This window comes from Sceloporus occidentalis, unplaced genomic scaffold, assembly GCF_023333645.1.
Source record: "Sceloporus occidentalis isolate IW3139 unplaced genomic scaffold, rSceOcc1.0.p SCAF_1, whole genome shotgun sequence".
NCBI lineage: Eukaryota > Metazoa > Chordata > Lepidosauria > Squamata > Phrynosomatidae > Sceloporus > Sceloporus occidentalis.
Genome location: NW_028316981.1, coordinates 245701808 through 245773896, shown reverse-complemented (window position 1 = coordinate 245773896; position 72089 = coordinate 245701808). Strand labels below are relative to the sequence as shown.

General features: G+C 39.4%; 1 protein-coding gene across 1 annotated transcript; it reads left to right on the top strand.

Moving 5' to 3' along the window:
- The first annotated feature begins 28882 nt into the window (after positions 1-28882).
- On the top strand, positions 28883-71040 carry LOC149323707 (serine palmitoyltransferase 1). The gene is made up of 15 exons (XM_089491287.1): positions 28883-28963; positions 33876-33983; positions 38485-38579; positions 41290-41383; positions 42533-42605; positions 45987-46119; positions 52102-52231; positions 52668-52757; positions 53619-53726; positions 56292-56387; positions 57168-57264; positions 60819-60873; positions 65987-66104; positions 68322-68395; positions 69559-71040. The coding sequence occupies exons 1-15, from the start codon at positions 28907-28909 to the stop codon at positions 69650-69652; spliced, it is 1422 nt and encodes a 473-aa protein (XP_089347413.1). The 5' UTR covers positions 28883-28906; the 3' UTR covers positions 69653-71040.
- The last annotated feature ends 1049 nt before the right edge of the window (positions 71041-72089 follow it).

Below are 72089 nucleotides of genomic sequence, written 5' to 3'. Positions count from 1 at the left end.
ACTTGGCAGTATGTGCTAAACAACAACCAAATCAAGAGTAATTTGGAACTAGGAGTTTACCGTTTGAATCTCAGCTCAGCCTTGGATTTATTGGGTGGTCTTAATTTTTCATATTCCTGTTTGAAATGCAGCCTTGATAATAGTAACCTATATATCATAGTCACATGATAGCAATTGTATGACTAATATCTTATTGGTGACACAATTATATCCTATCAGTTGGTGACATGATTATAATGGTCACAATGTGTTTTTGACAAGATTGTAAAGTTGAAATACAAGGAAAAGAAGAGCAGTGAAATTAATCTGATATTCCGGTTGAATGCTTCCTTCTTGGATGTACTGACATTTGCTTGATCAGCAAAAAGTCCCACATTTCTAAGCCCTGTCAAAGAGTCAAAGAGTATCAAGAGGGTCAATCCATTAGTAAAAGTTAAATTTTTGCTAAGCTGTAAAAAGTCTGGTAATTTATTTTTTCAGCTGGTTAGAAAGCTTGTAAAAACATTATTTCACAGGCTTAACCTCTTTTCTGCCTCATTAGAGCTGCAGCCAAACTGAGATTCTTGCAAAACAGACTGGTGAACTGAGTATAGATGGTACAAGATGAACCATGTTAAGTTGATTCTTGGGTGTGGAGAGCTGGAAAGAAGACAGTAAGGTATAGTAATCACCATTGCATTTTCTGCTGAAATAGCTGAAAACTGCAATTTGCTCCTAGAACAACAAAACAATAATGGCTCTTTGGAATATTCTTTTAAAAAGCAATTATTTTTCCTTTTTTAAAACTTCAGATGTCCCCAAATTCGCATGTTTTCTCAGAAGTAAGACCTACTGTGTTCAGTGGGGCCACGTGGTGGAGCTTTTGCTCGGGTAAAAAGAGGCCTTCTTTGGCTCCAACTCTGTCATTCAGTCTGGAATTGTCATATTTTCAATGGATTTATCCAATCTATTGGATGTTAGTCTTGCCTTCCCAAACCCACTCAATAATGTGGCTACATGACAAATGTAGGTTGGCATAATACTGTTGAGGTTTTTCAGGATTTCCACAGTTTAGTTAAAAGTTCTCTTCTTGCAACCTCTGCTTCTACTTGCACTGGCCAATGAATTTCCCCTTGGCTGTTCCTCTTTCACAGAGTGTGAGAGGTACCAGTTATTAGCTTCCTTCCTTCCTTTTATAATTGTAAAATGGTGCTATTTACAGGTTACAACGTAAAGAAAAATTACAAAAGAAACCATTAATAATTGCAGAATGGGAACTGATAAAAGTTAAGAGAAAATTAAATACCATTCATTGGTGATGTGGAGCAGGAAAGAATGGAGGGGAGGAATTAAAAGGAGGAAGATTCTAACGAAAGGCTTTGTCTGCATTAGTGATGGAGCTCCCAGAGTGCCCTTGGGTTTGCTGTGTCCTGCTTACAGGATGCAGGACCAAATCCCTGAAACAGGACCAAACTGTTTTCATGATGCCTGCACCCGATTCATGGCTTCTTTCCACTAACCCATATTTAAATAACTAACCCATTTGCTGTGGGGTTTCCAGTTGGGGATTTTCAGCAACAACAATAGATGTTTTTTCACTTGCGGTCTCCACTTGTTGCCAACATCACTACAGCTAGTTCTCTAGATAGCTGACAACCAAAAGGAGATTTTCCACAAATGCTAAGGAACAAAATACAGAAAAACTACACAGCTGCACCCCATTTTCTAGCAAGTGGAATCCTCGGTCTCCTTATCAATTTATTTGTTCTTATTAATTGGGTGATAGATTTGGGGCTTTTATTTGCAGTTTTTCTCAGTATATGAAGAGGATACTTAAGCATTCTGCTTTTGCTATCCATCCTTCAGTTCTATCACCTTTCTTTAACCTCGAACTTAAGGATGCAAGCATTTCAGGGCATAGGATCATTCTCATTTTGGTTGCCATCTATCTAAAGAAATACCTGTAGTGGTGCTGTGTCTGGCTGCTCCCCTAAGCAGTGTGTATGTGTGTGTGTGTGAGGGGGTGTACAACAAAGGATCACTTCAGGTCCCATGTCAGGAGAATGGTGGGACAGACAGACAGACAGATAAAAATATCTGAGGCCCCTGTAGAATTCAGTGAATGAAGCCACAGAGTGATTAAAAAAAACCCACCTTGTCTGAAATTGCTGTCTGCAGAAAGATTCTAGAAGGAATCTTATATTGTGAAGTCGAAGGCTTTCATGGCCAACATCCATAGTTTTTTGTGGGTTTTTCGGGCTAAGTGGCCAAATTCTAGAAGAGTTTCTTCCTGACATTTCGCCAGCATCTGTCTGGAAGATGTCAGGCACAGATGCTGGCAAAACGTCAGGAATAAACTCTTCTAGAACATGGCCACATAGCCCAAAAAAACCCACAAAAAACTTTGAATCTTATATTGTTCATAATGCTATGAATTTCCACAACAATGGTAGTGGAATTTCCACAAAGTGGGTTGGTTGACCCCTGTACTAGGAGAAAGCTGGGATATAACTTGAATACATAGAAGTTGTACACAATTCTTGGTTCCTTAGATGATAGGAGCTACAGTGCAGTAACATCTGGAGGGCCACGTGTTCTTCTTTGCTGTGTAAAAAATCCAGCCTAATCACTGGTGTCTTCACATTCTGGGATCTTGCCAGACCTGCAGGCATTGCTGAATCTTTTGTGCTTCGTTGGATTGTTTGAGACCTGCAGACACTGCTGAGTTGTTCCTGCCTTGCTGCATTGTCTATAATTTCAAAGAAATCCTCACAGCTTGAAAAAAATATTGAAAATCCTAATGTCGGTACTATTAGCACGGCTTCTTTTAAAGTAACCCTTGCTTGTTACCAACCTACCAATCAGTTTTTAAGGATCTAGAAAATAAATAGTTACTTTTAAAATTGTTACCATTATAGTAAATAGCTGCTTAGAGTTCAAAATATGCCCAAACTATTCCCCAAATGACCTCCTAAAATTACATTCTGAAACAATAAACAGTAAAATCAACATATAGTGTATTATGTTTCAACCTTACCTTCAAATACTGTTTTTAAAAAGTAATGTGTAACCATTTTTAAAATGCCATTACTCTCAAGCTCTGTTTAAACCTATACCCTACTTTTGTGTCTTCTAAAAGTTCTCAATATAGCAGAGGTAACAAAACAATAAAACATGCTTTTAGTAATTAAAAAGTCAGCTTTAATTGAAAAAGCAGTTGGGAACATATGACTCTAAAGTGAATTTTCAGATCTAAATTAAGTGCCACATGGAACATAATTAACTGGTTGATTGATCTCAAAAACATGTCAGAGGAGGACAGTCTTTACTGCTGTTCTAAACGTTTCACTGAGTTAGATTGGCAGGCTGGCCCATCATCAGCCTCTGGAGCAAGAAATGGTGCCTCCTGCTCTTCTTCCCAAAGTGGAAATGCTTGTGAAGACTGAATACAAGTCAAGTATTTGGACACTGAAAAATAAACTAGTTGCCAAATTTGCCAGCCCGAATCAGTTGCCTAAATCAGGTGTAAACCTTTAAATATAAAATAGATCACTGAATACCAAAATCAGGATTGTATTGATTTATGTGTTTGGTTGTGAAAAGTAGATGATGAAGAAAGGTGATAGGAAGAGAATCAACTCATTTGAAATATAGTGGCTAGAGGAGAGTTCTATGGTTACCATGGACTGCCAAAAAACAAATAAATGTGCCTAATAAAAAAAATCTATCTTGTATTCTTCCTATAAATCAACATCATTAAAATGAAGCTAACATACTGTACTTTGGACATGTCATGAGATAACCTGAATCATTAGAAGAGGTGAGGAATGCTGCATGGTCTTTATCACTATTTTAGGTCCTCAGAGTTGCAATCCTTTACTCACTTACTTGGGTGAAAGCTCTGTTGAGGTGAATGTAACTTATTCCTGAGTGGATATATATGCAATTGCATTGTAAAGCTGCAATGCTATAGTCACCCAAAATTTCAGTAGGGCTTATGTACTGTGGGGTCTTCCAGCTCTATGATTCTATTATTCTCTTGCCCTGTAAAAGTCAAAAACAACACCCTGAGATTTGCATGGAAATTAACCGGCAAACAACAGAGATCCAAGTACCATTGCAATTCTTCCTTTTTAGAGATCCCAGTTATAGCACAATGATTCCACTTTAACTGTCATGGTTGCATCTTGTGGAATCTGAGGGTGTGGAGTTTGGTGATGGAGTAAAGCTCCCTTGCAGAGATTGCTGAATGCCTCATGAAACTACAAACCAGCTCTGTTTATAGGATGGAACCCTGGAAGTAAATGTGGAATGCAGTGCCACACACACACACACACACACACAGAGAGAGAGAGAGAGAGAGAGAGAGAGAGAGAGTATTTCTGGAAATATACGAGAATCAAAGGATAATGCCACTGCAATTCTGTCACTCTTCCACATAGTGATAAAGGTACAGGAATGTGGGGGAGAATTCAGAAAACAGCTGTTAAACATACACAATGACTACTGTGCAGACCAAACAATTGTACAGAGGACAAGAACTGTCTGCTTCTGTGTTTGATCTCATTGTTTGTGAGTGGCTTAGCCAAAATTGCTCAAAGTATCACCAGTGATAAATCAATATGGATGCCAGGAAATGTCTTTTTAGTGGCTGGAAACATATGCAGTTTGGTTAATAATCCTAATGTCATGCTGTGCGGGAGGAACCTGTGACTCATCAGTACAGACTGAATGCAAGCGTTTTTTGTTCTTTATATCCTCTGGCACACTGAAATAACAACTGGATTGCAAGTGAAGTAAAATATTGCAATAATTGAGGTTTTGCTTTTGGGTTGTGTTTTTTTAAATTAAGTTTCCTGAAGGAAAAACAAGAAGCATTTTGTGAAACTCGATGTGATGATCTCTACAATACAGAGCATGCATGTTCTTCCAACCATTTGATTAAGTTTTAATTGAAAATAATCAGGATGTGACCTCACTAATAACTGCAATGAGACAATAATCAGGCTCAGCCTGGTCTCCCTTTGAGCAGCAGTGCAGACCAGAACACTTCCAAACCAAACACATTTATTTCGCCAGTGCCCACCTTACCTAAGAAAGAAAGAAGTTCACTCACTCTGTTACCATGTTACTAGCACAGATATACACTTCTTTTTTAAAAATATTCTTTATTACATTTTTACACTTGTTTTGTTTTACTTATATCTTATGAATACCCACCCACTAGCACAGATATACACTTCTGTAAGTCCTTCATGTAGGAAAAAGCCAGAGAATACCAGAAAGAATTGGTCAGTCTCCTGCAGATTTGGCAGAAATGGCTCCAAAATCACATAAAGGTAGTGACAAGTGGGATTCATTGCTGCTGTTATATTTTTGTGAAGAAATGAAGCCCAGGAAAGAAGTGCTGAATATATTCTTTGGCAGTGTCTTAGGCTCAAACTACATGTTACATAGTGTTCCACCTCCCTGGTGTTTTTCTTTTCTTTTCTTTCTTTCTTTCTTTCTTTCTTTCTTTCTTTCTTTCTTTCTTATCAATTTGGATAGGCTGTGAGCTGAGGCAGAGAAAAGGCAGACTCCCCCTCTCACTAATCTTTTTATACAAATATTGATGCCTCCTTGCTTCCAACACTCACAGATATAGGATGGATAACACCTGGCATGACAAAAGGATGTATGAAAAGGATCCAGAATTCTCAGTAGATCAAAAGCTAAACATGAATCAACAGGATGATGGAATTACAAAAAACAGAAAAGCTAACTTTAACTGCATTACATTATCATATCAAGGGAAGAATAGCATAGCTTCTATTCTGTTTTGGTCAAACCTCATTTGGACTACTTGTCCAATTCTGGGAACAACAGCTTAAGAAGAATATTGCCATGCTGGAATGTGTTCAGAAGGTAACCAGTCTTGGAAAACCAAATTCTCTCACAACTCAGGGAGCTGGGTGAATTTAGCCTAGAGAACATAAGACTGAGGTGGACAGTAATAACAATACCCATCTTCAAACTTCTGGAAGGCTGTTACACAGAAGATGGAGTAAACTTGTTTTCTTCTGCTCCTGAACTAACAGATTCAAATTACAAGAAAGGAGATTTCAAATAACCACTAAGAAGAACCTTGTAATGCTAAGGGTTGCTTGATAGACTACCTGGACTACCTCAGAAGATTGTGGACTCGCCTTCATTGAAGGTTTCTAAATGGAGGTTGGATGGTCATCTGAGATGCTTTAGCTGTAGATTCCTCATTGTTATGGGGTTGGATTCAATAACTTTGGATATTTTTTTTCTTACTGTGCATTACTATGATTTCATATGAACCTGGTCATCAAGATATTCATATGGCAAAATATTTTTGACCACTGTCAGGGGACAGTGACCCCTGTTTATAGTAGCTGTCCTGGAGCCTTCCCCACCATTCGCTCATTTAAGCAGCTAAGCTTAATAATACATAATGGAATGCCTCATCAGAGATTCTGCTTACATAATATCTTCTTGGAATATCTGGAACCATTTTGCTTTTCTTGCAGAGTTCTTGTTCACCCTTGAGTTATTTCTCTCTGTATTTGTTGTAAGATTTTGAAACAAACATTTCCCAAGAGACACCTTTAGGCAATTATTTGTCTGTTTAATCATCCATTGAAGCAATCAGCATAGTAGTTAACAACTGCAAAATTATATACAATAGTCTGAATCTAATTGCTGATCTTAAACAGAGTAGACTCACTGAATTTAAGTGTTGACTTATCAAGGTTCTACTTATTCCATAGATCTGTTCTAATTGGGACTACTAATTGAATTGCATCATCTGCTTCTGATCCCCATTCATGTGGAGTCACATTCCACATTCCTTCAAAAGCAGTTCACATATGCAATGTTACCTGATTATTCTGTACTTCATTTCTATCACCTGGATATCAGACCTGATTCAAAAGTCAGATGGAGTGGAGCACAATTATCCAGGATTTACCAGAAGCCAATGGATGTGCCAGGATAGTATTCATAACTAAAAGCCAGAACCAGGAGTGAGAAGTGAGAAACAAAAGACAGAAAGTGGAGGAAGAAACTGAAACATAGCAGAGACAGAATCATTGTTCCTCAGGCAAAAGTTCAAGTTCAAACAGTAATCCCTGTCTATAAGGATATATAACCAACCTTGACTGCTTCAAAAAGGCGGTCAAGACAGATTTCTTCCAGCAGGCCTTCCCAGATTAACATGACTGTTTCATCAACTGCCCATCTGCTTGATTTTGGTTATTGGTATTTGTCTTGAATTGTCATTTTAAATGTGCGGGTGGGTGGGTCTTTGGGTTATAGAGCTTTATGATATTAATTATTATTTTCTATTTTAATATATTTTAATGCTGTTTGAATGTTGTAAACCACCTCGATCCAATTGGAGAGGCAGGATATTTATTATTATTATTATTATTATTATTATTATTATTATTATTATATGCTCATTGCCTCATGGGAAATTTTGTAAGGTATCTATGCCCAGGCACAGTACTCTTGCATTGATATCACAGCTGTTGTGGCTCACATTCTCATGGCCAGAATTCTGAGATACAGCCATGTTACTCTGGAATACCAGTATGCAAAGTGATCCCTTTGCATTCCCATAACTACAACAGCTTCTCTTGCTTGCAGTGAGGGTATGATTGTTGTTTCTGTTGTGTGCCTTCAAGTCATTTCCAATTGATGGAGACCCTAAAGTGAATCTATTGTGGGGTTTTCTTGGCAAGGTTTGTTTGGGGTAGGTGGGTGGGGGTTGCTATTGCCATCCTCTGGGGCTGAGAGTACATGAGTTGCCCAAGATCACCCAGTGGGTTTCTATTGCTGAGCAAGGATTTGAATCCTGGTCTCCAGAGTACTAGTGCAACATTCATACCAAGGGTATGATATCCTCCTGCTAATTCTTTACAACCTAACATGGTGTAGTGATATGTGCATTGGACTATGACTCTAAAGGCCAGAGTTTGTCTCTCCAGTTTATTATTATTATTATTAACCTTTATTTATAAAGCGCTGTAAATTTACACAGCGCTGTACATACAATCTTTTTAATTGGACGGTTCCCTGCCCTCAGGCTTACAATCTAAAAAGACACGACACAAAGGGAGTGGTGGTGGGGAAGGGGCCTTTCTAGTAGGATAATACATATAAAATACATAGCAGTATAGGAAATGATTCAATAAAACAGGCACCAAAAGAACATCAAATAGTAAGCGACAATTATGCAATGCCTGGGAAGGCTTCTCTGAACAGGATGGTCTTTAACTCTGTTTTGAAGCTTGTTAAAGAAGTTGGCGATGGAAACCCACTGGGTGACCTTTGGCACATCACATTCTCTCAGAAGAAGGCAAAGGCTACTGTCCTCTGAACAAATCTTACCAAGAAACCCCCACAATAGGTTCACCTTAGGGTCTCCATGGCCCAGTACATACCACCAGGAAGCAGCATCCAGGCGGCAATTCTAGGGTCAGGGACCATGCACCAACCACACAGTCCCTAACCCTAGTATGTCATGATGTCGTTGTAATGGTGGCCTCCCATTCATACAGGGGCCACCATCATGACGTAAGCGACACACAGTATATAGACATTGCTGCGCATTGCTTACATCACAAGTGCACCAGTGGCACACGTGTGACGTCCATGCGGCATCTGAAGAAGAACCCAGTTTTTCTGGGCTCTTTTAGGGATGGAGGATTGCCACGCAGCCCGCCCTTTCGGGGCAGTTTGTTTTGCACCCATAAGTTGGAAATGACCTGAAGGCATATGTAACGGACCCCCACTTAAAGATGGCAGGCGCGTGGGCTTTACTTATCCCATAGCTGCCACCAATTATGTAACGGTTACCCTTCTTTCCTTATTGCTGCCACCAATTTCGTAATGACTACCCTCTTTTTAAGGGCTGGCGGTAGGGTCTTTTCTTTATATAGTAGCGTGGAGCTGAGATGTATGACGGACAAGCTTTTAGGTAAACCAAAATATAAACTTTATTAAACAAAAAGGTTGAACATCTCTTTCTTGAACTGAATGATATTATGGAACAGCTAGTTCAGGCACAGGTTACTTAGTTACATTTATATTCATTGACTCGACTCTAGTCACTTCACTTTTCCCAAGTATTTCTCAATTACATAGGGACTTTTCTGTCTCTCTTTAAGCAAGTCCTTCTCTTAACTCAGCCACCAAGGCTAACCATACCCCACAGGATCTCACACTCCAGCCTCTCCCTTTTCTAGAGGTCTGGCAGTGAAACGGTAGGGAGCCCTTTTCTCACTCGGACTCTACCCCTAACCGTCCTTCTCAAGCCCTGGAACCCTCCCTCTCAGGATTCCAGCCCCTAACTAACACATTCCCTCAGGAACTCCTGGACCTCAGTCCTCTCTCCCCAAGATTCTAAACCCTAACTCCCGTTCCAAACTGTCCCGGTTCCAACTGACTCCCCAGCTGTCAGTTCGGAATCTTCAAAAGTTCTAGCCTACAGGCTATTGGCTGGCCCTCAGCTGCCTTCTGATTGGACAGCTGGGAGTGCTCTCCGTTACAGCATATAACAGAAACAACAATCATACCCTCACTACAAGCAAGAGAAGTTGTTCTAGCCATGGAAATGCAAAAAGATCTTGTAACATCTTTGAGTTTAAGGGGATCATTGCATTGTATTTAAAGTGACTTATCCCCAGCAGGATGCAGTTGCATTTAATTTTTAAACCAGGTATTATCGCACACAGCCATGGCCGGGTGAGTGCAACCTATATGCAGCCCAGATCTGAGCTGTGCTTATCCAGTGGCTTTTCAAAAACGGGAGCTTGCCATTTTTGAAAAGCTGCAGGATAAGCACGGCTGTGATCCGGGTTGCATACAGGTTGCACTCGCCCAGCCACAGCTGTGTGTGATAACACCTGGTTTTAAAATTAAATGTGACTGTATCCTGTCAGAGATAAGTCACTTTAAATACAATGTGATGATCTCCTACCTTAACAAAAGAAGTTGTGGCATTAACTTTCGTAAATTTGGTGTACTTCCTCAGATGCAAGTTTATGAAAGCGCATGCTTCATTTTCTTTCATAGTTAGTCTCAAAGATCTCTTTGCATACTGATATTCTAGACTAACATGACTGTGTCTCTGAATTTTGGCCATGGGAATGTGAGCCATGACACCTACCAGGGCAGGTGTACTGGGCATAGATACCTTGCAAACAAATCCTCTGAAAAAATCTTACCCCCATGATAGGTTCACCTTAGGGTTATCTTAAGTCAGAAACAACTTGCAGTCAACACACAACAATACAGCAAGTTTTGTAGGTATGACCTGTTCTGTTTGCCTGCAGTCATACTCAGGAGATTTTATATATTGCAAACAAATATGAGAATGAAAAAGAAGAAGAAATGCTGGAATGCATTTAATTTATGTATTTAATCAGGACTTGGAATTTTATAATTTTTGGACTACAAGTCCCATAACTACCCAGGCATGCCTAGATGTACATTTTGTGACTAGGTCATCATAGGAGCTTAGCCTGCAACAGAGTTGGAAATTGTGTGGTCTTCCAGATTTCAACTGCTAGCAATTTCTAGCATTCTTCACTGCTGCCAACAACATCTGGAGGGCCGCACAATTCCCATCCCTGTTGCAGACAAAGGTCTTCTTCTTATCCTTCAATATTTCACAGATAAAAAGTGGGATAGATGTGGCCAAGCAACATCACAGTACAATCAAGGTGACAAAGGTTATAAATAAGGAACTACAGGAAAGCTAGGAGAAGCTGCAGCAGTTTAGTTTTGTTTGAACCTATTGGGAAGAGCAGTATTCTGCCTCTCCAGTCTTCTTCCTCTGTTGAATTAATTCAGTGCAAACTACTCCTTCACTTTGATCTCAGTTTGCAACAATTGAAGTAAACTGAAGATGAAAGGGAAAAATAGGAGTAGGAGAGAGAAATTGGGACATTTTAAAAGTAGCTGAAAAAGTGGTATGACAGATGATTAATCAAGAATCTCCCTGCCATATTGGCATAGTTCCTACTTATATCTCCCTTTCTCTCATTGGGGTAAGAAATAAGGCTGTATATGTTTCCTTGCCCTGCTGAATAGTTAAAGCTGTTTGATGAGACTGGTTTGTTTCTACTCTGTGCCCTTCTTTTTGTTGTCTTGCTTTGGACTATTGCCTTGGGCATGGTAGAAATGCTTGGCTCAGCTCTGCCTAAAACATTAATAGGACACTGAACTATGTGAAATGTAAGCAAAAATTACACAGACTAACAGCCACAAGAGCTGCATCTCCCTTGTGTAGAAAGATGGCTTGGCCATCCCAAATAATTCTAGTTCTTGTTTTCTTTCCAAAAAAAGCAAGAACTGTAATAGTACACTGTGAAGGTGCTGTACACGGTGCAAATTATATCTGCATTTAGCTCATCACAAATATCTGTTAGAGGCCAGTGCTTAGCACAAAAGCCATTGCCTTCAGGAATACCCTTGACATCTGGTTGGCATTGAGCAGTGTGACAGCTGCAGTTGTCCCTAGTGCCCATGCAGAGCTAGACTGGGTCCCACATATTTCTTGGGGTGGCTATAAAAGGAACAGGTGCTCTCCTTTTAAGTCAGTCTTAATATTACCTCTTTGCCATTCCCTCTAGGATTTCATTATAGTGACCCCTTTCAATTTCTTACTATTTTCAGTAATTTTTTTATTGCTCAGCTAGATTGCAAGACTGGCACATTACAGTCTTCCAATTACCTGTTTGCAGGGGGGGGGGGGTTTGCAATTACGTCTGGGTGAGTCTTGAAGGAGAAAAGAGCACCTGTCCCATGGAGGCACTCTACTGAGACCCAAATATGTTGGATTCACACCACAGTATTATGTTGACTTAAGGCAGGAGTAGGAATCATGTTATCCACCAGGTATTGTTGAACTACAGTTCCCAGCATCCCTCATCACTGACTACACTGGCTAGGGCTGATGGTAGTTGTAGTCTAACAATGTCTGGAACACCACAATTCCCATTTCTATCTTATGACGGAAGTCATTTTACATACAGAAACTATAGTTTGGAGAAGATGTGCTACAGGGACACCACATGTTGGCAACATGTACAGTTCGAATTCTCTCTTGCTGTACAACAGCAGGGGGCAATTAGGTCCTTCCAGGTGTTTTTTGCTTACAGTTTCTATCAGCCATAACCAGTATATCCAGTAATTAAGATTATGGGAGTTGCAATTCAAAAACATCTGTAGGGCCATTGCTGCCCATACCTGCCCTATACGAAGTAGCCTTTTGAGGCAAAGGAAGGAAGAAAGAAGACAAATCTATATATTGGTTTATGTTTAGAACTCTTCCAATTGCAGTAAGAATGGAGGGGATCTATTTTTTAAAAATGGAAGAGGAACATATTTGAGGGAGCCTGCTGTTTACCATTTACATGTTGTTTACTCACAACTGGCCCTACCATTAGCCTGAGTGAAACAGCAGATAGTCTGTGTAATGAAAAGACATATTTTTTATTAACTGATTTTAGTGATTGTGTTTTAATTTCCAGGGATGGGCACAGGTGCATGTTTCATGCCGCAAAATCATTTGCCTGGCTAGGAGTATGCTGCACTGCACAGAAAGAAAGATGAGTCAAATGTCCCACTCAGGCCCTGAATTTATTTGACCACCACTCCAATCCTTCTGTGTTTTTATACCAGTAGAGCACAGCTGAGGAGAAAAGCACAAGAGATGGGTGCATAGAACACTCCAACTCACTATCTGATCGAGACAGCTTCATTTTTAAGCAAACAATCCTTGCACCACCATGTCTAGTGTGGTCCTCTTGAGCCAAACCCTGTGTTGGGGACAGCTGTCATGGTCAGACTGAGGGTGACACTGTTTACAAGATTCTGCCAAGACCAGATTTTAGAGGCACAGAAGACTAACTGGAGTACTGCCAAGACTGAAATACTCTGAGAACTAACTGGGATGTGGCAGAGCATATCCTGTATCAGGATGATGTATGTGAGGAGACAGAAAGGAAAAACATGATTAGGAACTGGGACAGGCAAACAAGAAAAGGCCAAGCACTGGACACCCACAGGCAAAAGGCAAAGCAGAGATTGCCAGTTAAGAGAAAAGTATGTAGTGATGGTTGTAACACACATGGATGCCTCTATGGGGGTGCAGGCCGCACCAGGAGACACTTGAGAGGAGGGTGTCTGTCTTGTGATGGTGAATGTACCACTGCACCTCTCTAGAGGACTCCTGGAGATTGAAAGCCCTGGAAAGGCCCTGGTCCACCTGCCCCGAGGTGACAAGAAGGCTGGCTGGGGATGCTGTAAGTATGCCACAACAAACTCCAGGAGGCTTCTCCCATCATCAAATGGCACATGGACCCCTTGGAGACTTGTAGACGAAGCAAGTAGACTGGAACAATCTGAAAAACGGACAGTCCGTATGGGTGCTCAGGTCTACCAGCTGGCAGTGGCAAGTAGACTGAAGTCTTTCTCTTCCATACTGGCCTGATCTACTCCTAAGGGATCATGGGTCTGGTGGCACCAAGCCTAGAGTTGACAGCATGAATTACCACACTGGGGTGACACCAACCATAGTGCTGCTAATGAACACAGACAACAAAGTTAGAGAGAAAGAGAAAACAGAGATAATGGTTAAGTAGAATAACAGAAATAAGGATCAGCTCTTAGAAAAATGAAAAAGAGGGGATGTAAAATATTTTATTGCATCTCTTGTATCTTTCTGGTCCTATTTTGGAAATACAAACTTCTTTGAGAATCTGAGGGAAACTATGGAATCCCTCTCCAGAAAAAGCCAAATAAGCTTGCATGCAGAAGGTCTTGCATGCCATTTATTTTATTGCTAGGAGCACTGAGTTCCTTCTTGTTCTGGAAGCAATATTCTACAAAAATAATGAAATGACAATAAATGCTTTAAAAAATAAACTTTATCTCAAAATTCTCTATGGCAATGGAAACTAACAGGACAGAAATCAAAGGGGGAAAATTGCACCCTTGCATAGACCACAGATTAAAAATCTCTGTTTAAGTGGGAACATTTTAGATTGGGGTTTCCAACACATTGCTCAGAGAATGTCTATGGCTTGAATAGGTGAGAAGCAAAAATCAAATTAATTTTTTTCCAGCTCAAAGATGTAACAGTAAAATAACATTCAACTGTTGGATTTTCCCTTGTATTGCAGATATTAAAGGTAGTAGAGTCTTTATAGGAAAAAAGAGGTTGCAACACTTCTTTCACCTAATAGTATGAGGTCTCCAAAAACAATAGTAACTGATGATACCATGCACACTTAAGTATTTGCAAGAATGCTGGACATCTAGCAAAATGGTCTTTGAAAATAATATATGCAATAATATATATAATATATGTAAATATGTGGTATTTTCTGCTATTCAACAAACTATTAATACTTTGGATACAAGTTGAGTAGCTTCCAAGAATCCTAATTAAACAGCAGCCTTAATCATCTCTGTGCATCTGAGAGAGAAATTAGTACAGATTGAGCTTCCCTTATTAGAAATGCTTGGGACCAGGATGTTTTGGATTTTGTAGGATTTTGGAATATCTGCATATACATAATGAGATATCTTGGAGATGGGCCTAAAGTCTAAACATGACATCCATTTATGTTTCATATACATATACACCTTATAGTCTGGAGGTAATTTTATACACAGTATTTTTAATAATGTTGTGCATGAAACAAAGTGTGTGTACACTGGACCATCAGAAAACAAAGGTGTCACTATTTCAGTCACTTGTATACAATTTTGGATTTTGGAATATTTTGGAATTCCAGATGAGGGAGACCCGACCTGTAAGTTTGCATCACATACCTAGAATGTTTGCAGTTCAATTTTATGTTTGAAATTTTAGGAGAAAAGGTTAGGTTGCCTAAAAATAATTACTTTTGTGATTGTCCTCTCAAATGTAAGTAGCCTACAGTAACAGATAAATTCCAGCATAAAGAAGTGCTTTATGTGTTCCAACAGGGGCTACTGCAAACCCATAGTTAGGAAGGTTTACAATTTGCAAGTGTTGTACCTAAAGCAGAACTGCTCTCTAGTGGAAATGATTTACTATTGCAGATGATATGCCTGCCTAATTGTGACATGCTGAAGTCAGCTATGAATACAGTTACTATTCTAGCAGCTGAAGTGATTTATTTCCACCAGAAAAAGGAGAAGATGATATTTGCCGACCCCCCCAAGCCTTCAGCATGGCCTTCCCTCCCCTCCCACAGTGTTTTGGCAGCTCCCTGGAGCAAATATACTGGACGGGGGGCAGGGACATAGCCAAGGGGGGGGGGTTCTTGGGGTCCGGACCCCCCCTTCCATTAGATAAAATTAATGGTGTGTGCTGCTGCGCCGCCGCACCCAAGCCCCATTATAATGGTGGCACTTAGTCTGGACCCCCCCCCCCCTTCCCAAAATCCTGGCTACGTCCCTGCGGGGGATTAAAAGGAGGATATCTTTTTTTTAAAAAATCACACATACACACTCCTGCCTGGGCAACTCTTTCAGAGATCACTGCTGAAGCATGGAGAGTGGGGTATCAAGGCAGAGCTTCTTTCAGGACCTTTATAACAATAGCAATAACAAGTACATTTCTATAATGCTTATCAGTGCGCTTAAGCACTCCCTAAGTGGCTTACAATGCATAAGCGAATTGCCCCCAATAAACTGGGTACTCATTTTAGCAACCTATGGAAGGATGCAAGGCTGAGTCGATCCTCATCCCCTGGCTGGTACTGAACTCACAACCTTGTGGTTTGTGAATGAGTGGCTGTAGTACAGGTATTTAACTACTGTGCCGCCATAGCTCCTGTATTTACTGTATTACTGTATTGACCCATATATAAATTGACCCAGGATTTTAGGGTCAATTTTTGGGCATACATTTTTCAATTTTAATTGAGTATTTATGGTAGTCTTTTAAAAACACATCTGATACATAAAGGCAATACTATCAAAACAACTCCACATCATGTGTACCAAGGTGGTATCTTTGTGGCTCCATCTTTTACAGTTGGTAGTCAATAAGTTCTTTAAGGATGTTATTGTGCTGATGACTTCTTTGCTTTGATTTCGACTTGAGGTGCCATGTCCATGAACCAAATACATTTCTATTGCACACAGGAAAGTGTGCACAAATCCCACCTCTAGCAGAAGCCTTCCTGGCTACATCATACACTGTTGTAGAGAAGAGATAACTTGTGATGATACCTTTATTTAGCCAACCAGAAGATGCAAAATGAATCTTGCTAGCTTTCACAGCCCACTGGCTTCTTCATTAGGCAAAGAAAAATGACAATGACAAGCTTGTGATTATAATTATTCTTTTCAACATGTTTGTTTGTTTTTAAAAAATTACTGGTGGGGAGGACTGTCTGCTTCAGAAGTAAATGTGATGCAATTTGCTCTTTTTGGTTGATCTAAGTACCACTACAATATGGTTTTTTGATTTTGTTCTGTCATCAACATGGCTATTTTTGTAATGTTTATTGTTTGTTATGTGAATAAATAGATACAAGGATAAACTGGGAAGCTACAACTACATGGTGGTGATATTGTTGAAGAAAAAATAATGTAATTGCTGAGATTATCAGTATGTACATAAAGAGGAAACTTATCATGTAAGATAACAGGGGAATATACTAGCTGGTTTTGTCTCTACCATTGCTGCCTGCTACTGGCAGGCAGCATCCTTTGTACAAAACAATGGGACATTCTTTTCCACTTCTAACAGTCCACAAAACTACTTCCAGTGACCAATAATAGCTAACAACAGCTCCAAGCCACTGGAGACACTGTTGGTCATTTTGCCATGTTTTCAGTTGTTTTAGGCCTGAAACACATGGGCCAAATATAGCACTTTCCAGGCACTTTGGGGGCATGGCGTTCAAACGACATGCTCCAAAACTGTTCAGACGTTGCTCTGAGGCTGCCAAAATGGCCTGAAGCTGATCTGAAAAGAAGTGGCAAAAAGCCATTCCTGCTGGCAGCCCATTCGGGTCTATGGCCAGCATCGGGACTGCAGCTTCTGGTTGCCACAATCCCAGAGTGATCAGGGCCAAAGCAGCCTCAGGCCACTCCTTTTGTCATGTCTGCTTCACTCCTCAGTTTCAATTGTTGTTGCACCCTCCCCCCCCTCCCCCACTTCTTTTTAGGTCTGTACAGTTCTTTATTCAAAATTTCAAGCCACTTCCTTCAACAAAAAAAGCTGTCTAGGCCTGAGACTGCCTAAATACACTAAAGGTCCCAGATCTTGTCTTATCTTGGAATCAAAACAGATCAGCCCTGGTTAGCATTTAGGTAGGAGACCACCAACACATATCAAGTGCTCTAGATACACTTTAGAGGAAGGAAGTGGAAAACCACCTCTGAGTATTCCTTGCCTAGGAAAACCCTATGAAATTCATGAGGTAACTATTACGTGACAGGCGTCGTGAAGGCACACACACACACACACACACACAGAGTCACTTTCAACCACATGAAAGAAATGCATTTCCACTCACACAGTAGGATATGCCCACAATCTCTTTCTCTGTCCCTCCTCTGATCTAGAGGGGGTTACAGAGGGAGGGGCAATTATTTCCACCAGCAGTTTCCATTTTCCTAGTGGACAGACTGCATTGTGTGAAAGGTCATTTTGCGTGACAGCATTAGGCTTAAGTTGTGAGTTGCTTGTCCAGAGATAGTGTCTATGGCCATAAGACTAGGATGTAGATGAAAGAAGATGACAATCTTGCAGTATAGACTGCTACCACCTTACTCAGACAAATCAGTGGAATATGCCGAGAACCAGTTTGGGAACATATATACCATGCAGAAAATAAAAGAAAGTGACCATACTAATTATGTATGCATACCATGAGCATGGAACTCTCTGGAACAGAATCTGAGGACCAAAGTAATTGGAACAAAGATACCTCTAACAAGACAGGATATAAGGAGGTGAGAACAAGAACAAAGGGGTTAAAATCAGTTTCTCTAACAAAACCCTACAATAGCTCAGATGGGCCTAATTAACCAGTCGGAAACCATAGAGAGCCAAATATTCTCTCATCTTGGTATATGTGCTGTTTCCCATCAGTACTCAGATGATGCCATACTTTCTCTAATGAGTAGGTCTCTGATTAACCTTGAGCAATTCAAAACAACAGCTAGCATAAGTGTTTCAAGAACATTACACAATCTCAGGCTGTTAGAAACTAGATTCCACAGGAAGACAGAGAAGCAACTTGCTTTCTTCACAAATACCGCTAGCTTATGAATCACTTCCAGTCTATATAATTAATATAGGATGTGTCTGTTGTACTGAATAATAATTCCACCCTCACATTTTCTGAAGAACCTTCTCTGAACTATGCCTTAAACATTTATTTCCATTTTCAAAAACTTGTTTTGATTGTATTTTCAAAAAGATCAACAATGTACTCATTTTATTTCCAAAAAGACTAGTATTTCCCTTCTCCCTTGCACATAACTTTTCAGATCAAAAAGACTGAACAAGACTTTAGGATGGTAATTTAATTTTTTTCCTGCAATAATTGCATGATGTTCTTTTGGTTTGTTCTCACTGGTCCTTATCACATCACACCAATGTTAGATTATACCACTCACACTTGCATTTCACCCTTGCCACATTTGCATTTTAATAACATGATTTGCACAGATCTATGCCATTATCACCCCATCTTGTGCATGCACACGCATGCGCACACACACACCATAATAACACTATTATGGCAGCATCATTATGGCACACATATCAAGGCCCAAATCCCTCATCATGAGAGGTGGTACAACAAGAGAAACAGATCACACTCTCCTGCCATTTTTGATGTCTTTCTTCAGTGAAAAACAAGAGCTTATCACATTAGTCAGTTGTCTCAGGTTGTCTTGTTCAAAACTGATTCAGTCTTACTACGTGGTTATGGTATGATATGTTTATAGTATACCCATCACTGCACAGATTTTGCATTGTGAGATGTGACACAGGGAGAGAAACAAATAATACTATCTGCCACAGATAGTATTATCTATCTGTATCTTTCTTCTGTAAAAAAAAAAGTGCTTATCATGCTAGTCATTTGCTTCAGATTGTCCTGTTTAAAAACACTTCATTTGTACTCATTAAGCTGTCATTAATTTTTTTTTAATGGATGCTGTGGTGGCAACACTGCGGTCAAATGGCAAAAGTGATTAATGAGAAGGAATACACAAGCTAGAAGAGGCTGCAGCAGCTTGTTTTTGCTTGAGCCTAATGGGAAGGGTAAGACTCTGGACCCTCCTTTTCTTCTCCCCCTCCCATTAGTTAACTGAATGCAAACTACAGTCGGCCCTTCTTATACATGGATTTTTTATACACGGATTCAAGCATACACGGTTTGAAAATGTTCCAAAAAAGTATAAATTTACCTTGATTTTCCATTTTTTATTAGGGACACCATTTTGCTATGTCATTATACTTAATGGGACTTGAGCATACACGGATTTTGTTATACATGGGGGATCTTGGAACCAAACCCCAGCGTATAACAAGGATCCACTGTACTGTTGCACTTTGAACTCATTTCTAATAATGATCTGATGTCATGAATAGTTGTACCACTTGTTTCTTACCTTCACTTGTATCTCATTTGGTTCCAGGATTCAAAGCACTAAAGGCTGAAACAGCATAGCATTTTGGTATCTGTTGGCATCCCGGCATACTCTGCATTATTTTGGGGTACAGATATTTTTGTTCTATTTTATTACAATAACAGTTACAGAGAGACCATAATCATGAACCTGGAAAGGTCAGATGACCCTTAAGTGAACTGGTCACAGACCTGAGGACATGTGGAAAGAGCTCCATGACTGTCAATATTGCTGCTTCCCCCACCTGCTGTAGTGTGCATTTTCTCTTGAAGTTCACAGAAAAGGATTTGTCAGCCTAAAAGATTAAGATAGTCTTTCAGTTATATTTTCCCATACCTGATTCCTGTCCCAAACTCCCTGATCATATTACTGCTTGATTAAACAATGTCACTGCCATCAGCCAAAAATATTCCTTTTGTAAATCTGAAGTTAAAACCATCAACCAGGTGGGAATCCCATTCTTGGAAAATCTGCCCAACTGCCCCAAGAGTCTTTAAAAAGCCTGCCTTGGCACTCATACTTTGGGTCAGTCTGAAACCAAGCAGAAATGCTGCTGGATTTTGTATTAATCTCTCAACATAGACTGGTCACCCCCCTACATTTCAGGTTGCCTTGTTGAGGCACTGTCAGTTCCATCATCCCCTGACTGGAGCTCTACATCTGGACCGGTAAGGTATTGCCTCCCCTCACCCTTGTGACAAACTACTACCCTTAATTTCGTTAGTTCTTCTGTGTGTGTGTGGATGCTATAGCATGAGTTATGATTTTCCTCTTTGATTAACATTAAAATTGAGTTGTACGTAGCACTCTGGAATTCTAGTTTTTCAAAACCATTAGACAAAGCTCAGATCCCACCTTTGAAGTTACCTGGAGTCCTCTCGCTGCCATTAATTTGCACTATTAAAATCCCTCTATTATATATTAATTTGTGGGTACCATCTTGGTAACTAGCAATTTGGGTAACATATCTGAGGATGCATCTTTTCTCCACGTGTATCTATTCACACGTAAGCTGTGGAAAGCCCATTTCAAGTATCTCCTCAGTAGAGTGGCTATTGGAAGAGAGGGCTTTTTTGCGGGTCCCTCCCCACCCACATCCACCCCACATTGTGGGACTCTTCTAGAGCACCTTTCTCAGCACCTGCACTAATATTTTTCTAGCATTAAGAAAAAAAGCTTTCTGTTTTCCCTAGGCTTTTCAATGGTCATTTCACTTTATTCTAACATCAATTGAATATTTTTACAATCTTATAAAGATTGTTCTAATAGCTCACAGATCCTAGTACTCTGAATCCTTGCAATTGATGGTGTTCGGCTGTAACTTTTGAAGTAGTTCTTAGGTTGTCGTACATTAAATGATCTCTGTGCTGGCAACTGTTAATTTGGCTTTGATAATATGATGTGATTATGTTGAGTTACATTTTAAAATCTTGTTTTATATTAAAATTATACTTTGTCAATAGATTATACATTATGAGCTAATTAATAGATAAAAGAAGTACATACAATCTGATAGAGGAAAAAATGAATGACAGCAAATGTTCATAGTCTCAAAAATGAACTGATGTAAATAAATGGCACCATACCTTCAAGCATTACAGACAACCCATACTTTTAGCTGAATCTGGAAATTATTGTCCAGATTATTTGAGATAGGAAATCTACAATTTAGTAATACATTCCAGTATTCATGCTCTATAAAACTGGTTGTGGGTAGTAAATTCACACACAGTTCTTGCTGCTTGTCAGACTTGAAGTGTTCTGCCATTACCTTCATGCATGCTTTATTCATAAACAGAAGGAATTCCTGTTTTCCTTCTGGTCTTGATTACATGGGCCTGAAAACACAGCAGTATCTTTATGAACTGTATACAGTAAGCTGGTAGGGTCTACTGATCAGCATTTTCCTGGTTGAGAAATGGATTTTGAAGATCCCAAGACTCTCGGCTCTCTGGAATTCAGTTTGTAAACCTCTATTCAACATTGAAAGCTACCGAGTACATATTTGTATTGTGGGAAAGCATGGCACTGCACCCTGGTATATAAACCCTGTGGAAAGATGTACTGTACCGTACTGTACATATTGTTTTGTACATACTGTACATACAGCATCTCCAGTTCCTATGATCTGATCTCTTCTTAACTTTGCTGCACACAACGCCACAGTTCTGTCCAGATAAATCTTGTTTCTTTATATCAGCTATAGACTACATTTGTGATACAATGAAATGTTAATAGTTGACATTTCTGGTAGGTTAGTTCATGGTTATTACTGTGCAGCATAAAATATTGCCTTATTTAGCATTTATTTCCTAGTTTTCTGAATCCTACTCATTTCAGCCTAACACTGATCTTCTGAGGAATATCTTTGCATTCCACTGCCTTCTCTGCTTATCAGTTCTTCCTTGGCTGGGCCTCGCTCTGTACTGTAATTAGTGTTTCCTTTCCCTTTCAGTCTTTAACACTTATCCTTGAGGATTTCAGGCCTCTAGCTGCTCTTTTGGTACCATCTCCTTTCCTCTCTTTCTTTGCTCATGGTTTTCCTATCACAAATTTACCACCATATCACCCTGAACACAGTTAATCTCATCTGACTTTGGAAGCTAATCAAGGTCTGGACTGGTTAGTATGTGAATATACCATATATAGTCGTGTAAAAGTCGGCCTTATGCATAAGTTGAGGGAAAATTTCAGGGTCAAAATCATGGATTTTGATATGACCCATGGATAAGTCGAGGGTAAAACTTAAGGGGCTATAATAAAGGAAGGACCACTTCCATCCCTCCTTCTCCTTCTCTGGACCTCTCCTGACTGCCTAACACCAATTCCTAGTTGCTGGAGGGGAGGTTATAACATTGCATTGAGAAGGGGAGTTTTTTCCCTGGGAAGAGAAACCTTGGAGATCAAACTGGGGAGAGAAGCAAATGGAGTTAATGATGCTCACGAAACATCAGGAATAAACTCTTCTAGAACATGGTCACATAGCCCAAAAAACCTACAAAAAACTAAGGATGCTGGCCATGAAAGCCTTCGACTTCACAGTATTTAAGAGTATTTCCTGAGATAAAACTCTTGAATATTGGTAAGGAAATACTGGAATAACGCCTCCAAAGAAAGTCAAACTGCCTTCAATACCAGAGGTGGTGGCTAGTGTGGTCACCTCTGAATCTCCTGAGAGTGTGGAGATTTGGAAAATAAAGCGGGAAATTGAAACGGCCAGAACTTAAAAGGAAAACGAGAGGCTTCTAAAAGAAAAAGAAATAGAAAAAGAACCTGAAAAGGAAAGAATGAGGTTAAAACAAGCTGAATCTAAAAAAGAAGAAAGAGATAAGGAAAAAGAAAGAGAAAAGGAACTTGAAAAAAAAAAGAATGAAGTTAAAACAAAGCAAATAATTAGAATTAGCCAGACTTGAAAATGACAGAAGGGCAAAGTGAAATGGAACATCAGTTTAGGATGATAAAAGAAAAGAAACCCCCTCAGACTCAACCCTGTGCTGAGGTAAGTTGGTAGCCTCAAATTGATATGAAAAGGCTCCCAAGATATTTTAATGGAGATAACATTGGCTCTTTATCAGTAAAGGTGAAATTAATCTTGATCGCTTGTCCATGTAAAAGGCATAGAAAAACAGGACATAAATTAGGGACTCTATCGTACCCTCTCTATAAGGGTACACTTGGCGCTCTCCTTCACTGTGATGGAGGATGCCTTCTCATGACGAGGCTTAGACTGCTGTGGTGAAGCCGCGAGGGGCATGTTCGGCCCTCCTCATCCTGAAACCGGAGGAGGGCCCAACCGGGTGTCATCCTTCTACTGGGGTGTCACCTGGTGCAGACTGAACCCCCCACGCCCCTTAGTGATGCTACAGCACAAGGGCAAACATGTTTCTTGTAAGGAATTCCCCTGGAGAGATCCTCTAATACAGCAGAGGGGATAATATTGAATCATACTTCGATGAACACATCAGAAACATCATTTAGGAATGCTCAAAGGCAACAAAGGATGCAATAAAGGAACAGTGCTAGAAATGTTTGAGTTGTTCTTCCCAGCAAGCATTCTCTGTCACATCAATCATTTCATAAGCAGAATAGCACAGCATGTGTTTAGGATAGGAAACAAGATATGAAATAGCCTGGAAGAAGGAAGAGCCCTCCCTCCAATCCATCTGCCTTGGTCCAGAACTCAGAGGGAGAAAAGAACCACTGGACCTCATCCCCTTTCCCTCCATCATTCCCATCTCCTTTTGTTTCGTGTCTTTTAGATTGTAAGCCTGAGGGCAGGGAACTGTCTGATTAAAAATAATAATTGTAAGCCGCCCTGAGAGCCATTAGGGCTGAAGAGTGGGATATAAATAAATAAATAAATAAATAAAAATGAAACCCCTGATCTGAAGGCCTATATTGGCCTGTTGCTCCTGGCAAGATAACATGAACTTTTGAAAGAACCCTGGCATCTGCCTTCAGTGCAACAAGGAGCCTACAGAGATTTTGTACACTCACAAATTTCTTATACAGTCGGCCCTTCTTATACACGGATTTTTTATACACGGATTTAAGCATACACGGTTTGAAAATTTCCAAAAACGTATAAATTTACCTTGACGTTCCATTTTTTATTAGGGACACCATTTTGCTATGTCATTATACTTAATGGGACTTGAGCATACACGGATTTTGTTATACACGGGGGATCTTGGAACCAAACTCCAGCGTATAACAAGGATCCACTGTACCTGGAGAAAACACAGTTTTCTGCCCCAAAAATACTGTGGGGATGTATTCTTAGTGAAATTCACATGTAGTTGATTTGCAAAGAAAACAGCATTTTCTACACAGGAATGGATATTTCTGCATTAAATAACCACATACAGTTTTTGGGCAGAATAAGTTCTGAATTGTGAATTGTCTTTGAAAACTGCAGTTTTCGATCACTTCTCGTAGCAGAAATATAATTTGCTGAAATTATTTATTGCTACCTTGGAGAAGAGGCTTAGTGAAGAATGCCTGGGGCTTCAGGCAGAGGGCAGAATGTTTGACAGAATACATAGTTTCTTTATGTGAAATAGAAGAGAACTTCCCAAAACTTAGTGGCATTCTAATGATAGTGGGGTGTTTTTACCAGACTGAGCAACAGCCTGACATACTGGTTCAGGAGCTATTTCAGAACACAATTATAGCATTATGACTCCACTTACACTTGATGGTGGCAAACTATGGAAACAAGGCAGTTAATGTGCAGCCATGGAGCTATAATTGGATAGTGTGAAAATAAAGTTGGTCCTCCATTTCAGTGGAGGTTTGGTTCCTGCCTCCCATGGTGACAAAATATTGTGGCATCTCAAGCCCATATAAGTAAGATGTTTATCACACTATACTCTTATAGTGCTACTATTCCAGTTTGACTCCTCTAGCTGCCTCCTGTTGCATTCTGGTATTGGCAGTTTTAAGGAGGGGTGGTTAGAATTCTCAGGCAGAGAACTTCTGTGCCTGAGAATTCTAAATACCCCTCCTTAAAACTGCCAATCCCAGAATGCAACAGGAGGCAGCTAGAGGAGTCAAAGTGGAATAGTAGCACTTTAAGAGTATAGTGTGATAAACATCACTGTCTGTGGGTGGCAACATATGCATGTCTGCATCAGCAGGGCTGTGTGCATGCACCACCATTGATTTATATGGGGGCCACATGTGGCCCACCAAAGGATTTTGGGTGGCCCGTGAGGATGTGGAATGATTTCACTGCTCCTCCACTGCTTGGCCTTTCCCTGAGGAGGAGGATGGGCAAATGCTTGCCAAGCAATGCTCCTTCACCATCCAGCTTTCTCCTGAGGAGGAGGCCAGATGGCGGAGGAAGAGGATGGCCAAACCCTTGCCCTACAAGGCTCCTCTGCTGCTTGGCTTTCTCTTGAGGAAAGGGCCAGCCAGAGGAGTATGGAATTAATATTAATAATATTAATTATTATTAATTAATAACTAATAATTAATTAAATTAATATTTCATTAAAACCTATCTGCGGCCTGAAGAAGTTAACCTATTTTAATTTTTTCTCCTTCCTGCTACCAAGTTGTGCAGGTCTGCTCTAAACCATGGATAGCTAGCCTGCCTATACAGAGGTCTAACAGTGCCTCAGTTCTCCTTTTCTGCCTGTGTGTCCCTCAGAGCAGAATGGAAGCACATGTTGTGCCATATCTAAAGTGATGCCACTAGCATCCATGGCACACAGGCAACTGAATACACCGCATTCATAATTCTCATCAGTGTGGAAATTGCAGATCGGTGTCAGATTTTCCCTAGTGGTCAAACGCTACTAGGAGCTGCAATACTCCAGAAATAACACTTGATCCTAAAACGATGAAAGGGGACAGAATTCTACCCATCCCTTCCAAGAATAATTGCTTGATTTATTCATTTTGATAAAATGTTATTGTTCTCAGGACCAAAAAGAAGGTGAAGGAACAATAACTATACTGAAAAGGAGAGAACCAGATTGTAGTAGTTGTTGTTTTGACATGCCTTTTATTACTGTGTCCAATGCATTCTGGAAAACAAAACAAAATCATTCCTCTTTAGGTGCATGCTACAACCAAATACTCAAACCTCAATCAGTTATGAAGACATTTATGGGTTGATGGTTGGCTGTCTTCATAACTGTTAACTGTCCCCCATAATGTGTCATGCTAACAATAAAACAAGTTATTTGCTTGAAGCTGGATCACTCAGGTTTTGGGTTGTTACCTTTTTTTAAGGCTGTGTTCATTTTTACAGGAATGCTTTACTCATTCATCTTGTTATTTGGAGGAGGAATCTACCAAATTTTTAATTTTATTTTTTTGCTGGGGACCCATATCAGTTTACATTCTACGGCTTCTGTTTTCAAGAAAGAATGTGATGATAAAAACAGAAGCAGATTAACGTAGGGAGAGTGAGCTTTTGTCTACCCCAGCACTGCCCTCCTGCTTTGAAATAGAAAGCTATGTGAGGTCTGATCACAACTTATTAAATATAATTTCATTTATTGAGAGAGTCAATTTACTGAGAGATTCATCAAGTGTAAGCGGAGTCTAAAGCAAAGCCACCAGACAAGTGGAGGGTATGGCTGTGCTAGAACTACAGGATCCCAGTCCTGTTTCTCTGCTTGCTTTGCTCCTGGGCAACAGCTGAAATGTACTATTACTTCAGTCCTCCCCCGCAACACTTTATTTCCCATCTGATGTCATTACAAATTACTGAAATTACAGCGTTTCATAAGCTGCTGAATATTTTGCTCACGAGGGCTGTTACACTGGTAATTCATCCCATCCATGATATAATCATTGATCCCAGGTGAATTGCTCTCTTGAGAAATATTGCACAGGTGAGCCAGAAAATATCAGTGCAGCTGAAAATGTGCAAGAAAACCAGAACGGTGCTTGCTTTATGGTTCCTGAATTTCTAGTCACACGTGCAGAACAGGAGTCGGCAGTATCACCTAACAACACCGTGATGTTCTGGACATTTTCTGGGAATGATGTTAATTAGTTATTAAGGCAACATCGTTATGTATTAGACATTATAAGGTCAGGATCTGCTGGAAGAGCATGGAAGAATCAAATGTGAGGAGTGAGTGGTAGTTGGTGGAATACGTATTTGAGGGATTTTGAAAAAAATACTGGTTTCTGACAGTTGGAGAGATAGTCTATAAAGAGTAGGAATTAGTGGGGTTTAGGAGTTTGAGTGTTTAGCGCAGTTAGAGTCAGAGTTAGCTAGATGTGTTTGTTGTGTGAGAGCATGAGATACTTAATTTAGATATTTTAAATAAATAATCTGTATTGTAATTCTTGTTTAAGAGATCGTTCATTTTGAATTAAACACTTTTCTTTCCGGGAAAGCTCATATTGGAAAGTTGAGTTCAAACAGAGGTGGTGGAGGAAGCAGTTAACGAAGAGCAGTGGTGTCCTGTGAAGACAAAAGATCAATACAATTATTATTATAATGATGATGATTATGTAATTATTATTATTATTATTATTATTAGCCCGCCTCTCCCTATGGATCGAGGCGGGTTACAATGAAAAGATAAAAATACATAATACAGTAAAACATAAAACTACACAATCCCCAACCCTCCACCAACATAGAAATAAAAATAAGAGCTTGAAGGGGTCCGAAACATACTGCAGGAATAATCCGGTTTGAGACAGCTTTAACTGCCCTGGCTCAGTGCTAGGGAATCCTGGGAACTGTAGTTTTGTGAGACATTTAGCCTGATTATTATTATTATTATATGTATTTATTTATATCCCGCCCTTCTCCCAGGACTGAGACTCAGGGTGGCTTACAACATTAAAAACAATACAATAAAAAAGATACAAAAATAATATATTAATTATATTAATATTACTATAATTAGTTTAATATAATTAATATTGATTACATTAATAAATAATATTAATATAATATTAATATTAAACCAGTAAAATAAAATTTTAAAATAAGATAAATATATCTAAAAATACATTAAAGCAATATAGCATCACAGGGGGTTCTTTAAAGGTTTTCTGTTTTGAAAAGCCTTCTCTCAGAGAGCTCTAGTGGTGCCACAATAAACTAAGCCAGGGCAGTTAAAGCGGTGTCAAACTGGATTATTTCTGCAGTGTGTTTTGGACCATAGCTGTGTTTGTGTGACAAACCCCATCATGCAGCCTTGCTCTGGAGGCTATTATGTGTGCTTTATGTTCAGTTGAAGGGTGGGTTTATTACACTTCCAAGATGGTTCCAAAAGGAAGCTTTTATAGGTCCAAAACACACTGCAGACCTAATCCAGTTTGAGACCGCTTTAACTGCCCTCAGTGCCAGGCAATCCTGGGAATTGTAGTTTATAGTGGCACCAGAGCTCGCTCTCTCTGACAGAGAAGGCTAAATGCCTCACAGAACTACGGTTCCCAGAGTTCCCTAGCAATGAGCCAGGGCAGTTAAAGCGGTCTCAAAAATGGGGTATTTCTGCAGCGTGTTTTGGCTCATTATACGTTCTTTACAGCAGTCACTTTATACTTGGGACCTTGAATGAAGGGCCACCAAGGCTTAGCCACGCCCACTTTTACAAGGTTTAGCCACGCCCACTCTGAAGGACCCAGGCGCTCTCTCTCTCTCTCTCTCTCTCTCTCTGAGGGCCGAGCAACCGCCCTTTCCCTGCCTCGCGCTCCGCTCCGCCCCCTGTCGCGCGCCGCGTGACGTAGAAGCCCGCGCGCCCCGCCTTCTCCCGCCGAGACCCGGAAGTGCCTAGAGGCGATGGCGGCTACGGGGCAGCAGTGGGTGCTGGTGGAGATGGTTCAGGCCTTCTATGAGGTGGGTCCCGCCGCGGGGGAGAAGAGGGAGGCTGAGGCGGCCTGGGAACCATTGGAAGGAAAGGAGTGGGGGCAGGTATCGTCGTTGCTGTTGTCGTTGTATACCTTCTAGGCCAAGGGTCCCCAAACTCTGTGCCCTTTAAGAACAGATTGTGGACTTCAGCTCCCAGAAGCCTCAGCCATGTTGGCCAATAGTCAGGGATTCTGGGAGATGAAGTCCAAAAGCCCTTAATGAAGAGCACAGTTTGGGGACCACTGTAATAGGCGTTTCTGACTCATGGCCGACCCTAAGGCCATCTTGTCATGGGGCTTTCTTGGCAAGGTTTGTTCAGAGGTGGCTTCGCCCTTGCCTTCCTTCGAGGCTGAGAGAGTGTGACTCCTTGTTTCCTACTTATGGTGACTTTAAGCCTTAAGACAAACCCATCCTGGGTTTTCTTGGCAAGGTTTGTTCAGAGAAGGTTTTGCCCTTGCCTTCCCCTGAGGCTGAGAGAATGTGACTCCTTGTTTCCTACTTAAGGCTGATCCAAAGGCGAACCTGTCCTAGCGTTTTATTGGGAAGGTTTGTTTGGAGCAGGTATTGCGCATGCCTTCCTCTGAGGCTGAGAGAGTGTGACACTTTTTTTCCAGCTTATGGCTGATCCTAAGGCAACCCTGTCAAGGGTTTTATTGGCAAGATTTGTTCAGAAAGGTTTGCACTTGCCTTCCTCTGAGGCTGAGAGAGTGTGACTTGCCTCAGGTCACCCAGTGGGTTTCATGACCAATCTGGGAATCAAACCTGGTCAGACCGCTCCGTCATGTGGCTCAGTTCATACTCGCTTTAATACGCTCACATAAGTGCTCCCATAATACCTTTTTAAGTTTGCAGTTTCAAAGCCTCAGATGCTAAGGTGTGTTAGAGAATACATCCCTCCTCATTGCAGGTCATACTGGGTCTCCCGGTGTCCTAGTCCAACATGCCACCCAGAAGTATGGTTTGGAGGGCCAACTGAACTCAACTGAGGATTTTTACTGTTGAAAAACTACATGGGTGATCAGGGCTCCAAAGGCATTAAGTTATACCTATTTTTAAAAAATGGAATCGAGGTAAATACAGCCCTCCTTCAATGACACATTCAGTTTTGAAACAAGCGTAAATAGTTATCCACCCGCTCCGTGACAAGTACTGCAGAGTCACAGTCCAACATTCAAACCACTACACTGGCTCTCTGGTTGATTCACATGCTGCAGTTGTGTAATGTGGATACACCCTTGCACTGCATTACCTGTGAGCAAGCTTTCTTCCACACATGATATTGCTACAGCCACACGCAGAGCAGGATCACAAAACCACCTTAAAGTCTGGAGGGAAGAGGACACTCATAACAATCTCACAGGAAACGCTACAACACGGAAGCACCACAAAGTAAAATCGTAGGAAGAGGAAGGAATTGGTTTGAGTTGTGTGGGTGTGCAGGGGGTGTAATCAGCAGTTTCAGTTTACAGGTAAAGGGGTGGAGGTAGTGCTTCTTTTGGGGGCAAAACAAATCCTTTAGACTCAAACCACTACCATCAAACTACAAAGTCCAGGATGCTTGAATCCATGAATAAAAATAAGTGGATATGGAGCGCTGACTGTACTTCTGTGTTTCTCTCACATCTATTGCTGAGTTTCTAAATGTTGGCAAACAATATTTTTTTCTACGTTGGGAAACAGAAGCGGGGGAACATTGCTCAGTGGCTAAGATCAAGCCCTCTTCATTTAAATTTACAAATTCAGTTCCTGACCTTGCAGTGTATAGGGCATGTATTGTTGTACTCCAACTCCCTTCATGCCTTACCATGGCTTTGCTGGCTATGATTAATGGAAGTTTTACTCCAGCATCATCTGGAGAGCAAAGTGTTCCTCATTTCTGCTGTAGAGGTTTGTGGGCAGCATATGTACTCTGTAGAGATCTTGAAGATCCACTAGTGCTGGGACTAAGCTCCATTAAATTCCTCCATTGAATATGGGGACTTCAGTCTGAACAGAGAGCCAGCCTGATGTTGTGGTTTGAGCATTGGGCTAGGACACTGGGAGTCTAGGGTTTGAATTCCCACTTGGCCATAGAAACCTACTGGGTGACCTTGGGCAAGTAACTCTCTCTCAACCTCAGGAAGGCAAGGGCAAACCTCCTCTGTATAAATTCTGCCAGGAAACCCCTGTGATAGGTTCACCACAAGTAAGAAGTTTCTTGATGGCATGTAACAAGCTCTGTATAGACTAATACGATTATGCTTCAATTGTTAGATCTAGTACAAAGCTGTCTCTCATCTATTTGAGCTGCATTATTCATGATCACTGATTTCCCCCTTTGGTTTAAGCCTTTGAAAATTGATTTTAAAATTAAATTTCAGATTTCTCAAGAGGGTTGAGCCAGAGTTAGCAAACTATTCATTCTGAAGGTCCATCTCTTAATTCATCTTGTTAGGTCATTTTCACCAATAAATACAAAATGATGCCAGCTCACAGAAACCTGTGTCTCAGAGTAGTTTGGTAGACCTGGCGAACTGGTGAAAAGGGATTGTGTTTAGGTAAGTGGTGAATTATGAAGACATTCCAGAAACAAGACCACATGACCTGTAGTTCTAACAATGTTCAACAAAACCATCACAGATATTGCTATTTGGAAAAAAAAAACTTAACCTTTTGGCCTTAACAGTCAAAGGTATGCAGTTAATCTGCTCAATCCCACATACTACTTGATGTTCACCTGATACTAATTTAAGCAATTGTATCTGAATTTCATGAGAATACTGACTTTTTGGTGTTATTTGGTTCTATACCATTACTCCTCTGCTGTCCTTCTTTTTTATTATTTTTTAAATTTTTATTATTAAAACAAATAACACAACGAAGAAAGAAAATAATATATACACAGAAAACATACAATCAATCCATCTATATACATCAGACATATCAATAACAAATAACAAATATCCAATAAATAAAATGAAATAAAAAGGAGAAAGAAAAAAACCATGACATACAAAAATACAATTATACCCACACTTCGTACTTATTTGTTCGCAAGAGGAAATCCTTCTTATGATTACACTTACCCTCAAATCTCTAAGCCTTCCACTACAAACCTGTCTTAATCTACTTCTTTCCTTACATCCCTACCTCTTCTCCTGCATCTAACCTAACTCTTGATATTCAACCTACTCAAACCTTCTACACTTACTTCTCCTTCTTTAACCTTCTCATTCTCATCCTCTTGGTGATCTTTCAGTTGCCAATTGTTATCCAACACAGTCTAACTCACATTCGCACAGACATAGGACTTCCCTTCACCAGTATCTGTATTATCCTTGCTTAAAATTGCCTTTCTTAAAATGCAGTATGTTAACAATCCAGATCCACTTGCCCTTATTGAAATGTATCTAATATATTATTCTAAACACATATCTCAATTTAACTATGTTTGTAAAGTAATATTATACTATATACAATGTCTCATATACAGGATGCAGCTTTAATACCCCACTCAGGGTCCAAGAATCTAAAGAAACCTTCCCAGTCATCTTTTATCTTGCCTGTAGATTCATCCCTCAGAATTTGAGTCAATCTGTCCATTTCTACTCCTTCACAGATTTTGTAAATCCATTCCTCAATTGTCGGGTTCGTTTGGCATTTCCAGTATTGTGCATAACATATCCTAGCTAGGACCACTAAATAATACAGTATCTTTTCTTCTTTCCCCTTTATATCCTCTTCGAATATTCCCAACAAAAAACATTCTGGTTTGTGTTTAATAACTCTCCCCATAATGAGGTTAATTTGATTATTAATATTCTTCCAATATCTCTGCTGTCCTTCTTAATATGTTTTGGATGATAGGTACTGTCAACTTCAAGTAGCATAGTCAATAGTTAGGGAAAATTAGAGCTGTAGTCTAAAACTTCTGTAGAAGAGGGTAGTGTGTTGCTACAACCTCTGTGCAACTGAATGGCCCTCCCATACAGCATCATTTCTTATAGCAGGGGTTGGGAAGAGGCAGGCCTCCAACTCCCATCAGCCTTAGCCATAACAGACAATGACAAGGAATTATGGGGTCTGCAATCCAGCAGTATCTGGAGGGCCATATATTTTTCTTCCTTATTGTAAGTAAAAATTATACAGTACTGTGTGTATGAGGAGCTGTTCAGTAAATTGCAAGTTGCATTCTGAACAGTTGTGCTGTGTTCTGCAATTCCGTTTCTCATCATGAAACTGGGATTCCAATGTCTTATGTTTTTTTTTCCTTTTAAATAAATCAATCAACAGGCCATATTAGAAACAGACAATAAAAATGTCAAATATATACAGAGTCCTTTGCTGTTCTTTTGTACCTTCAAGTCTTTTTTGACTTGTGGTGACCTGTCATGGGGTTTTCTTGGCAAAATTTGTTCAGAGGAGGTTTGCTATTACTATCCTCTGTGGCTGACAGACTGTGACTTGTCCAAGGTCACCCAGTGGGTGTCATGGTCAAGTGGAGATTCGAACCCTGATCTCCACAGTTGTAGCCCAGCACTCAAAACACTGTGCTGTGTTGTCTCCATTAATATTTATTTTAATATGCTCACATAGATGCTCCAATAATATATATATATTAGGGCCAGGACAGACATGCCAAAACAAAGCTATTTCAGGTCACTTTGGAGCTCAGTTTGCAGTTTCAAACCCATACAATATTCCCATGTTATATTAAGATGTGTGTATACATTTCTCCTCATGAAACCTACATTGATAAGATAATACTGGGCCTCCTGAAAGCACTTATTGCACAGTCACAACAATCATATTACAAGCTGAATCTCAGCAGAAATTGTGACTCTAACACAAATACTTTGAAAGAGATTGCAATTTTAGTGGTGGTATTAATGTATAATCAGTACTTTTCTTTAACTCCTAGGCTCCAACCTACCATCTTATTTTGGAAGGCATTTTGATCCTATGGATAATCAGACTACTTTTTTCAAAAACATACAAGCTTCAAGAGAGATCTGACCTCACACCTAAGGTTTGATGTTTTGAAGTATTCTTAATAGAACTATTGTGGAAGATGTAATGCTTGAAATAAGAGTCACATTCTGATAATTGTGTAAGACAACTGGGGCATATAAGATGACCCCCAACTTTTCCAGTTAAAATATAGAGTTTGGGATATACTCACCGTATAAGACTACCCCTCTTCCAATGCACACCAAATAAATTTTTTTAAAAACCATCAGATTTGATTTCAATATGGTAATTTTAATTCAAATGCTTATGACATGCAGGTACTTAGCTGGAAAACTTGTTGTATACAAGGCCTGCTTGGATTGTTCAGCTCTCCCTGCCTGCCCAGCCCTCTCTGTCGCCAAGACTGTCAAAGCGGTAGCACAAACATGGCTCTTTTTTCCATGCCCTGGGCGTCCTGGACGCCTGCAGTTTGCTCTGCCCTTCACTTACACCTTCCCGGTAAGGCGCCCCCTCACGTCGTCATCGGGACTGCGTTAAGTCCCTTCTTCCTATGAATCCTGCAGTGGATTTTCTTCTACCGTACTTGTACAGCGCTGCCCATGCTGCTTTCATACAGTCACCACATATGGTTGGGATGCAGCTGCTTTTGAGCTCCCCCCACTATATGTGGCGACTGCAGATTCTCCAGTCCGGCCCGGAAGTTTCAGCACCTGCCCTATAAGACGACACCTGGCGTATAAGACGCTAATCCTCTTTTGCATTAGCTTCCCAGCCTGAGGCCTGCCATCAGCAACAGAACAATACACATGCAAATCACTACTGCATTCCCAAGCTCACACAGTATATATATATATATATATATACACACACACACACACACACACACACACACATATATATATATATACACACACACAGTGGAACCTCGCCATACGCGGGGGATCTGTTCCGGATCCCGCCGCGTATGGCGATTTGCGCCTATACTCGAGCCTCATTGTAAACAATGGGGCTCGTGCACGGCGGCACGGAGGTGCGCGGGGCGCAACGGGCGCGCGTGCGGTGCAACAGGCGCGTGCGCCCATTCAACTAAATGGGACACGCCACCCCGCGTGCGCGCTGCGGCTTGAGCGCATGTGCTCAAGGCCGCGTATGGCGCGCCCGCCTATGGCGAGGTTCCACTGTACCCAATTTTTCCAAGCAAAGCATTCTCTGAAGATGCCAACCACAGTTGCTGGCGAAACGTCAGGAAGAAACTCTTCTAGAGCATGGCCACATAGCCCGAAAAACCCACAAAAAACTAGAGCCCTGAAAGATTCTGGGACCTGCTCTTTCCAGAACTTTAAAGATATAGTAGATCAAGGTGACCAGCTGTGGAAGGCTGCAAGGGGAGAGAGTCAGGAGTCCTCCAGGTGACTTGGGAGAGTTGAATCTCACCTACCACAAAAAAAGTTAAAATGTGTTCTTTCCTAAACCCTCTCTGGGGTATGTGGGGGTATTTGCCATTTTTAAGGCATCTGTGGACCATTTCAAGCCCCAAAGAATCCTTTTTTAATAACAAAGTCAGTGGAACTTAAATTTCCTTGTATTTAAAAAGCAAGCAAACACCTTTGACCCTAGGAGCCACAGAAGCAGCAATGGGAGCTACATGTGACCCACTGACTACACTTTGCCCACCCCTGCAGTATGTGTTGTATCTCATCTGTCTATTTTATCCACTGGAGAAACTAGGAATTGCTCGATTAAACACCTGCTTTTAGTGTTTTAATTTACCATTTTAGATAGTGCCGTGTTAAAGAGACTTGTGAGACAACATGATCTTTGTCTTCTCAGAGCTGAGGAACATCTAGTCTAAATGCCCAGAGTGGTCACCTTTGGTCCCAATTGAGTTTCTGGGATTTCTCTGGTGGCTCCACCTGCTTCACCGTAATATTACTGTTTGACGGTTTCCCAGCCTTGGTCCTAGTTTTTCCAATGTTGAAAAGGTTGAATTGCCTCTGTTAATGCTTAGTTGCTGGCAGCAAGAGCTTTAAGTTAAAATCTGATTATCATTTTGTCATGTGGTATGTGGCTCCGAGGCCTTCTCTGAAATGGAATTCAGCACTCTGGTTGAAAAAGGTCCCCCATCCTTGAACTAGATTAGTATGGGAATTGTTGTCGATTCATAACCATTAAACGTGCTAGCTAAGCTGCTGGGAACTGCAGATCAACAACATCTGGAGGGCCACACAATTACCATCCCTGAATTTGATGAAACATAAGGATGACTTGCTGGATCTGCCAGTGGTCCATCTACTTTTGTGTCTGTTTCCCCAGTAGTAGCAAACCAAAGTTATGGACATTTCCTGAGCAGGATAGGAAGCTGTTCTTCTGATATGTTGTTTCTGAATGTTAATCCTCTGTTGTGCTTGTAACTCTGATAACTACTGACAAGCATGTTGTCCAGTTGTTTTTTTAATCCATTGATGTTGATAGTTTTTACATTTTGTAAAAATTAGTTGTGAAATTAATAGTAATGGTTACTAGCTTACAAGTGAAGTGGGACTTTTGAAGCATGGTATGTTTTAAGATTGCAGCAGAAGAAGAATAAGCACTGCTGCAGTTAAATCTTCTTTTTCTGACCATTTCACCTCTTGGGTTGCTGTCAGGGAGTGCTTACATGCTTTTTTGATCCTATAATTCTGTAGTTCCCAAGTTAGAATCATAGAGTTGGAAGAGACCACAAGGGCCATCCAGTCCAACTCCTTTTCATGCAGGAGTGCACAATCAAAGCACCCCCAACAGATGGGCATCCAGCCTCTGTTTAAAAACCTCCAAAGAAGGAGACTCCGCCACACTCCAAGGGGGTATGATCCACTGTTAAACAGCTTTTACTGTCAGAGGTGGAATTCCTAATGTTGGGGTGGAATCTCTTTTGCTGTACTGTAGTTTGAATCCTTTGCTCCAGGTCCTATTCTCTGGAGCAGCAGAAATCAAGCTAGGAAATGGCTCTTTACATCTGGGATGGGGAACGGTGACCTTTATAGGCTTCTATTGAAATTGAATTAGTCTGATGGGAGTTGCAATCCAACAGCATCAGGGGGCCACATTATACTATCTCTTGTCAAGTTAAAACAAAGCTTTTGTTGTTTGGCAGAACTGCAATCTGTTAGACTGTGGGGCAGCTGAGTACAGCTTCCTTGCTGTGTGGTGTTCTATTTGTCACCCAGAGTGGATAAAAATCAGTTATTTTTAAAGATGTCTTCACACATGTTCTTTTTCTAAATGTTCTGACAATAATAAACAACAGTGGCTTTAAAAATAATAATGTGAATTTGTCTAAACCTCACATTGAATGCAAACATGGGAAGGTCTGTCCTTATAATTTCTTAAACATAATTGAGCTATCTGTTCTTTATTGCTGCGAAAGAAACCACAGAAAAACCAACTTCTGTGGTCAGTAATATGATACATATGACACAGTAGAACATATACAGGTTGAGTCTCCCTCATCAGGAATTCCAAAATGTAAAATACTCCAAAAACTAAAACTTTTTTCATGGTTGGCTCAGATAATGACATCTTTGCCTTCTGATGGTTCAGTGTACACAAACTTTGTTTCATGCACGAAATTATTAAAAATACTGTATAAAATTACCTTGAGGCTTATATATGTGTATATGAAACATAAATGAATGTTGTGATTAGACATAGATTCCTTCTCCAAGATATCTCATTATGTACTTATATGTACAGATATTCCAAAAACTAATAAAAATAAGAACCCAAAATCCAAAACACTTCTGGTCTCAAGCATTTTGGATAAGAGATACTCAATTTGTATTCTCTTTCTTATTGTAAGTAGATCTAGGGACCAGCACATCATTCTAGATGTTAGAATACAGCATACCCAGCCATGTGTTTTACAAGGAACATCTGAGGTACCTTATATGCCTAATTTATGTCTTCTGACTATCTGAGCTTGTCAGTTTGTTGATTTCTGGAATTATGAGTGTTTATTATTTTGCCTGCCACTCATTGTGGAACACTGTTCCATTCACTACTCACATTCACTACTTGTACTTCTAGCAAGTTCTCAGCAATTGCAGCGCACTCCTATATGTCTTTTATGGAGAAATGAATCATGCTGAGAAGGGTTTACTTCCAGTCTTCAAGGATGTGATCTTGCATAGTGAATCTATAAGGAGAAATCCATAACTTTGATGATCTTGTCCATCAGTAGACCAAAAAAGGACAGCTTCACTATGTAATTCGAATTGGACATATCTTTTCTAGGGAAAGTAGAGGCTCATGTCCAAACAGGTATTTTGTAGTTGTTGTACTAACTGATTAGTATGTGTAGTATATGTAGAAAATGTGAGTTATAAAATGGGAAACTTCATTTAAATTACTGAATCCTAATTATCTATTTTGTTCATTTCAGTCACCATAATTTAAATCCATCTGCCTTGTTTACATTTAATTTTGTATAAATGTTGCCATCTATTTAGATCCAACAATATTTCCATCACCATTACAATAAGATGGATGAATGTCAATGTTTTGGCTTATCTCTCTTTTAGGAAAAGGAAGAATTAATTGAAGAATGGCAGCCAGAACCTCTTGTTCCTCCTGTATCAAAAGATCATCCAGCTCTCAACTACAATGTTGTTTCAGGGTAAATCTATAATAAAGAAATATTGTGTCAGAATTAACAGTTCAGTTCTTTATATAATTATGTGAAAGAAAGCTAATTTCAAAGTTGCTTGCTTCCTGTTAAATGTAATTAGGATTGTAATTAATCCTGATAATTTTCAAGGAATATTATGATTTCTTCTCCTGCAGACTTTGAGAACCAGGTTGCAACACAGACTGAAATTCTGGCATGAGATTGTCTTCTGAAATACTTCAAGTAGGCACAAAAATATTTGATGAGTGTTTGCATCATGCTGCTTGATAGATAGTAGAGGCTTGCCTAACTTAGACTTGTAATTATGGATACCTGTCTCCTCAGGTTTAAATTTGTTAAGCTGAGGAGATTTCAGTGAGTAAAAAACAAAAACCCATAATGCTTAAACAAATCCCAGAATAAAGCAAGTAAAACAGTGAAGTTTTGATGTATTCTACTTGAGACATTTGGCATCAATTCATTATAAAGAATCAAGAAAAGAAAATTCCATTCAGTCAGTAAGGCCTTATGGAAAACCTTTTAAAAATCTTTTAAAAGGCAAGCTTTGTATTATGCTTCAGTTGTGGCTCTAGTCACAAGATAATTCTGTGCTTCCCAATATGCTTTTTAAAATTTTTATCCCCTTCCCCATCATGTCTCATGAAGATGTACCCTATTGAATCTGAAGCAGAGTCTAAAAATTTCAGATACTGTGTATGTACTCTGGAATTAAGTTCCACTGAGGTCAGTGGAATTTGTTCCCTGGTTCATGTAAGCCTGTAGCCTTGAACATATGGAGTTTTGAGGTTGCTTTCTTACCTTTAACAGTGTGAGGCACTACAACAGTTTAAGAACGTTCTGTTGGATAAAAAACTCTGGAACAACACTGGAAGTCATTATCAAAGAAATAATATTTCCAAGTTCTTCACAATACCCTGCTCCATGCGTGGCTTTTATCCCACATTAAATTTTTAATATATCGAAAACTATGAATGTGTGGGCTTCTGAAATCTTTTACTTGGGTTTGGCCTTCCCAACTATTAATTGTTAACAAAGGAGTTTCTAAGCAATTAACAGATATTAATGAACGCTTGGATTAATCTGTCTATAAAGACACTTGACTAATGCTAATTGCAATTTCTGTGATATATGGTAGGTTTTTATCCATGCAATATGTGAACATAATGTGCATAATCAAAAATCAGTGTGCGTAATCAAGAATCATGCCATTTTTTTCTTTACAAGTTATATAAAAATGATTAAACTTTGCTGTAGCAGACAAGTAAGCATATATTAATATTTTAAAATGTCATGCATGATTTCCCAGCACTGAAATGTTGCATCTTTGGAAGCAGGATATAAATATTAATTGAGATGAATTGAGGGAGCATGTTACTCCTTAGTGCAGGGATGGGCAACTGTCAAGGTTGTGGGGCTGCACTGACTCTTCCTCAGCAGACATTGGAAGACTGTATCACTCAGACACTTACCACCACTGAAAAAATGCACAAAAGAATGCACATCAGAGTGATTGTTTATACACGCATAAGCAGTGATTGCTAGCACACCCATAAGCCCTAGCTAGTTTTGTGAAGGATCGTAGGAGTTTACATCCAGCAACCTTTAGAGGGCTTCAGGTTGCTGTCACTCCTGTGCTAGTATATCTTTAGATTCAAACCATGACACAATTTGCATTACTAATTGTACTTCACTTTAGTAAACGTCTGCAGAACATTTGGAGGGCTGTATTGTCATGTGATTTTTCTCTACATCACAGTTAGGCAACCTGATGTCCTCCACATGTTATGGACTACAAAGACCATTCCACCTGTTCCTTGCTGATGTTAAAATATCTGGAGGACACCATAGTGCCTTTCTCTGTGCTGCATATTTAATTTTACTTCATTGTTTTTTCTTACACATCTTGAAGGCTTAGTTTTGAAGTTGATCCAGCTCTCCTTCCTTAGAAGTAAAATCCATTCTGTATTTTTTATGAAACAGGCAAAGAATCTTAATTACTTTTTAAGCATGCTAGAATTTCCTGAGCAGTGCATTAAAACTTTTATTTACCACTTACTTTTGTCTTTGTTATATACATAATGTGTACGCTCAATATTTTTTTATTAGCCAGCCATTAGGAAATATTAAAAATACATTATCTATCTATGTATATAGTTTTAAGTTAGAGACTTCCTAAATACTTTTAAAGTCTTGGGAAGTAGAAAGACTTCAGCTGTACTGTAGTTGTCTTTAAAGTGCAACATCTGCTAGTAATACTAAGGTTGTTTTGCTAAAGACTGCTTAGTGACTTCTATTAACAGCAAAAGGAGGCAAATAACCTAAACAGAGAGGAGGTGAGCTTTTACATCAGGGTGAGCAGTTTGTGGCCCTCTAAATTTTGCTGCACTCTCATCCCTTGTTAGTGTCTGTTCTGTTAGGAATTATGGGAGTTGCAGTCCAGTAACATCAAAAGAGCCATGAATTGCTCACCTCTCCTATAGACCAGAAATATTTCCATTGTTATCTGCCAATTTGGACAGTTTTTGCAATTGCTGCATCTATTTAGCTATATCGTGCAACTCCAATGCTGTGTAGAACTGAGCAGAGTACAGGTCTCAAAATCAAATGTTACGTATAAAACCAAGCAAAGCTATATTAAATTTTACTGAAGTGTGTTCATTTGTTAAGTAAAACAATATTTAATTTTCATCTTTTCAAGGCCTCCAACCCATAAAATTATTGTGAATGGCAAACAGTGCATAAACTTTGCATCATTTAATTTTCTTGGGCTTTTGGATAATGAAAGAGTGAAGGTAAGTGGCATCATAGTGGTTGTTGAAATGTGAGGCATTAAATCAAATGATGTATTTTGATGTAATCTTAGTTTATTAAGCCAGAAATGAACTTTACCCCCATGTAATACTCCTCCCTCCCTTATGTACTACTTTTGGTGTGTTTGTTGTGGTTGCATAAACCAATGTCTAGGCACTCTTTCATAGTAAAGGTTTCATTGTGTCAGGAATGATTGTTGGCTGTGTCAATACCCTCCTTCCCTCTAATTTTTTCTTCTGACCTCTTTTTCTATTGTCCTACTTTATCGTAAGCAAATGGACAGACAGGGAGACATGTCACTCTTGTCAGAAATCTGAATGAATTGCTTGCAATGAGCTTTTGAAATTGGGCCAAGGGCTATGGACTATCCATCTCTGCTTCCAACCATAGTTTTCTGTTGCATCTAAAACAGGGATATTTGATCTTTGAATCTTGGACTCCCAAACATAATATCATTCACTTTGTACTACTATGTTTTATGTCCTGGTAAATATTTATGTCCTCATTGTTCATGATGAGGACATTAGGCAATCATCCTAAGCATGTCCAGAAGAGGGTGACCAAAATGGTGCCCTATGAGAAGTGCCTTAGGGAGCTGGGAATGTTTAGCCTGGAGAAGAGAAGATTAAGAGGTGATATGATAGCCCTGTTTAAATATTTGAAGGGATATCACATTGAGGATGGAACAAGCTTGTTTTCTGTTGTGCCAGAAACTAGGACACGGAACAATGGAGGAAAACTATAAGATAAGAGATTCCACCTAAACATTTTAGGTGGAATCTCTTCCTGTATCTTTCATTATTTGAAGGCTTTTAAACAGAGGCTGAATTGTCATCTGTTGAGGTTGCTTTGATTGTGTATTCCTGCATGACAGACTATTGGACTGGATGGCCCCTGAATTCTCTTTTAACTCTATGATTGAAAGGCTTAATTCAAAGAATTAAACAATGCCTTCAGGCCATTCTCTGGGGCTCTTATTTTTGTATAGCCACTGTACCTTTAAATCTGTATATGAATAAATTTCTATTATATGAACAAGTCAGTACTACCATTGTGGAAAGTCTAGGAATTACTTCATTTCTACTGAATATTTGCACTTAACATAGTTTTCCTTTTATGCTTTTTTAAAGAATGTAGCCCAGGCATCTTTGGCAAAATATGGGGTTGGTTCTTGTGGCCCTAGAGGATTTTATGGAACTTTTGGTAAGTATGCCATGTTTTTCAGGCCAGCTGTTAATAAAAGTAAGCTTTCTATGACAGCCGTTTGCTTTGTTTTTTCATAAACGTGTTATTCCAGGATGGGTAAATGTGGTGGGGGCAGGTGCCAGTTTTCATCCCCATGCCAAGCTTTATCTCCTAATTTGCCAGTGGAATTGGTGCTGATTTCAGGAAATCAACTGAAATTCAGGCCTATAACAGAAAATGCTACAACTGAAACTGTTTTTCCCCTTTGTCTGTCTGGGGGTTTTGGCTGAAAAGCTGAGGGTTAAATGTTGCTGGCAATATAGACAGTCTTTTTGAGCCTAGGATATGTTTTGTTTTTGTTTTTTTTAATCTAGAGAAAAATAAAATTGTGAGGCTTTGTTGTTGCATGCCTTCAAGTCATTTCTGACTTATGGTGACCCCAAGGTTAACATGTCACAGGGTTTTATTGGCAAAATATGTTCAGAGGGGATTTGCCCTTACAGTCCTCTGAGGCTGAGAGAGTGTGAGTTGCCCAAGGTCACCCAGTAGGTTTCCATGGCTGAGTGAGGATTCAAACCTGGTCTCCCAGTGCCCTATTCCAGCACTCAAACCACTATACCATGCTGACTCTTGTGGGGCATAGAGGGTGCTAAAAAGAGATGAGGAACAGGATTACTTTCCACACTAGAGTGGGAGTGAGGAGATCCCCCTCCCCCGCTTGATCATTTGTCATGTATCAAAAGTGAGCCAATCTAAAACCACACTGCATGTACATACTCCTTCACTAAATTGTTGTCACCCTACCCCAGTTTGGAGTGTTGATCTTAACAGAATGTATGTGCATGAAATGTGTGTTACAGCAATAGCAAGTACATTTCTATACCACTTATCAGTGCACTTGAGCACTCTCTAACCAATTTTACAATGTGTAAGCTAATTGCCCCCAACAAGCTGGGTACTCATTTTAGTGACCTTGGAAGAATGCTAGGCTGAGTCAACCCTGAGCCCCTGGCTGGTACTGAACTCACAACCTTGTGGTTTGTGAGTGAGTGTCTGCAGTACAGACATTTAACCTCTGTGTCATCAGGGCATTGTTGCTGTTATTTATTGGATTTGTATCCTACCTTTCTCCCAAAACTGGATTCAAGGCAGTTTACAATAATTTTAAAAGGATACAACTATAACATTAATTTCAAAAGTTTAAAACATTAAATAATACTAGTATTAAAACAGCAGTTAAAAACAAAACATACTGCCTTACATGGGGGATCTATTCCGGACCCCCCCCCCACGTAATGCAAATCCCGCATAAACGCGAGCCTCATTCAATAGAACACGGGTCATTTCAAATTCCATAATTTTGGCCTCAAAACCTACCCTCGACTTACATATTAGGTCGACTTATAGTTGAGTATATACGGTAGTTAAGACCATTTCAATACAAATTTAAAACATTAAAGCTTTTAAAAATCACCAATTATACATTCAAACTAAATAAGTAAAATCAACTTAAGCCGCTCTGAGAGCCTCTAGGGCTGAAGGTCAGAGTATAAATACTGTAAATAAATAAATAATAAATGAGATCATTTCCACACACATACACTCTTGCACTCTCCTCCTCTTCACCTGTGTCCTCTAGGCATCCTTGCTGTTATATACCAAATGTATGTAGGGATTCATTGGTTCCTGCTTGTTTAGATAAGCAATCATGGGCAAGCATGAAAAAGTTATTTTAGGCTCTACCACTTCCAGAATCCCTCAGCCAGCATAGCCACTGCTGTCAGGGAGGTTCTAGCAATTGTATTTCCAACATTCACTTTTGCAGACTGGGGGAGAGGGGAACCTTTACAATGATCTTTACAGTGATCCTGATGAAGATTGCTGTCCACACCATGCTACTTCTTCCAAGAACATAACAGGATTCAAGCCTCCTCTCACCTCTCTGAAATCTTCCCCAGCTTGTTAAAATGGTTCTAAAAATGTCATATAGGAGGAAAACTGGGCTGAAGCGAAGGAAAGATTGAAATCCATTAAATAATAAGCTGTGCTTTTTCAAGTAGACCACAAGAGGGCAGTCTGATTTCTGGGTGAAATGCTTGAAGCTACTTATATTGCAGACAGTAATGGAAATATTACTAAAATACTATATCAGTGTAATAATCAAAAGGTTTGAATCCAAGCTTTAAAGCAAAAGGGTTTTGTTGTACAAATCCTGCTATGAAACCAGCAGTCTGTGATTAATCACAGGCTATGATAGTGTTTCATATTGGCCTGCTGGCTCTAAAATACTGGATGTACAGCAATACAGCCAACCTAAACATTTGCCTTATCTTCCCTGTGGTCTTACTTTCTGGAAGTGCTACACTTAATGGTTTTTTTTTTTACTCAGAGGATTAAAAATGGCTTCCTTAGAACCATTTGAAAATGTCTGGGTTTTATAAGGCAAGCCACTCATCTTATCACTGGTATTTTTGGCACAGATTATATAGCTGACTATATAAGAACCATTTTGTCTGTGCCTCCCTCTTATTTTTTTTTCCCTTAGCCGTTGGGTGGAAGTAAAACTCTCTACCTTCTTTAATACTGGGAGATATAGTAGTGGTGAAACTGTATCTGTGTCCATAGTCAGCACTGTTATGTTTAGATCTCTGTCTAGATATTGAACTTGAATTCAAAAACCATATGGTTTGTGGTATGAGTGAATAATTTCCTATTATAGTGAAGGATTGACTGCTATTAAGAATATTATGAGTCATCTTCTCAGCTTCTGATATGCCCCTACTTTATAGGTTATCATCTAAAGTGGACAGAAGTAACAGAAGAGTGTAAAATCTTCTTTTCCCACCATTATCCTTTGGGCAGTGTACTTTAGAATTTGGTAGCCCATGTTTGGACTGAAGACAGAGACCTGAATCTGATGTCCCATTAACAACCAGTTGATGATATTATGAGACTTTCTTCCACTTCTCTCATGCAACCTCCTTACTCCCAAAATCCCGCTGAAGCACATTTTGAAGGCACATGAACTGAAGGGGGAGATTGCCTTCCTCACAGTCCCAGTGACAGAAGGCATTGATCCTGATCAAAGACTGTGACTTTATTTTGAACATTCACTGGATAATTTAATCTTGGTTACCCCTACCCGCTGCTTTGGATTATGATGCATTAATGCTGTTATGTCTGGGTTTGTTTTTTTTACTCACTGTGTTACAACCTTACTAGAGCCAAGGAAGTTACTTGTTATAGGTTTTTAGTAAGCTTTTTCTTGAATATTTCTGGCAAATGTATCAGTATAGCTGAACCATTATTAAGCGGGGTGGGCAAGAATGAATAATTCATAGTGTTAATAATGTAGTTGTGATTCTGTTAATAGTTGCATGAATTATATCTCTCAAACAGATGTGCATTTAGAATTGGAGGATCGGCTTGCTAGATTTATGAAAACTGAGGAAGCTATCATATATTCCTATGGGTTTGCTACAATTGCCAGTGCTATTCCTGCTTATTCAAAACGAGGAGACATTGTGTTTGTGTATGTATTCTTTGTATTCTTGATACTACAGAGTGAACCTCTGGAACAGATTCTGCAGAAATTCAGTTATATTCTGCTGCAATTTTTCTCCCCAAGAGCAAGTTTCTTCATTTCAACATTTACTTATTCCTAGGGGTTCTGTCTCTCAAACAGTAATAATCTAAGGACCAGCTAACACACTACTGTATGTATTGAGCTCTTACATTCATGTGAACCAGGAAGTATTTACTAGTAGTTCCTGTGACTGCAGTAGTTGAAGATGCTGCTGTAGTTTTACATTCCTGCTCTTATGATGATTTCTCTGGCTCCCATATTCCATATGTGTATCTATTAATCATAAATTCTTGTGTGAGTTGTGTGCTTAGTATGAACAGCATATTCACCATTCATCAAGCAAAAAGCTTTCTGCAACATGCAAGCCACAGCTTCTCATCTTGTTTTGACTATTTATGCTCACAGTCAATTCAGAGAAAATGGTCTTTGAGCACAAATAAAAGACATGCAGGTGTATGGTTTCAGTCTTTAGGGAAGTGATTTTAAAATTGCTCTCAAGGGCAGTTATGACCATATGTTTATTCAAACAGGCACCGGGTGCCTCTGAATCCAAAGGTGCATGCAGAAATGGGCATATGATCTGGGTTGTACAATAAAATCAATAGGAACCATTGCCTCAGTTATAGTAGTGCTTTTTCTAGTTATTAGAAAAGTCCTGTAAATTGTTGCCAGCTACTGGGCAACACCTATGTCCAGCCCAGTTGTCAATGGTATTTCTATATATGGTTTTGTACCTTGGAAAGAACCTTTGAGGGAAATGTTTCCTATATGTACAGTATGTGTTAACTAGCATTGAAAGGATTCTGTTAACCATTTTAGTGAATATATATATTATCAGATCTTTATCTTGATTTAAAAGCCAATTTTTAATGGTTAAGTGAGGCAGTTTGATATGTTAACTACTGTAGTAGTGCCTCAGTTTATCTTGAGGAAAGGTAGGAATGGAGATTCTCTCTTTTAAAAAATCATAATGCACAATTTTCAGGAGGAATTTCAATTATACATAACTTAAGATTGCGTTTTTGATCTTGTTAGTTTCAACATTGTATCCTGATAACATTTTAAGTGCATGTTCAAGTACAGTACTGTTTTACACACTTACGGAATGCTTTTAACGTGACTGCTTGCTTTTAACAATCAATTGCTGCTTCAAAATAAACTTTTTACAATTACTAACAGCTGTTCAAATGCTTTGTCAGTATCTCCATAAATTATAGCGAAGCAAAGAGATGCAATTGACAAAAGCAGTTAGAACGAATTCACTTAATGTTAAACAAAAATCTCACCTAGAGCAGTCTGATTCAGCTGCTTATGCCTGAACTAATTGATACAACCTCAGACCTACGCATGTCTGTTAGTAATAAGTCCTAATGAGGTTAATAAGATGTACTACTAAGTAAATGTGGATAGAAGAGAAGGCTAAGTAGGAGGTGGGGTCCTTGTAGTGCATTTACTAAGTGATTGGCTAGGAATTACTAGGCATGAGTCATTTATCCTTCTCTATGCTCGGGATTTCAGTCCTACCATTACTTTTTTAAAAAAATCCTCAAGATGATAAACTGAAAATACAAATAACTTTAAAACAATCAATAAAACAACAGCAGAGTCGATTTATACCTGCGGTTAAAAGATCAAAAACAGTACAAAAACAGAAGCAATCAAAGATCTAGCTAAAGAAATGATACATTAAAATATCCACTTAAAAAAAGGAATGTCTTGGCGATTCTTCAAAAGGCAAGCAGCAATTCAATCAAAATAACTTTTTTTCCTGAACAATATTGTGCTGTCTCAGCACTGCTACTGAAAATGTTCTTTCCTTCCTGTCCACATAGGATATTTCAGACACTGGATAGGACATGGAGTAAAGCCTGAAGTCAATCAGTGAAGTCACTACACAGTTATAGCACTATGATTCTCCTTTAATTACCATGGCAACATCCCGTAGAATCTTGGGGTTTGCAGTTTGAGGAGGTAATAGAGTTTTCTGGCTGTGAATTATAAATACCTCTTGCTGAACTGCAAATCCTTGAATTCAGTAGGATGTTGCCATGACAGTTCAAGTGGAATCATAACGCTATAATTGTGCAGTGTAGGAGACCTCAAGGGCATGAATGACCACAGGCAGGTCTGGCTTCTAAAAAACTAAAATAGCTGCAATATTGAGTAAAACCAGTAAAATATAGTCTTTATTATTAGTATTATAATAACCTTCATCTCCTACAAAACTGATTGATTAAGATACTGTTTTTATTTCCTCACATCAGAAGAAGGAAATGAGAGGGAGATATATAATCACCAGTATGCAGGAGAAACCTCCCTCTCATTTCCATCTTTTGATCTCCAAGCACTCACCAAGCAGTTCTGTGTAGATGTAGCATGGGAGATTATTATCGTTGTTGTTGTTGTTGTTTGTTTATATAGTGCCATAAATTTGCATGGCACTTTACAGGCATCATCAAAACAGCATCTAACCTGCCAATGGCATATAATCTAGAAGTCATAAAATATAAACAATGCAAATTTAAGGAAGTTATGAAGTTAAAATACAAACGGTAAAAATAATTAATACATATAGTCAAACATAAAATTATAAAACAATATCAAAATACAGTTCCAAATGCTTTAGAGAACAAGAAAGTCTTTAATTCAGATTTATAACTAGCAAGAGAAGAAATAGTCTGCAGATGTTCAGGGAGACAGTTCCAGGAGTGTGGTGCAGCAAGTGAAAAAGGTCAAAGCTGAGCCAAGGAAGAAGACACCCTTGGCTGGGTAAGAAGCCCCGAGGTCCTGGATCTCAAATCTCAAACAGGATGGTGAGATGAAATAAGGACTGACAGATAAGGGGAAGCTAGGTTGTGTAAAGCTTTTAATATTAAGAGAAGAAGCTTGTACCAATCCCTAAAAGGAATGGGTAGCCAGTGAAGAGATGCCAGAAGTGCAGTGACATGATCAAAGCGACGGGCTAAAACGATAATCCTAGCAGCAGAATGTGAATTGAAAATCAGGGGACTAAGGTGGGACATTGGGAGCCCCATCAAAAGAAGATTGCAGTGGTCAAGGTGGGAGATAACTAGGGCATGAACTAAGGTCTTAGCAGAAGAAGCTGGTAGAAAAAGTCTAATTTTAGCAATATTATAAAGAAAAAATCAGCATGACCTGGCTACGGATTGAATCGGAGGAGTAAATGACAAAGAAGAATAAAAAAATAAAGCCAAGGCTACGTGCTTCCTTCACAGGATGACTGAGAACATTATTGACCATGTTAGAAAATGTATATTGAAAAGTAGGTTTTGGAGGCAAAATGAGTAGTTCTGTCTCAGCCATGTTAAATTGTAGATGCCAATGAAACATCCATGATGAGATGGCTGGGAAACATGATGTAACATGTTGTTCAATATCCAAAGAAAGTTCTGGAGTAGAAAATTGTAACTACGTATCAACATAAAGATGATATTGAAAACCATATGAACTGATAAGATTATCAGGAGATAAGGTGTCTAAAGAAAATAACAACGGGCTCAAAGCAGAGCCCTGTGGAACCCCAACTAACAGAGGAAAAGGAGAAGATACCTGATATCCGGCTACCACAGCAATTGACTGATTTGAAAGATATGATCTGAGCAAACTATGGACTAAATCAGTAAATCCTAGGTTCTGAAGCAAATCTGACAAAAGACCGTGATCGACTTTGCTGGAAGCTGCAGAGAGCTCAAGGAGAATGAGAACTAGGCCTGAAGCAGATCATCTGTAATTTTTGTGACAGCCATCTCCGTGGAGTGTAGAGCGCTAAATCCAGATTGAAAAGGATCCGTGATGGGATTATTAGAGAGAAACTCCTGACGGTGTACGTAAACAGCACGTTCCAAGACTTTAGAAAAGGCAACAGTGAGGCAGGACGATAGTTAGAGAAGACGGATCAAGTGAGAGGGATTGAGAATTGGAGAGACAGTAGCATGTTTAAGGAAATAAACCAGTAGAAAGAGAGAGAGAGTAATAATATGAAGATGAGATGAATCCATCTAGTACCGAGACATTCATTTTACTGTTTTATGAGAGCCAATATATTATCTTTTTTAAGATTCTCCAGATTTAGTGAACATTTCAAAAGACCTTTATTAGAGCTCTCAGATTTTTAGTATTTTATATACTCATGTGTAAGTCTAGAAATTTTAGTCAAAAAATTGACCCCAAAAATCTGAGTCAACATATCCATGGGTCAATGTAAGTACTGTACTTTAACTCTCATTATAAAAGGAGCCCTGTTGAAAAACAAGAGTGTAATCTCCCCTGGAATAACTGACACACACACACACACACTTTGCTTTCTCATCCATCCTTTAGTGTGAGCATGAACAATTATGCATGCTGAAATTTTGTCAATTCCTGGACATTGTTTTCCTTTATTTCATCATTTACATCATTTGTTACATGCCCCTAAGTTTTACCCTTGACTTACCCACAGGTCATATCAAAATCCATAATTTTGGCCCCAAAATCTGCCCTCAATTTACATCGTCTTATAGTGGCGTATATACTGTAAATTAGGCCCTTGGTATCCACTGGGGTTTGATCTAGGAACCCTTGTGGATACCAAAATCCATGGATGCTCATGTACCATTATATACAGTGGTATAGTAAAGTGGTGTCCCCTGACAAAATCAAGGTTTGCTTTTTGGATTTTTTTTTTTAATTCAAGCTGTGAATGGTTGAATCTGTGGATGCAGCATCCATGGATATGGAGGGCCAACTGTATATATTCTGCTCTGTTTCTATTGGTATTTTCTAGTTACTCTCACCTGATTTTTAATTGTTCTGTTTCCTTTTTAGTATGTTTGCATTGCCTGTTTTAAGTGAATTTTAAATTTTCAAACCATTTTGGTGTTCATTTGAATGGGAAATGTGATACAGAAGCCATGTAGTTAATAGCAATTCCAGTAAACATAGGGGCAGGGGAAGTTAGTGTCATAATTGTTCAGTCCATATATACTGGCTACATTCAGTTATATTGGTCAGTTACTGTATATGTTCATGTATAAGTCTAGAAATTTTAGTCAAAATTTTGGCTCCATCAATCTGAGTCAACCAGTCCATGGACCAATGTAAGTACTGTACTTTCACTCTCATAAAAATAGAAACCATCTCCTGGTGAAACACAAAGATGTAATCTGTCTTGGAAGCACCAACCCCCCTCTGCTCTTTCATCCATCCATCCTTCAGTGTGAACACAAACAGTTATGCCTCCTGGAGTTTTGTAAACTCTTTGGCAATGTCTTTCTTTGCTTCATCCTTTAGATCCTTTGTTACTTGACCCTAATTCTCTTGACTAATCCACGGGTCATATCAAAATCCATAATTTTGGCCCCCAAACCTGCCCTCGACTTATACATGAGATTGACTTATAGTTGAGTATATATGGTATGTTTTCTCATAATGTGATTAAAACTCTGGCTCATACATTCCAACTTCCCCTCTTCTCTTGTGCAGCCATGAGTATAACTTTAGAAGTTTTTGCTTTCTTTAACCACCTGCAGTTAGGTTACATGAAGAGCTGGGCAAACTATGGTTAGTGTTTATATAATGAAACAATTCTTTTGAAACTGGCTTGTTTCAGTAAATCATAGTTAACTTGAATCATAGGGTTTGGACATATTTCTGAACTACAGTTAATGAGAAAAAGAAACAAAAGCTGCTTCCTCATTGTGGCAGTATCAGGATCATGATTGCTATAGCTCATTAATGTGGTGATAAACTATAGTTTATTGTTGAACTCAAATGTAGTTTTGATTGTCCATAAGTCTGTGGTTGGGGTGAGATGGCTTGCATGGACAAAGAAACTTTTTAAAACAGCTGCATATTGTGGGAAAAGATCACCTTCAAAAAGACAGCTTAAATTGAGAACAAACTGACAGAACTCTTGTTTATTTACAGTGATGAATCAGTCTGCTTTGCTATTCAGAAAGGCTTACAGGCATCCAGAAGTAACATTAAGTTTTTTAAACATAATGATATGGCTGACCTTGAACATCTACTAAAAGAACAAGAGATTGAAGATCAAAAGGTACAGTTTCTTTGAAGAAACTAGTGTGTAATAGATTGTATTTTTTTTAATAAGGAAATTATTTGAATGGCTTCATTGCTCATTATTTTCTTCTAAGCTACTTTGAAAATTGAATGTTGAAATACATTTGGCTGCTGTGTTTCATTACTGTGATTGTAATGTTTGGGAAGCAGTAGTGAAATAAGTTAACAAACTAGATGTAGTTTGCCAACTTTCATCTGCTGAAAAAGTTTAAAATAAAATAGGTGAAATTGAAAACCATGTTATCACTGATACAGTTACAGTGTAAAAATAATAAATTTCTTCATTTTCTTTAACTGAAAAGTGGTAACAGCTACTTTTGTACAACATCTCTATTGACAATCTGTGTTGAACGCATGAAGGTGGTATAACATAACAAGACCAAATGTTTCCTTTGCAAACTGTTTCTTTACAGAATCCTCGAAAAGCTCGGGTAACACGAAGATTTATTGTGGTAGAAGGTTTGTTTGTTAACACTGGAGATATTTGTCCTCTTCCAGAACTGGTAAGTAGGTAATTCTGACTTTATATATCTACAATTTGTTGTTTTGTTGTTGTGTGCCTTCAAGTTGTTTCCAACTTATGACTACCCTAAGATGGCCATATCACTGGGTTTTTCTGGCAAAATTTTGTTCAAAAGAGGTTTTAATAGGCAAAACTAGGCAAAAATTCTGTTCCTGAGAAGGTACAAAAATATATTGTATGAGAGTGCTCAGAAGCATCTTTTCCTACCTTTTCTCGAATTTTATGAGGAGCATCAATGCTGTAAAATCAGGACTATTAAAAATATTCTTATATTCATATGATATCACATCATTATTTTAAACTGCATATGCACAGGTACCTTGAGTACTGCTGCACACCTGATCACAGGAAAATTGGCTTGAGTGATAAAATGGCTCTGGAAGATAATCAGTGTCTTACCAAGCCAGTCTGACAGAAGGTTATATCCAGTGACTATCCAGTACAGTGGAGCCTCGGGTTACGAAATTAATTCGTTCCGCGGCCGCTTTCGTAACCCGAACGGCTTTCGCAAGCCGAATCCCCATAGCCGCTAATGGGGAAAAGCCGCGATTTGGTGTAAAATCGCGCCGAAAAGCACCAAAAGTTTTTTCGGGACCCGAAAAAACTTTCGTAACCCGGATCAATAATTTCCTATGGGTTTTTTTCGGGTCCCGAAAAATTCGTAACCCGGGTATTTCGTATCCCGAGGTTCCACTGTATAAATATATTCAGATATTTAATACATAACATGACTGTTTGGGGCTAATTGCTGTGATCTGGCAATCTGTGCAAGGTTTCTTTTCCAGAGCATTCAGTAATCTTGTATTTTCTTGTGTATTTTCCAAATTGAAATTATCTGCAGGTGAAGTTAAAATACAAATACAAAGTGAGATTATTTTTGGAAGAAAGTCTGTCCTTTGGAGTATTGGGAGAACATGGGCGAGGAGTTACAGAACATTTTGGAATAAATGTGAGTGACATTTTTCAGTGAAAATAGATTATTGTGCCAGGCATGTGGTAGCAAAAAGCAAATTCTGGTATACACTGTCTTTGTCGATAGCTGTGACTTTGGCAGCCACTGAAATGCACATATAAAATGTGTATAAAATACACATATAAAATCAAAGATGATAACAGCTTCTCTTAGAAACAGCAATTTATAGATGGTTACAAAACTGTAAAGCAGGGATAGGAAACCTCAGGCCCTGAATCTGGACCCCTCTGTTTCTAATCTTGACCTTTTAGGTAGCCACAAGTTGGTGGTTTCCTTACTTTCTTTTGGGCTTTTCCCATTCTGAAATGTCGAAATACCTGTTCTAATGTTTTAACACCTGTACTAACACAAGGAGCCTTATGCTGAATATGCTGGATTTTTGGCCTCTCCCCTTTGCCCCTCACATCACTAGAATGTGGTCCCTGAATTTGGTTCTTGAGCTGAGTTTCCCAACCCTTTGTTAAACCATGTTTCAGAACTCAGTATTTGCTTAAGTGACTTATTGCATGTACCATAGTGCTTTTCTGTTAATTGCATAGGCAGCCTTCAAATTCATCAGTTTGTGTGATGTCAAAGGCTTTCATGGCCGGCATCCTTAGGTTTTTGTGAGTTTTTCGGGGTATGTGGCCATGTTCTAGCAGAGTTTCTTCCTGACGTTTCGCCAGCATCTGTGGCTGGCATCTTCAGAGAATGTTTGCCTGGAAAGGACTTGGCTATATATATTGTGTGACCTGGAAAGGCAGGAGTGATTTGCATGTTCTATATTGTTGGGTGCTAATGGCAGGCCTCAGGGTGTGAGGGTCTGCACAAGAGGATTAATGTCTGCTTGATAGTGCTCACTGTCTGCTGGGAGAGTTCTCATTTGCATTTGTTGAGTCTTTATCTTGCTGTCTTTCAGGACTGGTAGCCAAACCTTGTTTACTTTAAGGGTTTCCTCTTTTCTGTTGAAATTGTCCAGGTGTTTGTGGATTTCAGTGGCTTCCCTGTGCATCCTGACATGGTAGTGGTTGGCATGGTCCAGAATTTCAGTGTTTTCAAACAGTATTTTATGCCCAGGATGATTTGTGGCATGTTCTGCTACCTGATTTTTCTGGCTGGCCCAGTCTGCAGTGTCTCTCGTGTTCCTTGATTCTTGTTTGCACACCGCGTTTGGTGGTCCCTATGTAGACTTGTCCGCAGCTGCATGGTATGCCGCAGGAGTTTACCGCATACCATGCAGCTGCGGACAAGTCTACATAGGGACTGCCAAACGCAGTGTGCAAACAAGAATCAAGGAACACGAGACACTGCAGACTGGGCCAGCCAGAAAAATCAGCAGTAGCAGAACATGCCATAAACCATCCTGGGCATAAAATACTGTTTGAAAACACTGAAATTCTGGACCATGCCAACCACTACCATGTCAGGATGCACAGGGAAGCCATTGAAATCCACAAACACCTGGACAATTTCAACAGAAAAGAGGAAACCCTTAAAGTAAACAAGGTTTGGCTACCAGTCCTGAAAGACAGCAAGATAAAGACTCAACAAATGCAAATGAGAACTCTCCCAGCAGACAATGAGCACTATCAAGCAGACATTAATCCTCTTGTGCAGACCCTCACACCCTGAGGCCTACAATTATCAATCAGCAATGTAGTACATGCAAATCACTCCTGCCTTTCCAGGTCACACAATATATATAGCCAAGTCCTTTTCTGGCAAACATTCTCTGAAAATGCTGGCAAAATGTTAGGAAGAAACTCTGTAGAACATGGCCACAGCCCAAAATACCCACAAAAAACTAATCATCAGTTTTTATTGTGACAAAGAAGGGGAAAATGTTAAAATAAGAACATTTTTCTGCCATTCAGCTTAACATTTGAAATAACTGTAATGTAACAGAATGTCTATATGATGTACATTAACACATAATTTGGTTTTTTAATAAATAACTTTATGGTGTTCTGCTAAATATTGACCAGGATCCAGTTGGAGTGTATTGTGCAGGCTCAGAAATTTTTTAGCTTTCTTATCCCAGCAATACTCCTTCACGTGAAGTACAGAAGGGCTGTTAGAGTAGCACACATCAAGATGAACAGGCCTAACACTGAAAGGAAAAATTGCCACACTGCTTTGCATGGAAGAAAAGTGCTTTACATCTTCTCTTGGATCCTGGGTAATTTGTTCCCTCCTAATTATTCTGAAAGGCTCATCTTGTACACTACAATACAATAACGCTTGGGTGAAATGCATGAACTAAATGCATTTCAGAGCAGAATGGAGAACAGCTTCACATGCATTTCATTCCAGATCTTTATGGCTAGAAAGAAGGTACTTTAAATGAAGTGGTGATTGCTAATGACAGTGTGTACTTATGTCTTCTCTCTCTTGACTTATTCTTATATGTAATTCTCTAGATAAATGTAAAGATTCATATACTTTTTTAAAAAAACTGTATGCATCTAAATACTTTGGGAGGCAGCTTTACCTTTCTTACATCTGTATGGCTGGCTACCAAACCTTTTCTAACTCTCAGCCATTGTTTTTTATGTGCAATAGATTGATGATATTGATCTTATAAGTGCAAATATGGAAAATGCTCTGGCATCTATTGGAGGATTTTGCTGTGGGCGATCCTTTGTTGTTGACCATCAGGTGGGTGTAGAATCCTAAAATGAAAACTTTACCTTGCTATGGAGTTAAATTCCAGTAGTAATCTGTAACCAACAAAAGTCAGGGAGTATATCCTGTCACTCTTCCTAACACTGGTGATAATTGAATGCAATATACTCTTCATTTTATCAAGTAAGATCTCCATCACTCAGGAGACAGTCCCAGGAGGATAGTGCCTCGACATTTATTGCTTGGGGAGATGGTTGGGGAGTTGGTGCTATCATGGTATACAGAGGCTTTTAATGTTTTGCCCCATTATGCCTGAATTCCCTGGAGTCTGTACATGGGAAGCAGTTCACCCAGTAGGGTGTGAGGAGAAGAAGTGTATTAGAAGAACTAGAAGAAATGATTTTGGCATAGGGGAAAAACTTCAAAACTGTTTTCTCTTGGTTTCATAGCTACAGTTATTGTAGGCACAGGGCTATTAAGACTGAAGATGTCTTAAAGCATGTAAGACAGACAGCTTTGATGGTTCGCAGTAAGTTCTCCTGTTGCAGTGCCAGCACCCAAACTCATTGTGCTACTGTAAATCCAAAGAAATATGGATCGTAAAATGAATCATATTGTATTCCTTGGCGGGTAAGTTTCTGATCCAACAAGCCATAGCATATATACACAGACATTGTCAAGGTGGACATAGAATCAGATTTGAAGTAATTAGATCTTGGGACTAGGGGAACTAAACATTTATATAAATTCACCTTGTTCACTGTATAAGAGATTCTGGCAGGTTTGCTCATGTTTTACTGTATTTCCTTTCAGAGATTGTCAGGTCAGGGTTACTGCTTTTCGGCCTCCTTGCCTCCCCTATTAGCAGCTGCTGCCATAGAGGGCCTCAATATCATGGAAGAAAACTCAGGTATCATTCTTCAGAATTTCCTTTACATATATTTCAAGCAATACAAAAGTAACTGAGATGAGTAAAAATCCGTATCTTGTTATTGACATACTACATAAATTCTGCAAAGGATTGGACTGGCAATTCACATTTGATATTGTTCAAAATAATTTTGTCTGAATTTATCTGGAAAGACGCTTGCAGACAGTACCAGATTGCTCAGCATGACAAAATCCCAAAAAGACATCTAAGATACTTCCCCCACACTAGATAATTGGGCAGCAAGTGGCAGGTGTTTCACAGTGTGCAAAATAATGACCACAATCAAACCTTTTACCATTTTAGTCACCCTCCTCTGGATTTATTCCAGCTTGCCAATATGGTTTCCAGAACTAGACACAGTATTCCAAGTGAGGTCTGACCAAAGCAGAATAGAATGGTGCTATTACTTCCCAACAACCTGTACAGTATACTCCTATTGATGCAGCTTAGAATTGCATTGGCATTTTTAGCTGCTGCATCACTATTAATTCATGTTGAGTTGAAAGTTCTTTAGACATCCATCCTGGTTTCTTTAGGCACCTCCCATTTTTTTCCTCCTCACTGGAATTGTTTGAAATCATGTCTTCAGTATCTCATTTTTAAGAAATTTGCATCCATCGCCAACTTCCTTCTCATTTGGGATCACACTATTTCCCTAAAATCAGCTTTGTTAAAGACTAGAATGTGTATCTAGCTATGTTTGGCTTCTCCTTTACACTGTACAGTAAAACAAACTCCAGGAGAACATGATCACTCCTGCCTAAGGTCCCCACCACTTCCACCCCAGTAACCAGGTCAATGTTGGTTAGGATCAGATCTAAAATTGTTGCCTCTTCCAACTTCTGGATAAGGAAATTGTCTCCAATACAAATGAGGAATTTGTTGTATCTTATATGCCTGGCAGAGTTTGACTTCCAACAAATATCAGGATAGTTGAAATTTCCCATTACTATTACAGTGCTCCTTTGTGACTGCTTGGTTATCTGTTCCAGGAAGACATAATCCAAGACCTTGTTCTGGCCTGGAGGTCTGTAGACTCCCACAAAGACATCTTGGTTTCTCTCCCCATTAATGTTACCCAGATTCTCTCAACCTGGTTTACAGGATAAACATCATTAATCTCTTCAAAGATGTAAACATCCTTGACATAATTCTGCTACTTCTCCTTTCCTACTTAGCCTATTTCTCAGAAATAGGTTATAACCCTCTATTACTATATTCTGATCATGAGAATTATCCCACCAGGTTTCAGTGATGCCTGTTACACTGTATTTGCTTTCTTGTGTTAAGAGTTCCATGTTCATCCTGTTTATTTCCCATGCTCTGTATTAGTGTAGAGACATCCAAGACAATAGGTCAGTGTTCTTAGCTGCTTGTTCAAGACTTTTTCTTTCCACTGTTGAGTTCTTGTATTGTTTTCCCATTTCTCACTTTAGCATTCAGGCATACTTATTTCCCACACTTGATGAATTCCTGCCCTCAAGAATGCTATCGTCCTCCCCTACATAACTCAATTTAAAGACCTTCTGCTCAGGTTTGTAAGACTCCTAGCAAAAAACCTTTCTGCCAACTGCTGTGAGGTTCAGCAAGTTCAACTTCGTGAAACCACAGACCATGGTCCAATTGTTCCTGGAGACACCATGTGCCAAGCCAGTTGTTCACCTCCACTATTTTTTTGGATCATGTTCTTTAACTGGGAGGAGAGATGAAATGACAGCTTATGCATGTTTCAGCTTCCAACCCAGAGCCTCATCATTCCTTGTGATACTCTGAAGGCTATGCCTTGCAGTGTTGTTGGTACCCATATGGAATATGGGGCTTGTCAAGTGGGCTTGTTGCATCTAGTCAGCCTTTCTGTTACATCATGGATTTTTGGAGACAGTATGCCTATCAAGACATCCCGTCAGGCCTGCAAACCAATGCTTCTGTTCCCCTCAGCAGAAAATCCCCCACTACTCCCACATGTCTGTTCTAAGATTGTCAGAGGCCATTCCATGTGCTGAATCTTCTGATGTCATCTGCACGTTCTTTGAGGACCAGCACTGCTATTCTTGTTCCTGTTGCTTGACATCACTGATAAGGGAAGAGCTGAAATTGATTCTGTAGCTCCAGACTTACAGAATGATCCCTGCGCTTTCTTCTTTAATGTGTTACAATCATCCAAATGTCTACTCCTGTGTTTGGGAACTGATTACCTCCACAGAGACATCCCTTATGTGTTCCTCATCCAGGACAGTCTGCTTTGCTCTGTCCAAGAAAACCTCATGCTCCCTATTTTGCTGATGGGGATGAAGAGTAGATATTCAGGCTTCAAGTTTCTGGACCTTCTCTTCCAACAGGGCAACCAACTTGTACTTCCTGTAGGCGTAGTCACCCACATCCACCGGCAAAAGCACAAGCATACCACAGCTATTGCATGTGAGAGCAGCAGCTTCCTCGCTGCTCATATTCAGTAGGCTGTGTGTGTGTGTTGGGGGCTTGTGTGCCTTTCTGACTTAGGGTGACCCTATCACGGGTTTCTTGGCCAGATTTATTCAGAATGGATTTGCTCTTGTCTTCCTCTGAGGCTAAGAGAGTGTGACTTTCCCAAGGCCACCCAGTGGGTTTCCTTGCCAAGCAGGGATTCTGTGGCTCTCACCAGATACATAGAATTGCATCATAGAAATCTGAGATGACTGCACCTGAAATATATTTTACAGTTTGGCTGCCATATGGATTAAGCCTGTGCTGGATGGAGTTACACTCTCCAGAAAAACAAAGTTTGGATGCATTCCTGGATTCAGTGTTGAATATAGATGCTAAGGATTCAACAGTTGCTAGGAGTGCATTTTCACAATTAAAACTGTTGTGCCAATTGTTTCTTTTCCTTTGGATGTCTGATTTGGCCATGGTGACGCATTTCTTAGATACATCCCGTTTGTATTACTGCCACATGCTCTGTGTGACTGCCTTTGAAGAGTGTTCAGAAGCTTCATCTGGTCCAATGAGCTGTAGCCAAATTGTTAACAGGAGCTGCATACAGGGAACATGTAACTCTTTGTTACAATAACTCCATTGGCTGCCATTCTGTTTCCAGGCACAATTCATGGTCCTGATTATGACTTATAAAGCTATATACAGCTCATGTCCAGGTTATGTGAAAGACTATCTTCCCATATGTAAAAGGCAGTTTTCTCAATCCCACCACCCTCATAGGCACATCTGGTGGGAATGCAGGGCAGAGCTTTTTCTGTGACTGCTCCTACACTCTGAAAGGACAGTGTGGGTAGTAGTAATGGCAAATCATGTCACTGCTGACATGCTTCTGTAACCACCCTTTCTTTTCAAACCTATCTGTCATTTGTTCTCTGTAGCTGAATCTGAAGCTTGCAGGTTTGTTCAGATGAAAGCCAATAGGGCTCCCCACCCCTATTTGTTTCCCTTATGACCTGTGACAACCTGGGAAAACTCCAGGACTAGACCTAAATAGCTCCTGAAATTACTTTCAGCTTAGATACTAAAACTGAAACTTATTTTTTTCCTTTTCTCCCTAGGCATTTTTCAGGTTTTACAACAAAAATGTAAGCAAATGCACAAAGCTTTGCAAAGGTAAGTGCTCTATGACTTCTAAATGACTTCTAAAGAGTGCACAGTCATGCACAATTGTGCAAACATTAGAATAAGCTCTAATATTGTTTGAGCCACTGATGAAATACACCTCTTCCCATTTATTTATTTGTTGCATTGATATGCCTCCCTTTTCCCAGCCCTGATCTGGCCTTTCGAGGGTGCGAAAAGGAGCCACAAAAAAGGCTCCTTTTGGCACCCTCCAAAGGTGCCATAGCCACAGCAGCATGCCTTGGCAGAGCTCCTTCAGCGTTGCATCGTACAGATGCAGCGCCGGAGGAGCGCCATGATGCCATGTGCCATGTGGAGTGGTTTACAGCATCATGGTGCCCTTGGGATGGAGTCAGGGAGTGTGTCATCTGGACGTGACACCCTGACTCCGTCCCCAGGCTGGCCTTTCAGGCCGGTCTGTACAGGGCCTAAATATCTCAAAGAAGACATTGGTAGGATAAGCTTTCATAGACTTCAATTTATTTCTTCAGAAGCATGGAGTGAAGTGTTGAGGAACAGCCCTTCATAAGTGGGCTATGTGAATAGCAATAGAAATGCAAAACTAGTGGATATGGTGATGCAGAGACCAATTCAATTTTAACTACAGTCATTGAGGGTCAGAGGCAGGAGGAAGAACATTGCCTAAAGCCTTTTGAATGTTGGTGGATGTTGTTGGAATGTAGTGTGATGCTGGCTGGGGAACCAGAAAGGAGATGTGATGAACTGACCAAGAGAACTCTCATGAAGGTTGGGGAGTTAACTAGCGTTATGATATGTGTAATGTGCCAGAAACTGTTGTCTTTGTTCAACCTGCTGTTGATGGCCCGGAGTTTGTAGATATATCGCCTCCTCTGATGTCCCGGGCATCGTAGGAGGAGGTCGGAGGGGTTTGCCTTATTTGCAAATTTTCCACATTAGTGGGGGTCTTGTTCACCTAACCCACCAAAAACTTCTGCTGTTTCTCTCTTCAGTCTTCCTTTTTAATTTTTTTTGTTTTTGTTTGTTTGTTCAGTGACTAAAGCAGAGAAATACAGAAACAGCAAAAGAGATTCTTGAACAAATAAATAACAAAATCCAAAGGAAGTTTGCAAAGAGAAATAGCAGAATTGTAATACAGTGTGCACACCATACGCGGGCTTGCTGTACATGGCTTTGAGCTTACATGTACAGCAAGCCCCATAGGACAAAATGGGGCAAGCCGGAGCACACTACCATAAGAATAAATGGGCTTTCACCTTAAACGTTTTTTCTCATACGTGAGTGGTGGGGTGGTGGTGGTGGTGTCCAGAACAGATTCCCCACATATAGGAAGGGCCCACTGTATATCTACAAATTCCAGTCCATCAACAACGAGTTGAACAACAACAACAAAAGGTTTCATGGCATACTACATTTCTTACTTTCACTCACTTAGTCTCAAAGGTACAATACTACTCCTTTGCATATCGATCCTTGGATTGAGACATCTTTTTTTGAGTTACAGAGCAGATCTTAGCAACAGAGTCTATTCTTAAATTCTATTAATTCATTGGCCCGTTCTACATGGGCCTTTGCCACACCCCCAGTATGTCCTAGGGGTTGGCCGAGGATGCAACGTCCAATAAGGCCTCACCCCTAGGATGTACTGGGTACGTCAAAATGGCAGTGCCCTATACACATGGGCGCCACCATTTTGATGTCGCGGATGCTTAGCTTCCGCGCGTCACGGCAATGATGCCGCAAGTGCGCCATTGGTGCCTTGCGGCGTCATAACCACACCACAAAAAGAACCCGCTTTTTGCGGGTTGTTTTTGCTGCGCCAGGGAATCGTGCGGTTTGTACGCTGCGGTTCCCTGGCGCAGCAAACATAGGCGCCGGCAGAGCGCCCTTTTTGGGTGCTCAGTAAAGCGCCCTAGATTCCCTTTTCTCCAGGCATGTACCTGTTATTTATCTACTTATTTCTGGTTTTACCTTAAACTTTAAGCTCATACTTTTATTGCATTTCTTCTAACTTGGTTGTTTTGTTTTGTTTTTTGGTGTATGTGTGTGTGAATAGATAATGTCAAATTCCAAGATACTGTTTTCCTATATTAAATAGCTTTTAGAATATGAGTGGTTTATTAAGCTAGCCCCTCTTTTCTAACACAAGTATTAATAGATTTTTTGTTTGAAAGAATTATGCCTGGCTGTTGGCTTTGCTTATTACTGGATATGTACATAACTCAAGTGGTGGTTTATTTTAAGTAACAGACAAAGGGAACCTATATATCCATTTGGGATTTGTATAGCACCACTAGAAATTAATAATTCATTTGTCAGAAGTCACTGTTCAGGCAAAATTTGCAAACATCAACTTTGAATTCTCTTGTGTTCCATGTAGTTCCTGACTTTAAAGTATCAATGTTTCTTTTGCACCCTATTTTTTTTCTGAAACAGTGCTAATTGTATACAGTGCACCCGTGCTATGCGTGGATGCATTTTATGCACCTTCCAGCTTACGCAGAAACCTCTTGGGGAGGGAAACAATGGCATCTGTGCCCATGGCACGCGTGCACCGCTCCACCACATGCACGAGCCCCATTATTTCCTATGTTGCTCAAGCATAGGTGGATTTTCCCTTACACGGGGGGATCTGGAATGGATCCCCCCGCATAAGGAGAGGGCCCACTGTATTTTGATTTACACCTGTCAAAATTCAACATGAAACTTAAGCATTTTGCTTCTTTCAATAGACAAAACCATTGGGCTTGTTCCTGAGTCATATGAAGAAAAACATTGATTTTTCTGGTTAATTAATAAACACCCTGTTTGAAGATTTGAAACACACAGGCTCCTTACATATTTATATTTAAATCATCTTAGTGAATTATATTTTGGGCTTAGAGTTGCTTGGTTGATTTGGCTTGTGACTGGATAGTAGTTGTTTTACACTGTTTCCCAAATATAGGCATTCCTTTCTTTAAATGCCTTTCAGAACAAACTGTTGCAGGGTTGGAAACTTAAAACAATATACTTTCCAAGAAACATTAGATTTAGCTTTTGGAAACAGTTTTCTCTACAGATGATTATTGACCTCTTTTGCAAAAATAGTGTTTTTATGAGTGCTGTTGAAGTCAACTATAAGTCTTAATTATTTAGTTATTTAATTAGTTTTTGGTCTCTTACTGAGGGCATTTTCCACTTGCCCAGTCAGAAGTTGTCTTGTCAATAAAGCAAAACAAAAGCTGAGAGGAGTGATAACATACAATAAATGTAATGTGGAGAAGAGACAAAATCTCAAGACGTTGAAAAGAAAGATGATTTAATATTGAAAACAGGCTTGGCCTGGAAATATTCTTACGGCCTTTTTCAAGGGATTACAACTTTTAAATCAAATCAAAATCAGGGATTCTAAAAATCAAGGAAATCTATAAGGTTTATGCCTGGCAACTGATAATTTACAAAATAGAGGACTGCATTTCCTCCGATGCCTTCTGCCTTTCCCTCTTAAAAAGGTCTCAGTCAGATGCACTTGTGAACACACACACACACACACACTATACTATGCTGGAATTGCTTCCTTCATTCTTCAGGATGATATTTTGAGGTCCCATTGCCTTGTTTTAGTAGACCAGTGAGAGGACCTTCCCAAGCAGGAAATTATCAGCAGTCATGTCTGGTTTGGAAACCTCCCTCTCTTGGCCTAAAACAGGCCAAAGGGGACAGATATAGGATGGGTGACACCTGGCTGAATGAAACTACGTGTGAAAGGGATCTAGGAGTCCAAGTAGACCACAAGTTGAACATGAGTGAACAGTGTGATGCGGCAGCTAAAAAGGCCAATGCTATTTTAGGCTGCATCAATAGAAGTATAGTGTCTAGATCAAGAGAAGTAATAGTGCCACTGTATTCTGCTCTGGTCAGGCCCCACCTAGAATATTGTGTCCAGTTCTGGGCACCACAATTCAGAAAGGACATTGAGAAACTGGAGCGTGTCCAAAGGAGGGCGACAAAAATGGTGAAGGGTCTGGAAACCATGCCCTATGAGGAACGACTTAGGGAGCTGGGGATGTTTAGCCTGGAGAAAAGAAGGTTAAGAGGTGATATGATAGCCCTGTTTAAATATTTGAAAGGATGTCATATTGAAGAGGGAGCAAGCTTGTTCTCTGCTGCTCCAGAGAACAGGACCCGGAACAATGGATGCAAGCTACAGGAAAAGAGATTCCACCTGAACATTAGGAGGAACTTCCTGACAGTAAGGGCTGTTCGACAGTGGAATGCACTCCCTCGGAGGGTGATAGAGTCTCCTTCCTTGGAGGTCTTTAAACAGAGGCTGGATGGCCATCTGTCAGGGATGCTTTGAATTGGATTTCCTGCATGGCAGGGGGTTGGACTGGATGGCCCTAGTGGTCTCTTCCAACTCTATGATTCTATGATTCCCAAAATCTAGTGAAATAGCTCCTAGAGGCCAGTGGGGGATTTTTTCAGCCAAAAAAAGTACAAACAGGTTCAAGGCCTGATCATTTGGGCACATTAGGAAACCCTAGTATCTTAAGACACCCAGTTACTTTATCTTTCTCAAAATGTTTGGCAGCTAGATCAGAAACTCATTTAAGCAGCTGGACTGTGTATGGGAAACAAGTCATAATGGGACTGTTTAGTGATGTCATGGAAAGGTAATCGTTGGTCTAACCGAAGAAAGTTATCTTTCTCTAGCAAAAGTTATGATGCTATGCTCCTAAAATTTATTATGAATGCTGATATATTTAGGCCAAAGGAGTATGAGGAAATTGGTCTGATCTAGGAAAACATCTTGCTCAAGTAGAATATTTGAACAAGTGATGTTAATTATGTAGGAAAGTTGTACCACTTCCCTGGTTATTTATTTTGAATGCTGATGTAGGTTGGTGTGGATATGAAAAAAATAAATGAAAAGGAAAAATTGAAAAGTTTTCTGCGTGTTTGCTTGTCACAAAAGTTATGACACATCCGGTTAGTTCCAGGTGTTTGCTCTTACACTAAAAGAAGTAGTTATATTACATTCAGTTCCCTGTTATAGCAAAATTAATGCTAACTAGACAGAAACACCATTTTTGTTCAGTTACTGCTGGATATGTTGATGTTTCTGATGTTTTGCTTTGTGTAGGATTCCTGGACTGCGAGTTGTGGGACAGTTGGTTTCTCCTGCATTGCACCTCCAGTTGGAAGAAAGCACTGGAACTCGTGAGGGTGATGTGAGATTACTGAAGGAAATTGTAGATTATGTAAGATTTCCTTTTGAGAATGCTAGAATACTTACCATTGAAGGAATATGATGTACTGTATTTATCAACCATGTCTTCTTGAATTGCTTTAGGAGCTGAAGTTAAATGACATTTGAAAAGTAGCACAGGGGCACAACATTTAACTACAGTTGATCATTTTTTAATGAGGCATTTCAAAGGCAATCCTAAGTATGAGCATGCTAGGAGGAGAACCCAGATGTTCAGATCTGCTGTGTGATCTTGTGCTCCCTGGACAGCATTGCTACAAAACACAACTATCCAACTGTAGTCTGAATTGATCTTGTGGGAACTGAGAACTAGGCTATATGTTTCCTAGCTCAGATTTCACTTAGCAGGGATTAGGAAAGGAAACAGACACAAAGTTTCTGTATTTGAAATATTGAAGGAATACAGTCGAAGTAGTGTTTCTACTGTGTGACATTTCTGAATTTGGAGATCAAATTTACTCTTTAAATGCCAGGGTAAATTGTGAATTCAGACATTATATGAAATCAGAGTTTCAATGCACCCTGTAATGCTAGTGTAACATACACAGTTCAAACTTTCATTTTCTCTATTCCATAAATTACTGCATACCACCAGTGAACTAAATTCTTTGCATTGACTCAGGACATTATCACACATGGCTTTTAAACCACTATTACAGTTGGAAAATAGCGCCTTCGGCGATATTTATAACACAACACCATCTCCATTTTATTGCTGACTTGCCCTCAAAAGCATTGTTGCAGCACGCCTTGTCACTGACAGGGAATACCATCAGTAAGATTGCAAACACTCTGCTATATAGTGTTAATCCGCAGGTGGTAATTTCCTCTTGTGACAATTCTAGTATCGGGCAGTTACATGGTGTTAGTGTGTTCTCCTCTCCCCCTCCCCCTCATTATTCCAGAGCAGATTGTTTTTCTTTTCTTTTTTACTTTCTTACTATTTCTTTCTTTTTCAAAAATGAGCATACCTCCAGAATTGTATTAAAAATTTAAAATTTAAGAACCCAAAGGGCTTGCTGGGTAGGGCATAGGGCAGGAAGGGGAAGAATCTTAGATCTGTTTGAAAATGATTACCTAATTAGGTCATTCTCAAAGGACCTGTTAGAACATTATTCCCTGTCTACTATCTAACTGTATCTTTCAGATATCACATGGTGATAGCTGAATCAAGTTTTGAGTTTCTGCATGTCCTCTTTGTAGTGTCAGTTGTTAAATTCTGCAAGTTCCTATTTGCATAAACTACAAGTGTCTAGTTCAGGCATTGTTCTAATCAGGGAGAGCAGTCAAATGAGCCCAAGGTGCTTCTGAATTGTACTCCAACTTGTAAAAAAAGGTATGGCTGACCATCAGTGGTTTATTATTAAGTGAATAAACCTCAGGTTTATGAGCTCACACTGCTGTTCCCCTGATACAATTTCTATGAGGATTAGAAACTAAGATAATTCTATATTTTTAGAAGTTGTCTTGTTTCAGTAAAACAGGTTCTCAAAATTTCGCCTTCCAGGTGTTTTGGCTATCAGCTTCCAGAAGCCCCAAGCTAGAATGGGCAATGATAAGAGATTCAGGATGAAGTCCAGTCCATCTGGAAGGCTTACAGTTGATAAGCTTTGCAGTAAAATTTTGTTTGTTTGTACCCCTGTCTTCAGCCACAAATCTCTCAGAGTGGTTTACAGATTACTAATTTGACAATTCCCTGCCCTCAGGTTTACAATCTAAAAAGACATGAGGCAAAAGCAAGGAATGGCAGTAATGAAGGGGATCAAGTCCAGCAGATACTGCTAGTTCTCTCCCTTCAGGCTGGTGTGGTGGCATTAGGAATGGAGGGAGCGCCTTTCATCTGGCTCTTGGGATAGGCATAGTGGAGCTGTATCTGTCTCTTCTTCTCTCCCTCTTAGGCCAGAGTGGCACCAATTAAGATGGAGGAAAGGCCTTTGACCTGCCTCTGGGGTTAGGCAACCACAGTTTTCTCTGTGCACAAACATTATTGGAAACTATAGTTAGTAGTAAGCAGAAGCAGAGGAGAGGGAAGAGAGGAGCTGGAACTCCTAAACTATGATTAAGCATTAAATGCAAATGTGAGTAAATTATTTTGTTTAATCTAAAGAAAGGAATAGTGAGGACTGATGGAGGAGGAATAAGTGCTGACCCATCTGTATGGTATTGGATATTGTTCATTGTGTTTTTGGTTGTGTGTCTGTCCTCCCAGTGTATGAACAGAGGTATTGCATTAACTCAGGCTCGCTATCTGGAGAAAGAAGAAAAATTTCTTCCACCACCCAGGTTAGTAAATATTAACCTTTCTATTCCATGATGTACTTTTTTATTTCATTCACTTTGTATGGAAATGGCCTATGGCCTGATCAATAATAATAGTAATAATAACAACAACAACAACTAGTAGTAGTAGTATTAGCACTGCTACCTTTCTAACAGAGCAAAGCTATTGAGCTCCAGTGTATATCTAATCACATGTTGACTGGAATGAGTAGTTTACTGTAATTTCCATCTGCACCTCTGGATTATAAAGATAATTGTTTTATTACAATATATTGCTCTACTTGAATAGGTAAACTCTCTTAAAAGGTTTGCTGATTGTCTTGTAGATTGGCACTTTACCATTCTGCAAGCATTGTGACAGTTACAGGTGATATCTAAGATTGTTATGATATAGAATCATAGAATTATAGAGTTGGAAGAGACTGCAAGGGCCATCCAGTCCAACCCCCTGCCATGCAGGAAATTTAAATCAAAGCATATATATGCATTTCCTACATATGAAACCATCTCACTCATGTTCTTAGAAACATGTCAGAACTGCAATCTGAATAATCCATATCTTGAAATTCATAAAAAGCAATAAATACAAATAGCAAGTGAAAAACAGATAATACTTGATAACAACAGCAACAGTATTAAGAGAATGATGAAAGTGTAATGTCTTCAGGCATCAGAAAAGCACTGTTAAGAATAACGTTGCTGATGCCAAAAGTTATAACACAAGAAGCCCTTTTATGTGTTCCCACAAACATATCTCAGACAGCCTTGGTACACACAAGAGAGTTGTAGCAACTGTTTATGTAGCAGGCAAATTCACATGAGAGGAGACTGTCCCTCAGGTCACTTACTCCTGAGCCATTTGGCATTTTTAGGTAAGAACTACCACCTTGATTTGTACCCAGAAACAAACCAGTAGCCAATACAGTGATACTATGAAGAAGTCACACAACATGACCCTTGGAGCTGGTCAAAATTATGGCTGCAGTATTCTGCACCAACAGAAGTTTCCAAATAATTTCATTGACAGCACATATTCCAGTACATCAGTAATATGTCTTCATTATATGACATCAACATAACCAGATCTGCCTTCACCAGTATGCATATTTGAAAGAATCTTTGTTGTGCAGTAACAAGAATGAATTGACCGTTTTTGCCCCTACCAGCATTCGGGTTGTAGTGACAGTAGAGCAAACGGAACAGGAGCTGGACACAGCTGCCTCGCTGATCAGGGAAGCTGCTGAGTGTGTGCTGAACTGAGGCCTACAAAGGTGGATGTTTATTGCTCACAGAACAGTGGACACCTGTTTACTACTGTGCAATAAATTGGCTTGCACTCCAAAGGTTCTTCAGCATCATCTAATGGAACTGAAACCTTGACTTCCACTGAGTCATTCCAGAATAAAAATATGTCACAGATGTGGAAATACTAAACATACACTGTATGTACAGAATTCAGCTCTATTTTTATGCATTGTTTAAACTGGAGATCATTGTTACGCTGGTATTTTACATTCTTTTCACTTCAGTTCTTATAAGAGCATAATTCCTTTCCATAATTCTCTAAATGTGTTAAATAAAACAAGCTATTTTTGAGGGTTTATGTGTAATGCTAATGAGCATGAAAAGAATATGAAAACTTAAAGAATATTCTTAATTTAACTATGCCACAATTAATGAAAATATTGAAAATAACATCTTTTCCACACACAAAAGTTCCTGTTATTGTTGAGCTGGATAGTTAAAATGCTATTATGGGATCCTTCTTTTGAATTATGTACTTATATACCTTTTATTACACTGGGTATGTGGGAATTTATACACTAATTTTTTAAAAAAAGATGTTTTGATTTTTGAAATTCTCAGAGGCAGTTCTCAAGCAGTTTGTCAAATTTACATCAAGCATCACATCTCATGGCACTGCCTCATACCAATATAAGTTGACCTCTGCATTGATTTGATCATACATTTAGCCATTATGCTAGTGCCCCAGTCACTAATGCTGTGCAGATATGGAAGTTATAAGAGAAACTTGGAATTATCATTAATTAATGGATTGAGCACACAGGAATTTCTACAGGGAGATACCCTCTGCATGGAAAGTAAGCAAGATCAGCATGTGTGATTTGTCTGTGTACTAAAAGCTCACACAGAGATCTGATGCCTTCATTTGAATGAGTACATGATCTTTCACCACACACTGAAAATTCATAAACATGTTCATTTGGTCATGAACTTTGTATTGTGCACATTTGGTCATCAGTATTTCTGGGCATCGCAAATTGCAATTGCTTATGTTTCATTTCAAGGGCACACATCCCTCTGAAATCCAAAAGCTCCAAATTATCTATCCAGAAAGTATTGCTTTGTGGCCTTCATTAAGGTCCATGATAAAGATTTACTGGTGGGTGCAGATAAGATGTAACTGTTCATATTACAGAAATTATAGTATGTCAGTTATCTTTTGTCCTTCTCTCAACCTTCAGGAAAGTTGGCATGCTGTAATTTATGTAATCTGAATTATCATATGTTCCAGTGCTCCAAATTTCTGTCAAAGATTGCTTTGAAGACATTCAATCATATCTTTGTTGTTTCTACACTCTTGTGCCTTTTTTTGGTTGCTGCTATGTGGATTCCAGTGCTATATTTGAGACTTATTATTTTTTAAATAAAAATATATATTTGATCCAGTGTTTTGTCTACTTATTTCCTCATATTCTACTTGATGTTGCACAGTAATTGTCTGTCTTCACTGCTGTATCCATGTCTCTCATCAAGTGTGAAGTAATACAAAGTAGGGAGCCAGCAGTTGTAGTGGTTTGATCATTGGGCTATGTCTTGAGAGTATGACGCAAATCCCTGTTCAGCCATGGAAACCCACTGAGTGGCCTTGGGCAAGTCACCCTCTCATCCTCACGGGAAAGCAAAGGCAACCCTCTCTGAACAAATCTTGCCAAGAAAACCCCATCGTCGTTGCAATCTATAGATGTGCCACATATTCTCTTTTTTTTATTATTATTATTTTTTGCATTTTTTGACAAACATATAACATATAAACATATGACATTACCTAATCTAACCCAACATATATAACTACTGACACCTCAACAAATTTTCAAAGACAAATACAGACCTTATATTAAAATTACATTTAACATAAATTGTACTTCCAACTGTGGAGAGCTCTGTACAGATGAATAATTTTTCCCCTTTGTATTATCTAGAATGCATTTTCTGATGTCTCCTTCACAGAAAGAGTGTTTTCATTAACTGTATATATATATGTATATATATTATAGCTTCCTCTAAACATTTATTGACCTTGTTCTCTTATCTTAATGAGTAAATTTTGTTTGCCCTTATTTCTAGCTAATTCAGAATAATCATTAGCTTCTGAGATATGTACATTTATTCTTAATTAAGTCTAGCAATTTTGCTTTCCTATATTTAGAATCATTCAGTTCCTCTTCTCACTTAAGTCCCCCCTTGAAAATAGTTTCAAAACAAATTATTGCATATATCTGAATTTTCACCATGTTTCAAATTGCTTGTATTTTAACCAAATTACTTATATTTTAAACATTTCTACATTTTTACATAGTTGCATAGTTACATCATATTACTATAACATTTTTCCATTTCCTTTCTATGAACTTATAAAAGGGCTCCCATTCTGTCTTTATAGATTCTTCGTTTT

Bases quoted from the DNA above. Each gene is read 5' to 3' on its own strand.
- LOC149323707 (XM_089491287.1), top strand. From the start codon at position 28,907: ATGGCGGCTACGGGGCAGCAGTGGGTGCTGGTGGAGATGGTTCAGGCC. The intron at 52,758-53,618 runs GTAAGTAGGTAA...AATTATCTGCAG, and splicing joins TTTGTCCTCTTCCAGAACTG to GTGAAGTTAAAATACAAATA. The intron at 53,727-56,291 runs GTGAGTGACATT...TATGTGCAATAG, and splicing joins CAGAACATTTTGGAATAAAT to ATTGATGATATTGATCTTAT.